This window comes from Lates calcarifer, linkage group LG16_LG22 (assembly GCF_001640805.2).
Source record: "Lates calcarifer isolate ASB-BC8 linkage group LG16_LG22, TLL_Latcal_v3, whole genome shotgun sequence".
Lineage (NCBI taxonomy): Eukaryota > Metazoa > Chordata > Actinopteri > Centropomidae > Lates > Lates calcarifer.
The window spans coordinates 6,811,609-6,882,634 of NC_066848.1; the positions used below are offsets into that span (position 1 = coordinate 6,811,609).

Sequence of the window (71,026 nt, forward strand, 5' to 3'; positions counted from 1 at the left end):
TAGTTATTGCGTAACATCAATTTATGGTTTTACAGGAGGTTATGTGCTGAACTTTTTCAGCTGACTTCCTGCAGTCTTGTCACCATCATTTTTTACTGTTATACTTCAGAGTTTATACAGCTTAAACAAATGAGATATAACATGTTAATTAGCTTAGAGGTTCTCGAAGCTGGATTTTGTTGCCTTTGGACAGAGCCAAATGAGCTGGTCCCCCACTTCCAGTCTTTGTGCTACGCAAAGCTAACCTTTCCTGATCTGAGCTTCATATTTACCATGCAGACAAGATGCCTCATCTAAGTTTTGGAAAGTTAATTAGTTTATGTGGAATCATTACTTTACAGCTATTTTTTTCTCTTTATACCGTGTCCGTCTCGCCATGCTGTCTGCAGAAAAATCAGCAGTTACTTTCTAAATGTTTATTTAAGGAGCAAAAGCAGTCATGACCGAACAGTTTCTCTGTCTGATGGATCCAACGTTTAATCTCTCAGAAGTTATTAGTGACTTTTTCTTTCAGTGGAAATGGTCACATTTTACGCTCTATTTCACAAGCTGGTCAAATCACAAACAACTAGCTTAAGCTTAAGTCTTGCCTGTGATTAAGTCCAACATGTCTTGCAGGGGATCAGGGGAAACACGGGAGACTATGGCAACATTGGCGAGACAGGCCCAAAGGTAAAATCAGCGTTTATGTGCTCCTGTCAGAGCTTACACTTCAGTTTGGCGTGCTCTCACAATGCATTAATGAAACTTTGCACGTAATGTCCTCAGGGTGAAAAAGGAATCAAAGGCGAGAAAGGAATGAGAGGACTCTGGGGCCAAGCGGTAATTTATCTCACTCTCAGATTTATCATTTTCTTAACCCTGAAATGTGTATTAATGAGATATTGTCTTAACAGGGAGACAGAGGTCCTAAGGGGCTGAAAGGATTAAAAGGGGCAGCAGGCTTCAAGGTAAACATCCCCACTGGGTTCAGGCTTTAATTGGACCTGTTTAATTAGGCATCCAGTTAATTAAGTTACAAACCTTATACTGGGTTCCTGCACAGTTTACTGTTAAAGTTTTATAACTTTAAAGACAACAATTTCAACATTTTGACTGCAATTACAGGGAGTTCGTGGACCACCTGGAGATATTGGAGAGACTGGGAAAGCAGGAGAAGTTGTAAGTTAACCTTTCAGACTCAGTGGTGAGCCCTTTTGCAAGTGATTATGTAATTACTGTATTACTGAAATTTTGGTTTCCTTGAAGGGCAGCAAAGGTGAAAGAGGATTTGAAGGGATTCCCGGGTTTCAAGGAGTTAAGGTACTCATATTTCCTCCTTTCTCTGTCTTCATTTTATCATCAATATTGTAATTTAACTCCACCATGCTTTTCTTTTTAGGGAGCAAAAGGGACTGCTGGGGTAAAGGGGCGTTCTGGGCCCAGAGGAAAACAGGTGGGTGGTTGTGGGATTCCCTGTTCCATAATCCATAATTGGACACTCTTAATTCTGTGTCTACTACCTTCAAAATCCCCTCATGTGAGCATGGAGAGCCAGTAAATCATTTTTAATGTGGTAAAACACTGGAATACAGCTATGTTTTTGGCTTTTGTGCCGTCTCCATAAACAATGTTAGTTTTTGTGGCTGGATTTTGGCTGAGATCTGAGGGCCTGAACTATATCAACATAAGCTTGTGAGTCACTGAGAGAAGAGCCCCTACCGCAACAATAACCTACTCTATTATATATGATTGAAGGCTCCCTGGTTAGCCATGTTTTCAATTGAATAAAAGGTGTTGCGTATGTATAATGTAAAATCTAAACTTCTGTTGCCTCCAATGATAATTTGGCAGGGAATTGTGGGAGATCCTGGAGAGAGGGGAGCTGCTGGAGAGAAGGGGAAGCCTGTATGTATTCAATATAATTACAATGACATGAACATTATGTATTTCTTTTGATTTTGTTTGTTCTACAAACACCACAAAGATTTCAAAACACATTATTTTGAATTTTGATGGATACTTTTTTGTCTGAACACTAGGGGACCTCAGGACCTACTGGCAGAGCTGGCACGATCGGACCAAAGGTAGTTTGCTGCCAACACACCCAGCTCCTCACACCTGTTTCTCACTTACACTCCCAAAATAATTTGGCTATTTTATAATAACAATAGTGTCTCCTTAGGGCATAATTGGAGATCCGGGCTTACCTGGCAGAGAGGGCGATCCAGGAATAGAGGTATTATATTCTGCTGATAAGGATTCTTTTGAATTTTGGAAGCAGTGTACTTGTGTTATTATAAGTGTCATCCCTTCCTCACAGGCTTATCAAGGACCACAAGGTCTTAGTGGGAAACTTGGACAAGTTGGAACAAAGGTAACTCACTCATCTCATTTCGTTTTGTAAATAAACGTAAAAATGAGTTGTTCTTGGCAGATGAATTTGTTCCCATTTGTGTCTTATACAGGGGGAGAAAGGCACCCTGGGGCCAGCAGGAGAAATGGGCCCCCAAGGCCGTACTGTAAGTCTGTTTTTCAGGCATTTCAATCACAGATGACAAGCACATAATGCATTTTGTATTTAAAGTAGTTTGCCATCTTAAAGGAAAACGACAAAGAATAAAGCAGCCCCTTAGGTTGGTTTAATAAATGTTTTATTCCCAAGGGCCCAAGAGGTTACAAGGGTTCTGCAGGAAAGCCAGGAAGACCTGGATTTATTGGCCCACCTGGACCCACTGTAAGTGCTCCAGATGAATTTTCTAAACTCCTCCAAACACTAGTTCATTTTCTACAAGCCATTAAACCATGTCATCTCTTCACAGGGACACGTGGGTGTGCCTGGAAAACAAGGGCCCAAGGTAATACATGCTCATCCATTATCCATTAGATAAAAAATGAAGGCAAAATTACTGTTTAATGGCACAATTACTGTAACTATTCAAGGATTATTTACTGGGTCAATAGGCCACATAAAATTTTGGATTTGCAGATGGGTTCTCTTTTTGAAACCAGGTTTTATCACTAGACATTTGGAACTTTATTTTAGGAAACAGTTACAGGTCAAATGTGATACTAGTCAGCCGTCATAATATTACCAAAACCATTCCTTTGAGCACCATATTGTCAACCAGCTTCATCTGTGGCCAAACTTATAATAAACCACTGTGAGGAGGCAAAACAAGGACAATTCAATAATTTAGTTCAGAGGCTGACCTTCAGGCCATGTTGGCTCAGTTATTCCTATTCTCCCCATCTGGACAGGAGGTCTCAACTTGTGCTGAACTCCCCCTCAGGACCTGTTCTTGGTGTTTACTGAATGTTCCATGCTGATTAAAGAGGCAGATATTTCTGCAGAAACCACTTTTCAGCTGTTTATGTTTTTGTGGCATGCTGTAGAACAAAAAATCTTTTGGAGTAGAATGCTGGCACCGGTCTGTTGACTGGTCTACATTATTATAAACTCTGAGATATTTAATATAGGAGTGATTGTAAAAAAGTGGAATGGCAGTGACAAGTAGTACAGATCATGTATCACATATACCTACTGAAAAATTGGCTTGATTCCTGATTCTTATAAATTCCACACCAAGCTGCCAACTCACAGCAGGTGTAGTATTAAAGTGTGGTCCTGTGTCCAGTGACCGGTGTAGACAACCCAAGATAATGTAAGAGGAGTGTTTGATTTGCTTAACACAGAGTGGACAACAATGTGACTTGAATACACCCAAGGACTTGACTGATACTGTAACATCCCACTCAAATCAGAGAAACATTACTTAAACACAAGTCCTCAGAGTGAAAGTGGTAATAAGATATTAAAGGAGTTCCTGACTCATAAAAACAACTGAGAATTCACCTGTTGTAGGCTTGAAAGGCAGCTCTGAAAATTTGTTAGGGAGGTGGTGAAGGATCAGCTTGTAATCACCCTGGATTTCTGACAATTACAATCAGCACTGACACAAACTCACTGCAGAAAAAAGCATCAAAAGATGCATAGATAAAATATAACACACAATGACACAATAGACCCAACATTCATTTGATAGATACTCTAGTTCACCAGTGAATGAAAATTGTGTCTATTCATAGCGTGGCACACCTGTGAAATCTTGATATAGCACATATTTGCAGTTGTCTCAATACTATTTATGTTTCATCTGCCTTGTGCAGGGTGACACAGGAATCCAGGGAATCCAAGGAGTTAAAGGTGCACAGGTACTGCCCTAAATATTTCATCATCTCTGTTCGTAACCATGTCCTCTTCCTGTTTTTTTTTTATAACTTATATTTTTTTTTATAATTTTGTTCTTTTTTTAAAGGGAGAAAAAGGAATTAAGGGCCCAAAAGGAAGGGTGAGCTGTATTTTTTTGTATTTTTGTGAATTGTATTTTTTCAAAGTAAAACATGGTATCACTAACAGTGATAATAACACATGCTACCACTTAAAAGTCTATTTAACTGATATAATTAAAAGATAACTTGTTGGTTGTGATGAATCGGGTCACTGAAGAGAGCAATCATGCAGGTTTGTGTTTCCTAATACTATGATATTCCTGCCAGACTATCAATACTTTATTGGTTAAAAGAATTCTACATTTTTCACATTCTCTGTTTGCAAAGTGAATTGTCTGAAAAAATCTAATATCAAATCCATCAGATAACATTCCAAACATATTTTAGGCATCTGTTGATGTGATACTAACACCCACAATCGCACCAAAATGAATCTTGCACATATTTCAAGTGTTCTAAATCAGGTTGGATTTTTTACATGAACATCTGTAGTTTGTCTACACATTCAGGTATCATACTTCCACTGCATTTTGCATGTTCACTGATATTTATTTTTATTGCTGAGATTCTGTTGCTTGCTACTTTGCTTGACCTTGACACGGTCCTGTTAGTTACTGTGTTTTATTAATACTGTATTCATCTTAAGTTGTTACATGACGTTTGTATCCATTGAAAACTGACTTCTCACATATTCAGATGGTTGCTTTGGCTGTGTCCAGAATCCAGTTCTGCTGATGTTGTTAACCTGCTCTGTAGGTTGGAGACAGGGGGGAGCAGGGTCCCCAGGGAGGACGGGGGAAGCGCGGCCCAGCAGGCCCACCTGGACGTTCAGGTCCTGTAGGAGTCAAGGGGGTACGAGGTGAAGGAGGACCAGATGGATTTCAGGGGCCCCCAGGTCCACCAGTAAGTAAAATACAAGACTCTGAAACTTTGATTCGACAAACATTACAATGCTGAGCACAGAGTGGTAGTTTATGCAATCATGATGAAAAGCACAGCTCTTCAGTCTCTGCTATAACTTCATCTATCTATGAATGATGGCAGAGAAACAGCAGAGTAATCATTTGCACTCATAGTTACACTGACTGGCACACACACCGTGTTTTGTAACAACTTTAGTGTCAAGAACACATTTAAACAGTCTCTCATTAGCCTGTAGTTAGTAGTGACTCGCAGCAAGGGTTTCATTTAGTGTGGCTATAAATCCATAATGAACCTCAGGAAATATTGCTGGCTTTATTTGTTCGCTGCATTTCCTCTGAGAGGCAGCTGCTGCTTCAGCATGCCCTGTCCCATAATATTCCATAATACATGTCCCATACTTGGGTCACCTCCAGTGATGGATGTGGTAATGATTTGTCACACAGGGTCCGACCCTCCCTGCTCAACATGTGATCGAGGTTTGTAAGAAAGTGGTGCTGGAACAGATGTCCACCTTTGCCAACTCAGTGAAGAGGACGTGTGCTGCAGTTTGTCCTCTTTATGGGGATGTGCCCATGGGTGCCCCTGGTCCCCGCGGACAGAAGGGACCTCCCGGACCTCCTGTGAGTTTTTGCAGTTTTAGTGTTCATTATTTAAGGCTAGTCAGCCTGCACAGACATTGTAGGGACCTTGTTGTTTTTTTAAATGATTGCTTTATCACCTCACCTCCTGCAGACCTTCAGCAGAGACACACTGCTGGAGCGCAGTACATTCTCTATACATTGTTAGTTTTTGTCTCTCTGGCTGAGTAAAATGCAAACACATTGCAAGGTCTGGACTGGACTAAAAGAGCTGAAGTATTTGGCAGAAAAGCTTGGAATGAAAACATTACGATTTTCCACGTCTCCATGAGGACAAATAAGGAGTCACAGACTAGACACTTGGTCTGTGTTGAATGGTTTTTGGAGAGTATCAAGGCTGTCCTTGGATTGGAAAGCCTTTTCCACATTATTATACAGTGTAGAACCGATTCATGTTCCACAACTTCTTTAATCACAAGGACTCTCAGGCTGATAAATGCTCTTGAAGCCATTACTATATAAAAATATTCCACTATATTAGATTATGGCTGTTAAGCCTCATGTTGTGGCATCTAAAGCCAAACCAATAATAGTGATGTCCCATTGTTGTTGAACGTTTTCCCAACACAGTATTGAAGGATCACCTAAAAAAACTTTTTTTACAGAGCTGGTCAAAGGTGAATGGAACCTTGATTCATGACTTGAACAGTGCACCTGAGAAGAAAAAAAATTCTGCAAAGTTTATACTGAAAACACACAAAAGATTAATGGTGTATTTTCCTATTGATGATGTTGTCAGGGTGACCCTGGTAATGATGGTGTTGACGGAGAAATGGGCCCACCGGGATTCTATGGAGAAGCCGGAGAACTGGGACGAAAGGGAGAAACAGGTGTGAAAAACAAACCTGACAGAACATATTTATGAATATAATTAACAACAAACCTATAATTCACCAGTGCTTGTTTTAGAGACAAAGTACCAGGGGTGGAAAAACAATTCTGATCCTTTACTCTAACCTGCCTTAACTGATCTTTTTAGGCAGGACAACGAGCTATAAACACATCACTAACATATTATCACCTTATAAAACTGATATGCCGAAACATGCTGGCAAACACAGACATGGAGCAAAATGAAATTCATTTTGAGTTGTGTTGTTTCTGGCTACCCAGAAAGTTAAAAGAGGCACACTGCTGATTTTATATGTCATGATCAGTTTACTGACTTACTCACCTGTGGTTATGGGAAGTACTACACAGCCTGTGAAAATAGTCATACAATAGTCATGTGGCCCTTTGTCAAGTCTGAGAAAAATAACCCTAGTGATGTCATGGTGATGTCACCAGGGGTTATCGCGGCCTGTGCTTAGACATGGACTGGCAGGCAGTGAGGGTCTAACAGAAGATGCTGTTGTGCTTTCCGCAGACTTTTGGAGCTGGACTAGTAGCAGGGACTAACAGTCAGGATATGTTGGCTTTTGCTGCATCAACTTGGACCATTAAATTTGAAATCTGTCTGTCACAGGTCCCCCAACTTTATGGAAGTACAATATTAAAGTACTGTTGTGGAGTTAAATCTACAACAACGCCTCATATTATATGAACACATCATGTTTTGTTCGCAAGATCACCAAAGAAACATAAAAGTACAATACTCCCCCCTACAATAAAGTGAAGCAAAAATGTGAATATGCAATTAAGATACTTTCCAGCACTGCAAAGAACACATGTGACTTCCTTTAATCATGAACCACACTGTATGAAACTGCTGAATCAAATACTATATAGCAGCATAGTAAAACCTGTAGGTTAACATGTACATTTGCAGCTCTAATTTATGGTTAGCGACCCAGGCATGATGTCACACTCATGCTACATTCCTGTGCCAAGCCAATGAAATCGAAGAATATTTACAAGGTGCTTTAAACATTTATTTAACAATGATCTCAGTAACACATATGGTCTTTAATCAACATGAACGGCATGTTTTTGAGTAGAGGTCTCTCCTGGGAAAATAACATTTCAGTCTGTCTGCTGTCATTCCTGTTAAGTGAAAAGTGTGTGCGTGTGTGTTTGTGTCTGGCTTCCAGGTGACAGAGGAGAGCAAGGTGATAAAGGAGCCAAGGGTTATGGCCTACCTGGCTACACTGGAGATCAGGGACCAAAGGGTAATTTCATCTTTTAGGATTTAATGTTGTTTGATGATTTGGTTAAAATGAGCCATTAATGGCTGTCCACATCTGGGATCTGTGCAACATTTTTCAAACTATATTCAGCTGAGTCTGTGCCTCAAATCCTAGGAAAGGGGGGAGGAGACATGTTACTGTAAGAAGAGTGTGTTATTTGCCAAAAACAAAATGATTTTTCTCTGTAAACACTCTGTTCTTGGAATATGTGAAAACTTTTGTCTTACTCAGCTAAGTGAGCAGACTGGGAAGTCTGAAGCCTAAACATTTCTGCTTCAAATACAGGTCAACGTGGACGTCCTGGCAGAGCTTTCAATGGCCAGCCAGGCAAGCAGGGTGAGAGGGGACATGTAGGCAGGCCTGGACTCAGGGGCCATGCCGGTCTCAGAGGATCTCCAGGTGTCTGTGTTACCTCTGGGTGTCCTCAGCTCAATGCTACCAATGGGACACCACCTCAGCCAGCACCACGGAGGTTGAGAAATCGCCCATAGAGGGAGAAAGCATACATGTGGACAGTGAATTGAATATTGAGCTTAAAGGAGGAAAACATGATAGATTGTTTTTGTTAATATGTGTTTATTCAAATAGATTGAAATTTTCATGTAAATATGCAACTGAATGCTGAACTGAACTTCTGGGAACAAAGATAACACTTTAGGTGGTTTGAAGGAGAGTGCTAACAAAATATATTTGTATAAAAAGGCCATCTTCGTTTGATAGTTTTATTTTAAGTTGTCTTTAAACACCTGATCTTTATAATAAAAATCCAAAAATGGTATTGACGTTATTGTGTGCTTTAGGTTCACAGATCACACTTACTGTATAATTAACATGGAATTTTAGAGTGACTGTCATTACTAGTGCAAACACTTTCTGTAACTATGTTTTACTTAGAAATTTAGTCATAACTTGGATGTTTAATCATCCAGATATTGGTGTGTTTTCTTAAAGGTGCTCTATGTAAGTTTTTGCTATTGCTACGTAGCAGACATTAGCATTAACAGCTGTTTACGTACCTGTCTAGATAAAATGTTGTGAGTCCAGTATCAGACTTCATTTTTACCTGCCAAGAGCTGTCTCCAGTGGTGAAAAGCAATGCCAATGTTAACTCTTTGTTTTGCTACTATTTCTGTCACCTCTTCAACTGACGTAGCATGCTAACCAGTTAGCCCTGTCCCATCCACTTTACAACAGTGAGTCACTGTAGTGTCCAGTCTGCTCCCAGTCTAACATGACAGGATGAAGAAGTAGCGCTAAACATATGATTTGTAAAACATACAACTTTGCTGCCTCCAAGTGGTGGTATAAAAAAGACGGCAATGTATCCTGCTTCTGGGCTGTGAAGCAGTTTTCGTTTAGTGGTCATATTCTGCAATGTAGTGTCACATGATACATATTTTCTCAAAAATACTTTTTTCCATTCACAATCGTTACCATTGGAGTGGCTGTAAAAACTGAATACATTTTACTGCATGCCACAAAGACCAAATGACACTTTGTTGAATCCATTTGGTACAATAAAATTTGAAAAGTCCAGAAGAGCCGAATCAGTACTTATTTTCATACCATTCATGTGTGCGGTGAGCCAACTGGAAACTGGAATATAACATTGAATTTTTTAATACTTTGATGTTTATCCCCCATGTAATGCAGTACAGAAAGATTAATTCTCTGCTTTACCTCTAATGGAAGGTTTGAACATCCTATCATTATGATTTCTGGTAACAATTTGCTTTCACATCTTAATTATGTTTCATTGGACTACAGAGATTATACATGAGTTTAGCTGTCAATGGAAAAGTTTTGACCTCCAACCTTACTTTTTTTCTTTCTTTCTTTCTTTTTTTTTTTTTTTTACAAAAGTTGTTGTAGTGATGACAACAAACAATGACACAAACAGCAATGTTTCCCACATGGTCTCCTCGGAAGATACTGTTGTAACACTGTTGCTTCACAGCGACACGGAGGTGCTTTGATTCCTGGCCTCTGTGGACTTTCCAACTGAAAATCCTGCTGGTCAAGTGGAATTGAGACTCTAAATTGCTCTAGGGTATGAGGTGCCGCGCCTGTCTATGTGTATTAGCCGTGCAATGGGCTGACGCCCTGTCCAGGGCATTTCCCTGCTTTGTGATCAATGTATGCTAGGAAAGGCTCCAGCCTTCCTGCAGCCCATAGGGGAGTTAATGAGTTGAGAAAAATAATGATTGAGTGTTTTCCACAGCTCAAATCTAATGGAGAAACACTTCTAGAGGGAGAAACACACTGGGAGCTCCGCGTGTGGCTCTTCTCAGTGTCTTTCCTGGCTCACATTTGTTTCCTCTGAGAAGCCCATCGACTGTAGATCGTCATCCTCCACCCCTCTGCGACTGCAGCATCATGTGTGCCATGCTGCTCTGTTTTGTTCCATCAAAGGATGCTATGGCCACTTCTGTCATGGAAACTATTACTAATATACGATTATACTCTGAATTTTCTTCCTGGGCTCAACCACTTGCTTCAGACATGCTCTCTATTTATCTCTGTGGCAAACCATACCAAGTGATCATGATAAATACGGCTTAATGCATGTGAGCTGATTAAAACGACCCAGTAAAGCTGAACTTCAAAGTGATGGCACAGAATCAGAGGTTATTAGACAGAGAGGTTTTATGTTGTCCTCAGGCGGTTATTTAGAAAGTTTCAGTGCAACTGCCAGACACTGTAAATGTTAGTTGGTGTAAGTAATAACCCAAATGTGTTATTGTGTTTTGTCGAAGTGAAAGTGAGCAGAGCGCTGATGTTGTTAGGTCCAACTCTAGATTTCATTAACTGTACTGCCACAACTTTTTTTTTTTACCACATTCGCACATTTTAACATATATTGGCAGAAAGAGATGCTGCTGTGTGGGCAGATGACATAAACTTTTTTTCTGGTTAATTTTCCTCCTCATTATATTTGTATGAACAGTTTTATCATGTGCACAAACCCACTGCATATTTGTTCAAACAGACTTCAAACTGATTTCACCCTCTTGCAAAAAGGGGCAAGACACTGGATTTGTTTTTCTCTGGGGTTGAGTTTTGGACCCAAAAAAGTCCTCTGATGATTATGAGGGAAAAAGAGTAAAGGGCAATGCAAAAATCTGCTAAAAGGCTTTTATTCATCTTTTCTGAAGCTGTGGGGCTGTATCATGTGAGCAGTTATTAACTTGCAGTCATAAATAGCCAAATAGAAAAGAGACTTTTAACTGATTTTAGAGCATCTTTGAGCTGTCTTTTTCCCACAACTGCCTGAAGGCGAATATGTTATTGAAAGAAATATCTAGTCAGTTGCATGGATTTCAACATTTATCAACATCTATTTTAATGCTTGTTATGCAACAGGGGTGAACATTTAATACATCATACATACATAAAAGTATGTAGTATGCACAAACTATATGATGAGAAAACACCATTTTCAATCTGGGTTAGTGCTTCACAAATGAGGGGTCGGGACCCACACAATGCAGCTACAAGAGGAACCTGTGTTGAAAATAAGAAAATCTAAGTTCACAGACTTATTCATGTCAAATACTGGATAGCTTTACCTCTGGAGGTTGCTAAAAATTCTTCAAATGAAACAATCCAAGAAGGAAGAGTCTTTTAACTGAACTGCATGCACATCATAGACATGCACAGAGTAATGAGGAGTTGAACGTCAGCACTGCTTTTAATCAAAGAGTCACAAGAAATTGTTGGGGTGACCACTGTGTCAGAGTCCAGGAGCAACTGAACAATAGATAATAAGCCACAGTTGCACATTAAATCAGAGCTCATGAACTTGATAGGATTTGATTGCACAAGATAATTATAGCTATCCTGTTTTACCCTCACTTTATTAACTTTGCATAACTTATCTAAACAAATGATTTCACTTGTTCCCACACATCAATATAATGAATCAGTTATGACTAATTAGCAAGTTTCAAACAGACTTCCCCTAGGTACCAAACAGTTTACTTTGCTTTGTCATACTGTGGCAATTTAATTTAATGACTTCAGATTCGTTGCAGTACTCTTGGGTGCAGTTCAATGTATAAAACAGTCTTTCCTGTTCTCCTTGTATGGGCCAGAGATTATTTATCACTTATTTATTAACAATTATGTAATCTCCATAATGTCCCTGCTAAATGTCAGCATCACATTTCCAGATATGACCACAGTACAGTTACTGTATGCTGATCAATGTGTCAGCCTCAGAAAACAACCAAAGTGGCTTCTTGAAGGAAAACACAATGAGTACACGCAGATTTTCTGCCCTAGGGTTTCCTTCATGTGCACCTCCTGTTGGTTACAATCCAGACACTAGTCTGTGGAGACAGAAGATTACTCAGCATTGGAAAGTCTAGTCTCACCAGCAGGTTGGCCACTCCCAGGCTCCAAACACCAAGTCAGTATTTGCCTGTGTAATCCACCAGAGTGTGCTGAGGACTCAGGGTCAACCAGGTCGTCATCAGGGAAACCACTGTAGCTCAGCTGCAGCATAAGATCACATCTCATGACATCTTTAGCACTACCTATCACATGATATTTATGCCTCATCACAGGGATGTTTGATGACTTTTGTTTACCCTGGGCATGTAAGGTATGATATAAGCAGTGGTCAAAAAGTATAAAACATAACATAGTAGTGCATGCTATAGAGAATGGCCACCTTCACTTGTGTTATATTATAATGATATACTGTATTTTACAGTGTTGGATTATTATTGATGATGTTAATGTTAATGCTACTGCTATCCAGTACTTTATATACTTAAACAATGCATGATTTTATATGTTGATCATACTGTATGTTTTGTATGTACAATCAAAATATGTAATCAGTAGTAATGCTATAGCTGTTGGATAAATGTAGTGGCATACAAGTATGTGTCAGAACATTAAAAGTACAAAGTAAAAGTACCCCAAATTTTATATCTAAGTACAGTCCTTGAGTAAATGTACTTTCCATTGAAGAACAAAAACACAAATCCAAACTTTTATCAATTGAAACTTGTTTTCCAAATAGGGATTCAAGCTTATTGTTTTAAAGCTTATAATGAAATGGAAGTGATAATCTAAAAATATTTGTCATTCATCTGACTCTTCACCGATACCATGACTTTTTGCAAATGACTTTAAAACACTGAGAACATCAGTGTTACATATTCTTCTGTACTGCACTGTCATTTGCAACACAGTCTTCTTTTAATTTTAAACTGAATAAAATAGTGCTATACAGTGCTGTCTTCAGTACTCTATCAGGCTTTTTGGAGCCTTTAAGAGAGCCTGCAAACACTGAGGCTCTTGTTCATTGATGCAAAGCAGGCTGCCACTGAGCACAAACATGATAAAACTTGTTTGAGTGGATCAAACCAAGATCTGCCTGTTCTGCTGATAGCAGATTCAGTTCTGTATTTCTAATAACTCCCAGCTGTCTGTACAGGAATAGCACTGCAGTAGCTTTTTGCACCTTGTTCACTGCTGACTTGTAGAACATAATCTGCTGTCCATTTGGGTGATGAAGTGGAATGACGAAGGAGCAGTGTAATGCACTGTTAAGTAGGTCCTGCTGAAGGTATTGTAATGATTATAGTATATGTATTTCAGTATAGTAAAACTTGTGCTTGTCCTGCATCCAGAATACTCCATGTTCTCTGGTAATGCCCCTAGCAACCCTCACACGATCCAAACCCTCAACACTTGGAAGGAGGCTGTACTCATTACAATTATTTTCCTTTTTGACTGTCAGAGATGGGCTGTCTGCTTCACTAGTTCATGCTCTCCTTATCTGCTTCTCTTTCCACCCATGGTAATTGAGGGTGGCTGTAGGCCAGTAAAAGTCCGGAGTGAGGGGGGGGTGAAGAGGAAGAAGGACAGAAACAGAGGAGACAGAGGGAGCTGCTGGAAAGGGCAGGCTTTCATTCAGCAGAGAAACATGTGCGCTTCTCCCCAAATTCAGTTTCTGTAAACCCAGGGCTGTGAACAGTATTGATCACTGGCTCTCAATGAGAGGATTAGCAGGGATTCACACAAGGGCTTGGACGCTTTCTGGTAACTTTTTGCTTACTATGGGTGAATTTTGTGAGGCAACATGTTATATTTCTGAAAATTAGAGATGCTGATTTGCATTTTGTGGGTGTTGTTCATGCATGAACTGTCACATTTCTTTAACTATCAGACAGCTAACTTGAGAGTATAACATTATAGGGAGGCTGTTGATCATTTGATCAAAGTGGGCTGATTTTTTGTGGATTTAATTTATTTGTTCAGTGTTATTATGTAGGAACACTGTTCAGAATAGTAACAGTTTAGCACTGTGTCAACGTTTATTTGAGTGTCCTACACTCTTGTGCTGCAGCCATTACATATTGAAGACATTAAGCTCAGTTATCAGTCCCTTGTTTGGGCTACTGTCATGCAAAGAATGAATGGAATCATCTCAGGATTTTTCCTGGCCTTTTCACTTGTCGTAAATGGATTTTTCTTTCATATTTCTTGAATCTGCCCCAGCATTGGATAATGCACTAAAGCACTGCATGCATTGTGCTCATACAGTTTTTAAAGAAAATTGCACAAATATGTAGAATAATATCTCTGTGACTAGAGAAGAAACTATCAGGCATCTGAAAGTGCACATGTTGGCTGAAAAGAGATAAGACCTCTATGAACTGACATGTTACAAGACATTATTTATCTGTGTGGATTAGTTGAACAGTTTTCTATGGAATACTGGTGGGGCTTGGCTTTCCCTTGTTGCTTGAAGAATTTGGCAGCAATAAATCCCCCTGATCTTGGCAAGTGCTATACACGCTGAACAGCAGTTGTTGTTTCTGGAATGGAGGAACTTCCTTTTGCCAAATTTACAACAGATAACTATAACTTCAGCAGTTCATGTGGAGTTAAAGCCTGCAGTTGCATTACATAAACTGCAACCACAAAACAAATAGAAAAATCTATTTTTGTCTTTCTGACCTCAGTAATTCAGACGGTTTAACTCCTTGATACTGTTGTTTAAAATCTATGACTCAGTGTCACCCACCCTGAACAAGTGAAATCTTATCTGGTGAAATGTGAGAAATCATTTGTTCAGCAGTTTCCTGAACAGCATAGCCAGCTGGAACAAACTGCTACTAAACTTACATAAATCGTATTAACTCTGCAGAGTATTGCAACAAACAACAGCCTAAACCCAGAGTTATTGTCATGTGGTAGCTATTTTCAAAATAAATTTAATATTCTCCATACCAGTGTTACAGATCTACTATTCCATCACCATAACTAAAACCTGGGGATACAAAGTGTCTCTGCTGCTCCAATAACATCATAGATCACTTGGGTCTGATACTAACTTGCATCACAAGTGCACCTGTTAATTCTGCTACATTATTCTTGCATTCCAACTTTAAGCATTATAGCACAGCACAAATAATGTTGCGATCTTATTCCTGGATGAGGGTTGCTTCCCTTCATCATGACTACATGTGTTTGGTCACTGTCCACAGCCGGAATTTCACTGTCTGATGGTGTAAATGAATTCCATGTGGCTCTAGCCGAGGTGTAGAAATACTCAGTTTGGGGAAAGTCAGTCGAGGGGAAAGTCATTCTGGCTGTACGCTGCCAGTGAGGGGGTTTTCCAACAACCTCCTCCAGTTCTCTAGTGGGGAAAATTCTGAAGAAAACGGCTCGCAGCTTAACGCCTCCTTCAACTGTGTTACTTCAATGCTGAGTTTACACGGTGGAAAAATGCAGTCATGTTAAAGACTGTGACCCCTCTTTGGCTGCATGGGAATAAAAGCATTTGGGAGGCCAAAGGTTACATCCTGGCCACTGTTTTGTTGACCTTCCTATGTGACAATGAGAAGCAGCTATGAATAAAGTGTACGGTCAGTTCCTCCCTATCAAATTCCTTCCACAAGGCTTGTTTCTTATACTGTATGCAGCATATCTGGTCCTCATTTGCAACTGCTTCCTTTTAGACTGTCAGCAGTTTCTTTCTTACACGTGCTGGAAAATACTGTAAAAGATAATTAAATGGCGCAGCAACAAAAACAACATATGATCAAATGTCTGCTGACACACAACTTTCTAGCTGCAAATATAAATAGGACTCTTTTCATTGTCTTACATGGCTCTTAATATCTCATTTCATCTCTCACTTCATTAGCATGAACATAACCATCATTATATTCCACTATAATGCTACATGTTGTTTGCAGCATATACAATATTAGTGTTCAGCTATTACTGAAATAAACTTGCTAAATACACACATAGTAAATAGCATGTATGTAACATGCACTTGTCTTATATTTGACATTAACTGATGTCAAAGGACAAACTCTGCATTTTGTCATGTGTTGTACTTGCCTTGACAGTGGGATTCGTGTCATTTCTAAGTTGCTGGCAATTCTAACATTAAGAACAGCACAGAACAAAAGGACAGATTTGGTCATTTGTTCAAATGGCTTGTAAGGGCCCCCCTGTCCTTAAGTGAACAAGACTAAGGGTGTTTTCGCTGTGTTTTGGGGTTTTTTGTTTGTAAAAGGTGCGTCGGACCTCGGTCTGAATACAAAACTTGATCCAATCAATACTGTCTATCTATCTGAACCACGGCGCGGGTCGTTAGTATCGGGAAAATTATTTTTTTGGATGGTCGGGGCTCTCCGACCAATCACAGGAGGTTGAGGCAGGCTCGTCACCCATTAAACAATAGAAGAAGAAAGTTAACCGGAAGAGAAGTAAAAATGAATCGCGGGTGCACGTTAGGCGATGTTGCGTGTGGCCAGAGGAGGACATGAAATATTCGATTATAAGTTGGTCTGACGACGAAATCAGTAGTCAACTTGAAACAAATGCATAAAATCCGGAAACTTATAAGTTATTTTCTAACGGAATGAGTTGAATTGATAACAGGCCAACACAGCCCGTCTATAAATCAACCATTGTCAAGTATATGGAGACGCAACAAGTGCAGGTGATGATAACAGGACGAAGGTATGTCATGCTAAGTTCTTCAGTTCGCTCGTTAAAATGCAGTGTGAGACCAAAGGTAACCGTCTTTAAATGTATACAGTGTAACAAAAACATTAACGTTAGTTCGGACTTACAGGCGTGGAAACGCCTCAATAGTCAGTACGCTGTTTTAAATGCTCACATTCTAACAGCGACAATGCTAACATGCTAATTTTAGCAGGTGTTAATGTTAGCATGCTAACATTTGCCTTAAAGCATGCAGTCCATGGACAGATTGAAATTTCGAACAGATGATGGCGCTAGGTGAAACGTCAGGGAATCAGCAAAGTCACTTGGATACATTCTTTGGTTAAAAAAAAAATAATAAAAAAAAATAAAAATCGATATTTCAACTTTCACAACACTGTAACATGTATCATCTGTCAAGAAATTCGTCAGTGTGGATGGTGGGACCAACAAGCTCTCCGATGTTATCACCACAGTGGGCTGTTTGCATCCTGTCTCTTACCAACAGTCAATGGTGGTTTCATTCAACCACGCCCACAATTTTCCCTAACATTAATCAAGCTGTTATAGAGTTCTGCATGCACTGCAAGGCATTTTTTCTACTGATGAGGACACCACATCAGGGAATTGCTGAATTATTTTTGGAGAACCTTGACAAATGACATATTGTGTAATTTGGGTGTGAGAACTTGTTGTTGAGAGATCAGGTTACCATATTTAGGTTCTACATGTGGGGCTTCAGAATGCGATAATTTCGTCTGACAGTCTCTGGAGTGAAGGTGAGGTGTTTCAGCAGTCAGCCATACAGCAAAGATATTATTGTGCATTGTAATGTGGGGAGCCTTAGGGCTGAGCATAGCAAAATCATTACAGATTGAGTCAGTCAGTCTTGTAAATAACAGAATGGTGGACAAATTGGGAAAAAATGGAAGCAAACCAAAAGAGATTAATCATATGTGCAGATTGTTTTGCTTTCATCTTCCTAAAGTGTCAGTGTCCAATATGTTCAGACATGCCAGCATTTTGAAACCTTTTGCCAGGGTGTAAAATAATATTACTCCAAGAATTACACACCAGGTGACATAACTACTGTAAGTGTTTCAGCAGCATGTGAGAGTAACTGGTTAAAATTACTTCATGTACTGATGGGAAGGAAGGTATTACAATTGGTTTTAACCATGAGAGAGGAAAAGTGTAGGAGTGAAGCTTTTCTGGGCAGGCGTATTGTATCCAGGCCAAGGGTGGGCAAAGATTGGCAAAAGGCAGCAGATTTGAGGAAACAGCTGATAATCCCACAGGAAACAGTGAGCACTGGTTTAAGGGCAGTTGTGGTCAGAGGTTCAGGGAATTGTTTATTTTGTAAAGCTGACATTGCCATGTGAGGATGTGGTTGATGAGGCTTTAAATGAAAATGCTTAGGTGTACTGAGGCGGCGGTGGCCATGCAGCCACATTGGAAAGATACAGTGTGCCACATGCAGGATGGATGCAGAGTTTTGAGTATAGCTTAGTGGTTAGCAAGTGAATTAGGGACTTGTGTGTAGCAGTGTCTGTGGCAGCAGTGGGAGGTAGGAAGTGGATATAACTCAGGAAAAAGCAAACATGGGCCAATGGGATTTGCACTTGAGAGCTGTAGTGGCATTCAACCATATTTAGAGTAGGTGGCTGATGAGTAGTACTGCCTTTCCTCAACGTAGTGTGGTGGCCTGTGTGGTTTCCTTTTGTGGTTAAGTACTGTAGAAAGACAATATGATTCATGTTTCAGTGTTAATACTTGTCCAGAGTTATGTCACAACATTGTTCCATTACATGTTAACAGTGACTGATGCCTTCACCGGAGAAGTGTCAAAACCAGAGATCCCCACAAGTAAATAAATAGCACTTAACTTGGAATTTAAAACTGCTTTAATCACTATGTGGATATAAACTGCTGGATCAGATTGGGATCTGGGGGAATTTGGAGGCCAGATCAACACTTTGTGCTCTTTGTTGTGTTCCTCGAGACATTTCTTAGGAGTTTTTGTGGTGTCGTGGGAGCATTGTTCTGCTGGTGGATGCCACAGACCGCAGAACATTGTGTTGTAACAATATGAGTGTATGTTATTCACTTCACCTGTTAGTGGTTTTAATGTTTAATGTGGTTGATCAGTGTATAAAGTCAATCAAATAACTATGTATAATGTATTACTGTCTTTCAGCTCATTGTTTCGTTGCAGATAGTTAGCGGCTAGCTCTTGAACATAGAGCAGCTCAAGCATTGGTAGTGACCAAAAACAGAGCTACAAAGAGAGTGAATATTGGACTAACATTCACTAAGTGGACAGTATTATGACTCTAAATGAGAACTTATGAGATCAGCTGCATGTTTAAATGATAAGCAACTGGTTGCTAGCACATCTGCCATGATAACTCTAAAAAGTGATGATAGGTTAATGTTATTGCATTGCCCCCTTGTGGCCAAAATATCAAATAATATAGTTTTAAGAGAGACTGGGCCTTTTGATGAAATTTTAAGTAGTTAGACTATTTGTTCTTTCTCTGATTAATTGCTTTGTATCTTTCATCATTCTTTTGACATTTGGCAACCATTTTCTACTTTTTTGTATAACCTTAACCTAGAAAGATTTCAGTGACCACAAACAATGAATGGACTGTCCTGTCTGTTCTGTGCTCAACTTGGGCCTTCCATACAGTATCTCAGCATGTATGTGCACTATTATGTGCAGACTTTTCTGAGCTATTGCCTATCCCAGAGGTAGCTGGGCTTCAAAATGCACAGTTGAGTTGATGAAAAAATGTAAATCAAGACATGTCAAATTCCTGCTATAAAATATAAAATCTTTGTATTGAGTGAATTATATGGATGAATATTGAATGAATCAACCAGGATATGAGAGTCACAAAAGCTAAACTAAAAATAACTAGTATCATTAAAATTAATGTGGAAAATGTTTGAAAATGAGTCATAACAAATGCTTAAAGTGTGAATGTATGCATGGACTTCCTGCTGTCATGCTTGAGTCATACATATTCATAAAAAGCTTAATCAGATCACCTTCATCTAACGCTCAGGTTTATCTTTGGTGCATCATCCAGAGAGACAACATGACCTCAGCGCACAAATGCTGCTAATTCGCATGTGTATACAATGCTTGAATTATTTAATGTTTGATTTAATTCAGATTTTGCAGAGCCAGGCTACATAGCCAAAGTCCATACTTATGTGTGAAATCACATGTTGTGGGGTAGTTTTGTGTGGCCAGGTTTTTGATCTTAAAGTCTATGGAAACAGAATGAGCCAAAATAAATGACAACCAAACATCTCTATAATGGAAAAACAATAGTCTGTCAAGGCAAAAATTACTCAGGGACCACATGTCACAAATGCTTGCATTGTCCTTTTCTTTTTCACTGCAATACAAAGCATGTTTTTCCCTTTCCCTGTAGGTGCACAATTGGAACTTGGTACTGCTGCATAATGGGTTACAAAGCGACATCCATGCATTGTGTCTTAAGATGCCTGTGCTTCATGCTTCTCCATTTGTTTAGTGCCGCTCAAGATGAAGACATAAGAAGTAAGAGTGCTTCTGTCTTCATTTTCTCACACTTTGTTATGCTTGTTGTCCATACATTAAAAACTGTCAAATGCATACAACTTGCAAAGGTGATTTCATGAATTGTAAATGTATTTTATTTAATGTATTCCACCACACTAGATGTGATTAACTGAAACCATTATTGTACACTAATAATTGTTCATTTCCTGTCTGCTTTAGGCTGTAGGACCGCGCCATGTGATTTGGTCTTTATTCTAGATGGCTCCTGGAGTGTCGAAGATGTCAATTTTGAAATAGTAAAGAGATGGCTTGTCAATATAACAACAAGCTTCAACATTGGACAGAAGTTTACCCAGGTTGGAGTCGTCCAGTACAGCGATGACCCTGTTTTAGAAATACCTCTGGGGAAATACTCCTCTAACAAAGACCTCATCAAAGCAATGGAGTCCATTGAGTACATGGGGGGAAACACAAGGACAGGCACAGCCATTAAGTTTGCTACAGACAAACTGTTTGGCCTCTCTGAGCGTGGTTCACATGGCATTTCTAGAATTGCTGTTGTCCTGACAGATGGGAAGTCTCAAGATGAGGTTTTGAAAGCAGCAGAGGCAGCAAGGAAAAAAGGAGTAATTCTGTTTGCAATTGGTGTTGGGTCAGAGACAGAAGAGGCCGAGTTGAGGGACATTGCAAACAAACCATACTCAACTTATGTCTTCTCTGTTGAGGACTACAAAGCTATTTCCAGGATCATACAGGTCATACGTCAGAAACTGTGCGAAGGTAAGCACTGCTGATCAATGTCTGGAGCTAAAAGTGTTTTTATGCACAGATATTACAATATCAAATAAGCTTAAGTGCTATCTGTTCACAGACTACTGCATTCTGACTCTTATCCTTGTCTTCATTAGGTCTGTTACTCTTTCTGTCACTATATTTGTCTATTTCACTCTGTTTTCTGTTGCAGAGACTGTGTGCCCAGCAAGAATTCCTGTAGATTCCCGTGATGAGAAGGGTTTTGATATTCTGTTACATCTAAATTTGGCCAAAAAAACAAAGAAGACACAAGGGGCATTTTACGGCAGTAAGGCCTATGAAGTGACCTCCCGTGTTGACTTGAGTGAAGCTACACGGTAATCATCTTGCTTTTGTACTTTCTTCATCATCATCAGTGTATTCAGAGTTGACTGACTTTTATCATTTGGTCATTCAGGACTCTTTTCCCTGATGGCCTCCCTCCATCGTATGTTTTTGTGGCCACACTGAGGTATAAAGGATCTGTGACAGTTGAGGAGTGGGACCTGTGGCGAATACAGACGCGTGATGGGAGACCGCAGATGGCGGTGACTCTAAATGGACTGGACCGCACTGTCATGTTCACCACAACCAGCAAAGCACTAAGCGGAACGCAAACAGTTACATTTTCACAACAGACTGCAAGGGTAACATAGAGCGTATTATCACCTTGAAATACTCTTAAAGGAAAAAAATTATTTTGTGCATGAGGATTAATTTACACATCACAGGAACTACTACACAGCCTGTGAGAACATATGTGTAATGTAGCTCCAATGTGGAGTTTTGTCAGGGTTATCTATACTTGGACTAAAGGAATACAAATTTAGATAGAAAATAGAAACCTGCATTGGATAAAACAGTCTGGTTCTGTCAGGTTCTTCCCAGTTCTGTCATCTTCTGTTCATTAGTTTATATAAAACAGCTCTGGCAGAATGCATGCACCTCCCAAAGTTTTAACATTTTCTTTCAGCCACACGTAACACTTGTTATGTAAGCAATAAAACTTAATCCTCCCATTCTCACATCAAGTTGGTTTGTATAAGCCTGCAGAGCTTCCGAAGTCTATTTAACCTTTACAGAAGTGGAGGCTGCTGTACATCTGGTTAACAGATTAAGCCCTTAAGCCCTTATATATATATGAGCTATGCTCATATATATAATTTAACTATGTTGGTTACACGCCCTTTTCCTTTCAACATTTTCTGTTTTATTGTTTGTTTTTTAAAAGTCTTTATCAGAATGCTTCCAGGATGTACCATTGTATTAATGACTACTGTTTCCTATTCCTTTTCAATGACAAAAGAAGCTGTTTGATGAGAAATGGCACCAACTGCGGCTGCTTGTCACTGAGGAGGATGTTACTCTTTACGTTGATGACCTGGAAATAGAAACGCTACCCTTGGAGCCCCCTGTTGGCATTTTCATCAATGGAAAAACCCAAGTTGGAAAATATGTCAGAAAGGAAACAACAGTGCCAGTAAGTTTATCAGCATCAACAACCCATAAAATATGTGTTGTTTGGTTCCCAGAGAAGCAATCCAGCAGTACGTCAACCTGACTATAGAAAGATGGAACAGTTTGTTTAATGAGTAGTTGAGGAAACTCACTACTGATATATGTTTCAAACAGAATCACACAGCACTGCATGGTTTATTGCTGTCTCTGAAGAGACATGCTTACCTCTGTGGATAATAAATTCCTGGCAAAAATGAGTCTTTTTCTCCATGAGGTCTTATTAATCTTTGTTTTATTTGTCTCAATTGGCATAATTTGCGCCAAAAATGCTGTATTTGTAATAAATCATAATTGTGCTGTGTAATTTGCTCTGCAGAAGGCTATATAGTAAGGACTCTCTCAGACATTGAAACAAATACATCCCTGTAAACACAGTATTACATTTTTATGTAATGATAAATATAGAAAAGAAGGAAATCAGAATTTTGCACAAGATGCGTTTTATTCTAATTGTCAATATGATATAACACATTTTGAAACAATAGCACAGATTGACCATTTAAAATACCCCCTACACATATGTAAGCAATTAGGAAGGTTTGGCATTGTTGCATTTGTGGCCATAATAATGGTAATTGAAATAAAATACATGTAAAATAAATTTAAATTGAATAATGCTGCCATTTTAAACTAAAACCCTCAGCTCATCTGGCAGTGAATTATAATATATACTAAGAAAAATATGATTTAATCAGAAACAGCACTGTGTACAATGAGAAATATTTGGAGAGGTCTATGCATAAGATCAATTGTTTAGAAAGAACGAAAGAATACGATTCATTCAAGACATATGTCAGCAAGTATGTTGACACATCATTATAGCTGTAGATATTAACTTCAACACAGCTTGTCAGGGAATGTTATTGTGTGTACTGACCGACTGTTATGAGGATCATGAAGTTTTTAAGCCATTTAACAAAGTGAATGTGCTTATGTAAGACAAACACACTTCTAACTGGAAACAGATTTTTGTAACTGGACCCTTAAAAGTACACTATGATTGGATCACGATGCAGTTTTAAAGAACATTACAATAGTATTAACCCTCAGACCAGACCAGACATTCTTATCATGTTTAAAACTAAATACAACCCACTGTTAACAGAATGTAAACCATATTGTTTTAGATTGATTGTGCAGTCATATTAATGTTTTAATGAGGCTCAAAATAACGTAAATCATATGTAATGATCATCTTTCTGCTCACATGGTAACTGAAGTGAAACAGTCAATGTACTGGAGCCATTTTACCACCAACATCAACAAAATACCAAACAATGGAAGAAGAGTGTAACGTCGCTGCACAACACTTCCAACTGCTGAGGGAGGTCTGGCAACATCTAGTTGCTCAATGCCCAGTGAGGGCACTTATCTTTGCTTTAACAGTTATACAATAGCAATTTCAATTAATTAGTGGCAAAGCACTGATAAAACTGATTAAATGTTGCAAAATTGCCCCCATATTACAGCCTGAGCTTGTTTGGAGTCTCCAACAGTGGAGGTTGTGTTTTTAACAAGAAGTTCTTCTTCATCGTCTTTTGTTTTTCTCTAGTTCGAAATTCAGAAACTTCGCATCTACTGTGACCCTGAGCAGAATAACCGAGAGACTGCATGTGAAATACCCGGAGTTGTAAGTATAAGAGTCTGCTTGGCTCTGCTCTTCTGCATTGTAGTCCAAAAGCAACAGAGATAGCATGTTAATACCTGCTTTACACCTTATCCAGCTACATTTGTTTCTGCTCTGACACACACCTCACAATGGTGCAGCCAGTCATTTCATTGTCAGTTACGTCCAGCCCTCACTGCATGGCATGGGATGAGGCCTTTACACTTTATATTTCGCCAGTCAAGGGTATTGTAGTATTGTGTAGTGAAGGTGTAAATTCAGCATATTCATTTAAAGTCACATTTGTTTATGCATAAAAGAATTTGTTGGAGGAGGAGGACCCCATGGCTCACCTTCAAACATACTGCATTCAGTGTATTTTTTTTTACTGTCTGCTGGCATTAACTGTGTTTGTGAAGCAGTGGCCCATTGTTATGTTGGCTTGGAAATTGCTAGAACCACAAAACCAGTGCCAAATTACTGTTTTTAATGTGAAGCTGTTGGATAAAAATATCAAAAGAGACAAGATGAGAAGCCTAAAAAGACAAAAGCTTGCCAAACACCACCGCTTCTCTCCCTTCTGTGTGTGCTTTTCAATGGCTTATTTGCAATGGAATTTCCAAGCTCAGTTATCAATTTCCGTTTGAACAGAGGCTCAGATGCCTCTCTGGCAAAATCTCACAGCATTTGATTTCAAAACAGAACAATATTCATTGCTCATATTCAATGACAAGCTCATTTTTAACACAGAGAAGCAAGTTATGTATGATGTAATTGGCATTTATTCTGTTTTATATAATTTTAAGCTGGATACCTCCAGAGTTTGAAATACTGGTTTGACAAAACACAAAATTTGAAGACATAAAATCAGGTTTTAGAAAATCGTAGTAGACATTTTTAATCAATTAATCAAGAAAATACATTTATCAGTGAAAATAATTGGAATTGTACATAATGTCTAATTATGCTTGTTCATTACAGTGCTCCAACAGTCCTGATTACACTGAACCCACTCAAGAACCTTGTGCTTGTCCTCCTGGGCCCCCTGGACTTCCAGGAATGAAGGTCAGTTGATCTTATTCCTCTCATTCTTTATCTTGTGTCATGGTGTTGTTTCATGTTATTATTTTATATATCGAATAAGAAAATAGTACCACATTGAAAACCACATCGCAAAACATTAACCTCACACATTTGGATATCGACCAATAGAGTTTGTTCCTGCTCCAGCACTCCCACATGTTCAGACAGCTGGTTAAATATTTACTTTAAACAGTGGTGGTCTGTTGAGATTAAATAAGAGAAAAATAACTTAATCTTTAATAATGCCGGTTTGTGTGTAAACTCAAGAATGACAGAGAGTCTAAATTGCTTCTGTGTGGGAGACAAAGCACAAACTCTCCCTCTTACAGCTTGGCCTTTAGGAAATGTGCACTGCATTCCCAGGTGATGTCTAAATCCTGCTCTCCATGTCAGATAATTATGAGGTTGCACTTTACCAATAGGTCAGATCCAACTACAGTCATTACAGCCTATAAACACGGATCTCCTTTGTGCCAGAAAAAGTGCTGTGTGGGAGGTTTTAGCACTTTTATCTCTTAAATGCACAGTTACCTGCCGAAAATGTACAGTTTTACAAATTATGAACCCACCAAACAGCCTCTTCTCCACTTTGGCAAATTGAGGCTTGCCACTGGGAGTGAGTCACATTTAGTCTTGTAAGATCCTGTTGTACTGTACTGTTTGCTGAAAACAAACCAGACCACTGCTTAAGATAAACACTGGTTAGAATGGAAAATTACCAAACTAAGGAATAAACCCTACATCTCCGTCTTTATTGATCACAGGGAATCAACCAAATAATAGCAACCCCAGTCATAAAACCCTTTACATGAGGACCTCAGAGAGACATATTACCAACAGAAGTCTTTGTTAATAAAACTTACATGGTTTCAGGCATGTTTGTGTTTATAAGGTCACTGCTATGCTTTTACTACATTTACTAATAGATCCAAAATGCTAGGGCCATTGCTGGCTTGCAGATGTTCCTTGTAACCCCACGTGATGCTCAAGAGCATTCTACATTTAGATGCTTTATAGATAAATTAAATCAACACTCTATGCTTGAGAAAGCATGTTGTTACCAAAGATGTTTTCAATGAATAGATTAATTCATGCTGCTTTGACTGACAAAGAAGTATAATTTGTTTTAGTTACACATGATTAAGTTGCCTCATTGTGCTTTCTACAGGGAGAACAAGGAAACACTGGCAAACCTGGTCAGCCTGGACCTCCTGGTGCTGATGGTAAGCCTGTGAGTACTACATAGTTCAATATATAAACATACAGTACATAGTTGCCAACAACAGTGTCACAGTAGCATCTGAGAAAATGCCAAACCCCATTGAGTTAATGTATCCATTAGGTCATGACAGTTTTTGCTTGTTGATTCTATGTGGTCAGGACTGCATCAGAATGCTCAAACACACACACTGGTAAATATGCCTGTTTACTTATTTTTCCAATGGGTAAATAAAAAAACATGTCTGATTATAGCTAAAGCAGCAGCACAGTGGTGATTTTGTGTGATGAAAACCAACCAAAAAGTGAACCACATGTTATATAGCATGATCAAAAACTCAGAGAAAGAATCCGCCTCGCAGCCTAGAGTTACTCAGAGAACATGCACACAGCTGAGATTCAAATGTTTAACCAAGTGTGTGTTTCTCTCTGCCTGTTTTCGTTGAATTTAAGGGTATCCCTGGAGTTAGAGGGAGTCCAGGGTTGTCAGGTCCACCAGGAGTAGAGGTAAAGAGCATTTCACATATTCTACTTTAATGGTAGATTCAGTATCAACAGTAGAAAATGTAAAGCTGGTTTCTTTTGTTACCTCTGCCAGGGGCCACGTGGGCCAGATGGGTACAAAGGGGAGCAAGGGAGACCTGGTGATTCGGTAGGAAGGTCAAAAAGCACATTTGCTATACAGATGGGTTTCATTGTCATGACGTGGCTGTAATATTGGACAACTGAAAATCAGTTTTTGTAATACAAGTCTGTACTTTCAGGGCGACAGGGGTATGCCTGGATTACCAGGATCGCCTGGACAACCAGGAGAGAAGGTGGTGATATCCATTACTCAATATGTCCCCCACATTTCTATTCCATATTACTGTACCGTGTCTTTGTCACAATGGTTCTGCCTTAGATGCTTCTTTGTTTTTTTCTCAGAGATTCCTCTAAGACATGTTGCTGAAGTTGGGCATTACTCAAATTATTGACTGACCAAAACTGAAAGAAAGTGATAGTGATTGTTAAAAAGTACAAAGCACACACTGAATTGTTAAGGTAAATCTTATTTTTATGGGATCAAATGTAGGATTAACAGGAAATCCCTGCTAGACACATCAGCTTGAAGCATCTGAACATTATTGCATCAATCACTCTACAAACCATATGTTATGAATATAAAACCAGATCCCTCAGGAGAGTAAAAAGTGCAGCCTCTATACTGTGGGACAAGAGCACTTTGCAGAGGGAGCATGAGGGCCTTCAGAGACTTTTTAAATTTGTTCATATTTCCTGACTTTTGTTCTGCCCTTTTCCCCCAGTAAGCTCAAACAGTTCTTTGCTATTTTTAGGGAACCACAGGTGTATCTCTTTTCTCTTGTCACCTTGTTTTTTGCCCTCAGTCATCCTTGCTTTTTAGCCCCCCAGTCACAGTGAAATCTGCAGTGGAGTTGCATGGAGGAGATTAATGTACATCAAGGCAACATGAGATCCCAGAAAGTCTAACAAAACAGAACACACCCCCACAGGGAGGACTCTGTCTCTAACTTGAGGCCATCCATTAGAAATAAAACCTTGTAATCCAGGGAGACCAACTTGGCTGCAGAGCACATCACCTGCTCCAGTGTTCCCCTATATTATTTGTGAGAAGATAAGTGTATAAAAAGGTCCTAGTAAAATGTGAATTAATCTTCTTTTTTCAGATAAAAACCGGACAGCTCAAGTTCTTGCACATAAAAGACTAGGGTGAGAATTCACAAAAGTGGCCAAAATATCAAGATGTTAGGAAATCAATAGATCACAGTAAGCGGTGCCTTGGCTGGATAACTTCCTCTAACACTGTCCAGTCACAGTCACGCAGGCGAGGAAACATACAAGAAAATTGTGTGCTGTGTGTTAGTGTCAGCTGTCATGATGTCGACTGTAACAAAATAGCATATGAGCCACAGGGACAAGTCACAAGTAACTGTGAGCTTAATTGTGTCAGAAACAGTCCAAGTAACAGTGAAGCAAGGCTCTCTGTAAGTGTTCTTTTCCTCTGATTGCTTTGATGTTCATCTGAGCAAGAGTTATTGAGTGTACAGTGAAGTAATACATCCCTATGAGATTGCATCACCCCTGTCATATCATTCTACCTTGTAATCAGTGTGACCACAGGGGACCCCCTTGCCAGTTGGCTGAAGTGAAGATCATTTGAAGCAGTTAATGCCATTTTCAAAATGGTCTCAGCTGGCTGTAGACACATGTCCTGGAGCACCTGAGCAAATCCTCCTGTACCATCTGTCCCATTATTAGAATTTCACTCACAGGTCCAGGATGCATCAATTTTTAGTAGTGTTTATACTGTCTCCTCAACTTTCTTTGATTAGGTCAAATACTTTTATCCATACAAAAACACAAAGAGAGAGAACACAGTGGATGACTGCATTTCTAAAGATCAGGTGGATTTATTGCATCTTTTTATCCCATTTCCAGTTACACTTAAACATAAAAGGATTGTGACTTTTACTGGTCTATGAAAACGCTCTTTTAAAATCCCATAATTAGGCTTCTAATTAGTGTAATGGTCTAAGGCATGAATGATGAGATGAGCGACTAGAAGGTGCACTGCAAGTGATTTTCCATCACTTTCACAGTAAAACAAGACATCTGCCAAATGTGTGCAAGTTTGTAAAAGCTCTAGAGGAATAGATTAAAAAAAAAAAGGTGAATACACCACAAATCAAATGTAGTCCTTTTAAATTCAGTTATCCCTATCGGTCAATACATCACAGAGAATCATAGTGAACATATACTTCTAACGCAAGTCATAGACACACACAAAGACACTCATAATACACAGAAACACATAATCAGTTATACAAGTCACGCTCATATTAAACCAGCACATCTGATCCAAAAACATCTTTACCAAGAACAGTAAAAACACCAATAAAATGACCCTGTATGTATATGAAAAATGTATGTAAAGCACCTCTTACACATGAATCTGTAAAGAGCACAGATGCCTTTGGCACCTCCACAGTTCAAACTTCAACTTTAACTTAATCTTTGTAGTGGCCAAGTGAAAGTGTTTCATGATGTTCTAGAAAACTGAATTTTCTTCATGTCTGGGTCAAGAGGTGTCTACATTCTAAAGAGCCTCCACGCAACAGAAAACTATCTCTCAAGACCAAGAGGTCTTTGACCAACAGGGAGCCACTTCTCTTAAAGTTAGAGTGAATCCTCATCTTGCACAGCATAAGATTTTCTACAAACTACAACATGCCAAATCATTCCCATATTGTAAGACCACCAAAGGGTGTAGTCTCATTTTCCTGGCATAAGTTTGAGAGAAGGGAAACATGAGATGTCTGCTAAATTAAGTCAAAAGTACATAATTCAAGAGCACAAGAGGAAGAAAGACTGTTAGCCACTTTGCCAAAAACTGGCTATGTTTGTGTATTCACAGTCTGTGATACTTGTTCATGACCACAGTCATTCATCACCTGTTGAAGGTACATCTTATAGCTAATCATGTGGTCTCTACTATTGATCTCTGTAGTTCATCAACACTGTAACTACATAGTCAGAATACAATCTGACAGAAATCAATGCGCCTAATTGGAAAACCCACAGCCCACATCTGCCTACTGTTCCCTGTAAACCTCAGGTGCAAGAACACACCAGTCACAGCTTACACTACTTACGCTAACACCTATCCAAATTTTATGATCCATGTTATCAACCAGGATTTTTGCAACACAGTACTATAAAACCGTAAAACTCCCTGCAGTATGAAGACAAAAACAGCACAAACACTACCAGTTGGCCTCCATGTCTGTGCCTTTACTGCCCTGGCTGCAGTGCTGCCAGTCACTGGCACCCTGAGCCTCTGAATCTCTTCATCATGGTTCGTTTGTTTTGGACTGGAATCCAACTCATGAACAGAACTGCTGTGGCAACCACAGCTGCAGAGATTTTAGCTGTATGTTTTGATACCAGTGGAGCATGAATACGTGTTCCTGGCTGTCTTTCTATATACTATATAGTATAAACAAATATTTTTGCAAATGAGGCCACAATAAAAATTCTGTTGCCTAAAAAAAGTAACAGAGCCAGCATCATTTGGTTTTACACTGAACAATAATTTGTTCCCTCTTGAGCTGATTAGCATGTTTTGAGTGCTGGAATGCAAAATTGGAGAAAGCAAATGATGTAATGTAACGTCCTGCCTTGTTCCAAAATCATGCTTTTTTTTTATTCTGAAAATGTGAAAATACAGTGACGCATCACTCCCTTAAGTTTTGGCAACATTCATCAAATACTAGCATCTAGTTTTTGGTCAACCATTGCAGTTCTTGAAATACCAGAATGATGCCGTTAAACACGTCACTCTCTCAAGTTTCAGTCCAAAAAGTTGTTCAATTCATTGTCTGTCCCAGAAGAACAAGACCACTGCTGACTAATGTCAAACGTTGACTGCATATTTGTAACCGTGTGGACTTAATAATGGGTCAGTGAAGTGCTCTTGTCCCACACGTGTGTAAATTGTGCCTCCTGATCTGGCTGAGTTTTTCTATTGCTGTCAAAGATAAGTCAGGGCAGTGTAGACTGTAAAAAATAGGAACTATTTTTCTATCACATGTAATTATGATTTAAATCTTTTAACTTTCCTCAGGGCTCTATAGGATCCCCAGGAATAGCAGGGTTACCAGGAAAACCTGGCCAAGTGGTAAGGCAGACAATCATAAAAACAAACAAAAAACAGTTATGTTACTGTGCATGACAGAAGATATATAACAACTTTAACTTGGATGGCATGATATTTCCAGGGAGAAAAAGGAAGTATGGGACCTCCGGGGCCACCTGGTTATCCGGGAAAACCTGTATGTATAAAACAATTCAGAATCAAATCCATAGATATTGTGCTGTTACAATTCTGTGTAAAACTCTTTTCTCTTATTTTAGGGCTTACCTGGGAGAGAGGGAAAGAATGGACTTCCAGGGGGACCTGGTCAAAAGGTCTGTTGGTTTTGACAGTACAGAATAGTTAAGTTACAAAGCTCATTCAGGGATATAATAGAGGCATGAGATTGGCTGAGTGTGTTAGAAGACTTTACTGTTCCCACTAGTTGTACTGTTGATGTTTGGCAACCATGGAAATGAAGTCATACAGTGCTGGTGTCCCCTTTGTCTTTTTCCAAACCACATTTGACAACTTCAGTAAACATCAAAGGTGTTCTTCATGTTTTAGATAGATGATAAATCCCAGATGACATGTAAAATGTATAAGACAGTGATGTGTGTGTGTCAAATCAAGGGCTCAGAACTAGAAATTTGGATGAAAATGAAATGCATTAATAATGTTTTTGCCTCTCCAATGTATTTAGGGAGAAGTTGGGGCCAGTGGCATCCCTGGTGTTGATGGAAGGGAAGGCCACCCTGTGAGTAGCAAACACACATATTACTCATGGTACATGTTTTATATTTTGTAGGTTGCTAGTGCTGTTAGTATTGTCCTACATCTTTACTTGGACTCCTAGAAATTTAAGACTCGATGCAAAATGTGAGGCAAATTGTGCTTGACTGAAATATGAAATGGACTGTCATATTGTGTTAAGGTTTAAAGTTTTCAGCAGAGCATTTTGAAACAAGAAAAGGAAAACTTTATGTATGTTGTACCTTACATTACGGTTCATAAAGTTCTTAACAGACAAATGCTGTACAAATTTAAGCTCACATGAAATCGTACTGTAAGTAACAGAATTGTAAAATAGACGCATAATGCTTTTTACCGTAGCAAGACTGCAGTGTGTTAACATATTGTCAGCAGTACAGAGAGTACCCCCTGACAGCCAGTAAATTAGGGGTATTTCCCCTGTAGTTCATCCCAGGATAACCCTGTTATGTAACAAGCAGGCTCAGGCTATAATCTAAGGCAGTGAAAGCAACTCATCGAGGGAATGCTGTGGTGCTCTGGCAGATCTGTTTTAGGAAGAAAGTGTTTCAACTGGGCAGCTACCCCACTGATCATGATTATAAGTGTCGTCCAAAAGTTTGAGATGGGTCTACAAAAGATGAGTCAGTTGCTCCACAAGGCTGTAAGCCATTTTTCCCCACCAGAACAATAGAGTTAGCAATGTATCCAGGGAGACAGGATTAGTACTGTACTTCCTCAATTTAAAACAGGATGAAGTTAGCTTTTCAGTGTAGGCCCCAATGTGGGGATTTCTCCTCCTATAGGTTGAGTTTGACCATCTTGGTGCCTCTGTGTCTTTATTTCTGTTGCTCTGCCTGCCTGTCTAATCCATTCACTATGCACATATGTTACTCAAACTTTTGTGTGAGGCAACCACTAAGCATCTGCAAGCAGTTATCTCAGAAGAAAATAACTAAAACAAAAAACTAAAGAGGCTTTCCAGGGTACTTTTGCTGCATGTGTTGAACCGAATAAACTTTTGACGTATGAAGCCATTTATTTATAAATCTGTATCTGCTGTCACTTATTTCCCCAAGTGAAATTTAAATAGCAACTACTTTTTTGTCTCATTGCATTTATCAGCAAATAAAACACGTGCACAGTCCACTTGGAACGCATGTGGTTCATCTGAGGATCGTACAGTTTGACATGCTGATTAAACTTTGGACAGTGCTCCAATAGTACATGGAGCGATGCAGTTTAGACAAAGAAATTACATATTCTTTCTATCTATCTTTTTTTTCCTTTTTTTTGGAAGTGATTATATTTACAAAATGTAACTGGGGAAAGTAACATTTTGGTAGACATTTCCTGGTGCACCATGACCAGTTCAATCAGAAGCTTTTATTGAGCAACTGGCTTCATTTCTTACTGACACAATGAAGTAATTATTGCAGAACTGTGAAAGGAAGTAAACTAGAACCTGTAGACTTTCATGTTGTTTTTAGAATCAATTCTGAAACACTGACTAGGAAAACATTTGCAGTTTAGAAATATTATTTCTGTTGAATACGTATATAACCCTCTAGCAGTAGATAGTGCAAGTGCATATTAGAGCAGGTTTAAAATACAGAGACATTACTCAGGGCTGGATTAATAGACAAAAAGAAGCATTACAAACAATTTCCTGTCATGTTTTTTTTCCCAAATTCTCCCAGGGTATACCTGGATTGCCAGGAACTGCAGGCCTGGATGGTCAAAAGGTAACAAGTTCCCAACAGATGTGCAAAAGAAACTGATCTGTGATTTTGATATTTCTTTGTGATAATGTTTGACTGATATGATTCTCATTTAAGGGGGAGGCTGGTTTGACTGGGCCGAGGGGCTTCAGAGGAATGCCCGGACTGCCCGTAAGTTAACATCTGTCGGACTGTTTGTTCATAATTTCAGTGCACATCAAAGTGCTAATATTGAATCTGAAGAGTTAACAAAACACTTTCTTGACTCTCCTGCAGGGTGAGATGGGTTTACCTGGTGCACCTGGTTTAAAAGGACCAATGGGACCCAAGGTGATCATTTATGCCTGCTAGAAAATTTCCCTTGAGCCTCTTCAGACTGTTGTATTGTGAGCAATGCAAAGCTACAATGAAGCTGGCAGAAATAATCACCGACTTTCATCTTACCAACAGACAGCAAAAAGATTTAATACAGGCTTTAAAAAGGATAAACTGTGCACAAAATATAATGTGAATTAATCCCCCTCTACATCCTTCAGGCTGTAAGTGCACTGGCTCAAACTGTGACCCAGAAAAGTCAATACTGCAGATCAGTCTATACAAGCTGAGACATGTCATGATTTAAGTTGACTCTAAGCACAGTATAGTGCAGTTAACCAGCTGCCAACAAGTACTGGATGTTGTATGACATTAGATTCCCGAGCCATATGTCGTCCAGCCTTCACAAAGCACATCGCGGTGCACAGTGTCATTACTTTGGATATGATTAAATCTTTGTAGCCCTCTTGAAATGCATAGAAAGATGCTTGGGTCAGCAGCATTACATGTTTTGTTTGGTCACTGTTTTTCTAAAATACACTTTAACATAAGTAACGATCTCTTGGCCACACCGGCAGCGCTAAATTAAGCTACAATCCGGTTCTCCTGCTTTCGTCAGTGGAATTTTAGTGGAAATGTAAGCAGTCTGGGCTTGTCTGGTCTGGACGCTCTGTCTCCTAATCACTTTTCATTAGCTGATCTGCCTCTAACAAGCCAGTGTGTATTGGTAAATGGCACACAAGTGAAAACCTAGTTTATGGACAGGCAGGCAATATTTTGATTTTATGGCTACGCTTCAGACTGCAATTACTGAGGCTTGTTCAACTGGAAAAGAAAGCATATGAGTAGACACAATTAAACGTCAAGCAGCAATATCCCAAAACCCCATGAAAGTATGCTTAAATTACTGCATGCATCAACGAAAATGAATTATGTTAAGAAAGTGAAAATACCAACTGCACTACAGCCAGTTATATGATGTAGAGATGATATTATTTCATTGTATGTTTTCCATAACATAAGACATGTTTTATTTCTTGATCAAGGGGATTAAGGGTGAAAGTGGAAGTCCAGGTATCCAAGGAGCACCAGGGCCTGTGGTATGTTTCTGTTTAAATGATCTAATATGAACCAGGTGCCTTTATCTCTGACTTAAATTACTTCAGTAATTTATTGAATAAGTAAAGCTGTGAGTGAATAAACATGTGTTTATCATGTGTTTCTTGGTTTAATTAATTGATGTTTAAATGAATGCTTTTAAAGGGGAGTGCAGGGGAACCAGGAAGAGCAGGTCAGCCTGGGCACCCAGGCATGCCAGGCCTGAAGGGCAGCAAGGTATTTCTACTGTGACCTTTTTTTTCTGCCAGTACAGTGACGCTCATTTCTCTACCACTTTCATCCAGTTGAAACCTCTTCAGATACATGATTTATGATCATGAAAATTCATCATTTGTTTTTGTTTGCTGGCCTGAGCTATACCCACTCTGGTCATACAGAAAGTTACAGTATGTCCACTGATATTTAGTGTGCCAGAAATTCTAGTTGTAATAATGACTCAACTTCCATATCATCAACTGATTTACATCACAATCACTTTTTAGTGGTAGTTTTTTAACTTATTTCATTACCACATGTTATTTTTGGACATTTGTACTAACAATAATTAAATAAGCCAGATGTGCGAAGTCTCCACTGTGATATAGAATATAAGGATATACTCTGGCAATATATATAAATCATTTGGAACTTGTGGTTAGTTTCCTGCTGCAAAACATCTAATGCATTTCTTTATTTCTTTGCCAGGGACAAAGGGGAAATACAGGTGAAAGAGGAGAGATGGTAAGACTCAGGACTGCCATCAACCCATAATTAGTCAAACAAGAGATAGACTTTGGTCCTAAAGAAATGTTTAACACTGGTCTGTTAGACTCAGTGTGGAAGTCTGCATGGGTGAACTTCTGTTAGTGGAGGAATATATTGTGTTTATTTTGATATAAAAATCAACAGTCACCTATCAGCTGTATTTTGCCTTTTGGAAGTGTAACTGAATATTTGCCATTCTTACCACCTTCCATAATGCTTTTTCTCCATTACACTGCACTGGATCAATTTTCATGACACAAAAACAAAATCAACTCTGGAAGGTAATGAGGAAGTGCAATCATATTTATGTAATCAAATCCAATGGGTTTTGATGTGGCGCATTTAAACCACATTAACACTCATAAACAGTACCATAACTAGAGACCATTGCTAGGTTGGACCATAGGTTGGACCACACCCATCTTCGAATTCTGCCTTCATTCTGATCTTAACTAGACACCTGTAAAGTTTTGCACCTGTATTTTTGCACAGTTGTGATGCTGTCATTGTGACAAAATCTGTTCACAGAAATGTAAACACCTGCCAACTCAAAACTACCTCTGTCCAGAATCACATTTTGCCATGATTACACACACAGACAGACAAGGTGAAAACTACATCACCTCCGCTGTTGCAGCTGATAAAAATGCATCAGTGATCATGTATTGAATGGATGTTTTAGACTCGTGTGTGAAACACTGATTTCATGTGCTTTCGTGACAATAATCTGATGATATTCTGACCAGGGACTGAAAGGTGAAATAGGAGAGCATGGTCGGCCAGGGGATCACGTGAGTTTCTTTTGATCAGCTTTGATGTATGAGGACTGATGATCGTTACCTTCCCCAAGGATGTTATCTTTCTATTTGTCTTTTAACCAGCAGAAGAACTGGTAAATAGATTTCAATGGAATTTGTTGGAAAAGTCACAGGTCAGGGGAGTAGTAGTTTTTAGGAGTCTTGAGAGTCGATAGTGCCGCCCTGTGGCCATTTATAAAGCACTTTCACTTTTTCATTTAAAGCTCAATTCTTGTTTTCGTTGTTTCCTTGTACACACATAGTGCCTAGCTAATCTATCCATAAAGGCAACACATACTCTCTGTGCATTTAAAATGAAAATCAACATAGAAGTCTTTTTTTTTTCCTATCGCTTTTCACACCCATGTATTGGATCATTTGTATTTGATGCTCTATACTCTCCTATCACATGCTGCCAAATACTTACAGGCATGACCTATTTGACATTAATTCTCATCATTCTTGAATACATTGTGCAACTGTAACCAACTTTAATTGACATGGTGCCATATTTAACAGATCTTACAGAAATCCGATGCGGTTGAGCATATAGGTGGTGCAACCAGCAAAACTCAGCAGTCATAATTCTGACTCTACAAATTTTTTGCATATTTGTGCATAATTTTTCAAGATTATCCTAAGATAAGATGAATGCCAGTGACCTGTTGTATGTTTTAATGAAGATCTAAATGCAGATTTTTCATTATTTAGATAAAACATTTTGGTTGTTGTTCAAATGCTTTCTGCTGTAGTTTTTAATGACTTACCCTGACTTTGATTGGCAGGGCTCCATTGGTCCAATGGGACTAAAAGGAGAGGTATGTTAAACTAAATGCATTAATTACTGTACCTCCATCTAACCTGAATTATCACATTTATTGCTGACACTGGGCTTGTATTTTTGCCAGAAAGGGACAGCAGGAGATCCGGGGCAGAGAGGTCAAGAAGGTCAGGTGGGACGGCCTGGACAGCCGGGTCAGTTAGGCCCACCCGGTCCCCGAGGGCTGCCAGGGGACATTGGTCTACCTGGCCCACCTGGACCTGAAGGAAGATCTGTATGTGTGATACACATTGTGTTTACAACTTTACTGTTGATGATTTTTTAAATCATGATGTTGTGTCTGAGACATTCACTGCAGATCCACATGATCCATTACTTTATTACAGGCAAGTGAACTGTCGGACAATCGTATTCGGCAAATCTGCAGAGATATTCTTCAGAGTGAGTATCATTAGAGACTTACTCATGATGTGTGTCTGTGTTTTCACCACTTACATCTGAAATCTTTTCATTGTCAATCATCCTAGGTGAGCTGCCTTTACTGTTGCTGAGCAACCAGCAGAGTAGCTGCACCAGATGCCAAAGCCGGCCTGGATCTCCTGGTCCTCCAGGTCCAGCTGGGCCCCAGGGACTCAGGGGTCTCCCTGGACTTATCGGGTCCAGGGGACAGCCAGGACACCCAGGTCGGCCAGGGCACCCTGGTATTAATGGGCTCAAAGGTAAAACTAGCTTCAAGTCAACAGTATGTTATTAAAACTATTTTGGGGGATGCTCTAATGCAAACACTTGTGTTTGTAGGAGAACCAGGTTTCAAAGGTGAGAAGGGGAGCCCTGGTCGAACCATTATTGGAGACCAAGGGCCAGCTGGTCCCCCAGGTAAATAATTTAATATCTAATAATAATTTAAATAACTAATAATAGTTTTATTCAATTTATCATTCAGGTTATTTACAAAAAACCCTCTTGCTGAGGTACCTCTGATATCTAATGTCACCTTTTACTACTGTGTACCGTTTCTTTGAACTGATCATTGCTTAGTCTTTTTGTCTCCGCAGGTCCAATGGGTCCCCAGGGGTACGGTAAACCAGGTCCTGCAGGTAAGCCTGGACCCCCTGGTCTAAATGGAGCAGAGGGTAAAAGTGGTAATCCTGGTATCCCTGGCCAGCCTGGGATATGTGATCCATCCATGTGCTATGGTAGCATGATGAGGCGGGATGCTTACAGCAAAGGGCCAATCTATTGATGTAATGCAGCGCCACTGCAGGCACCAGTCTAGAGCTGATGTGGAACAAACAGCCATTCTCAGGAAGATCTCATCTTTACAGTTTGTCTCTGTCATGGAAACAAAACGGACCTCTTCTAACACCTTTTATGTGATCTCAGACAGTCATAGAACTAGATCCTATCACATTTTCTCTATTGGTATTTTGTATTATTAGTCAGATGTCTTTGAACAAGGTTTGAGGTTTTAATGGTGTTAAGAGAATTTGTAATTGGCTCCATTTGTTACCTCTCATCTGATCACCTTGAACTCGTACTAAATCTGTGTCTGAGTCTCTCTCTGGGCAGTATGGCTGGTACATTTTCCCATATTGCCCCCTGGTGTTGCTTCATTGCATGTCGCTGTCTTAATTTTCACAGCACATCGAGTGGGTGCTATATGTTAGATTAAGAAAAAAAAAAGAGAACAAAAAAACACAACTTCTATAATCTATAACTTTCATGTTCAGTGATTTCACCATAAATTATGTCAGAAATTGGCATGTCTCAACACAAAACTGTGAGTTTGATTTCCTGTAGCTGATTATGAGCTGCTGTAAGCCTGTGTTCCTAAAGCATTCAGTTTGACTGTTAAGCACTTAACTCTTTATGCAAACTTCTACAACAGCTAATACTGTGTAAAAGTAACTAATACTTTCCCCCATTACAATACCAGTTAATTCATGTCATTTTATTCCAGTTAAAAAATGTTTAAAGTTTCACCGTCTAAGAACATGCTGACATTTTAATTTGAAATTTTATGTCATCTATGTTCCAGAGGCTTACCTTTCATTACTGTAGCAGGTATTTTATTGTTATTTATAAAAGAGTCATAACTGTGTATTTCAGTAGTGACATTTCTTAAGCAGCTTTTGTAATTTTATTTTGTGTCAAGGTGACTTTTGTATGAATCCTTTTTTTCTAGAATTAAAATATCATAATGATGTGTGAACTCAGTTTGTCCTCTGCTTTTGGATTTAAGTTTCAGGTTTATTTCAGGACTCCATCACATCATCAATCTCATCTTCGTCCTGGAAAGTCTGGGTGTGGTGTGTGTGCTGTTGAGATGTTTCCATTTTGACTGCAGCATCAAAAAGGATGAAGTGTGATTGCTGTGGAAAAAACAAGAGATCATCACCTGGGTCTCCTACTAAGGACACAGCGTTAGGAAACTTGGATGCAAGTGCAAAAAGCTTCAGTAGGCGGTGTGTGTGTGTGTGTGTTTGTGTGTATGTGTGTTTGCGAGACTTCCAACAGCTGTGTTGTCACTTTGTACACTAGATGGCGCTATGTGGCAATAGACAGCATGTCCAGGAGTTACATTACCTACATAGGAGCTTCCTTTTTTTCATCCTGGACAGCAGCCACCCATCACATGGAAACCTCTGAGTATTTATGTATTTGATTATCTCAGCATACTTACTTCAACATACTGTTTGCTTAACGCCCCTCTGAGAATGGAGCTTTCTGCATAAAGACTTTTGCCTTAAATTAACTTTTCTATACTCAAAGGCAGTTTTTTGCTTTGTAGGGAATTTATAGAATCATGAAAATGAAAATCATTGTAGGATATAGAGGCATACAGTGGCTCTGTGGTTCCAAATCCTGAATCTGTAGTATTCCTATCAATCTTTGAGGTATATTTATCTGCTGCGCCATTTGTTCCTATAAGGGAATTTTGTATCCTCCTAGTTACAGTGCGGTAAAAGCTGGCCCACTTGTTTGTTGGTTAGATTAATAGAATATATATATTTTACATCATCCCAGTAGCTCGTGTTTAAGCCCATACAGTGTGAAAAACAGGATCCTTCTTGTTGTCGGTGAATGCAGCTGGAGCCCTCTCCTATAAACACGCGGACTTCAATAACTTGAGGTGATTAAAAGGCTCTGTCATTATTCTCTCACTCGTTAAGACGGGCTCTCGGATTTCAAGTGTCTCCTTTTACACTCTTGAGCCGCCACATTCATCATGGGACCGGGCTGAAGTTTTATTGCGGCCGCTAGAGGTGGATGCAAAAACAAAAGTTGAGTGTGGGATGGACTCAGAGGGCAACTAGCCCCAGTACACTCTCTCAGGGAAAAGAAGAAGAAGGGGGGGAGAAGAAAAAGAAAAATGCGAGCCGGGGCATGAGTCGAGAGTTCCTCTCTGTTCATTTTTGACACAGTTCAACACATTTCATCCACTGGGAACTCCGGGTTATCCTTCGACGTTATGGGCGTACCTACGTGTTTTTTCATCACAGAGGAGTAAGGTGAGGGACGGGGTCACAGCTCCATAAATAGTTGGTGTGGCACAGACTTTGGATGGACCCTGGAGGAGTACGTCCTGCTGGAGGAGACTCGCGCACAGGAGAGTAGCAGCGACTTTTCTGCAAGCTGATACCTCATTTGTTGAAGGGTTTACTGGTTTTAAAAAAACAAACAAACAAAAAAAACCTCTTCATTTACCACCGTGAAAGTTGTGGTGCCTGTGGCTAATATGGAGAGTCTATGATTCCGTATTGGCAGAGATATAAATTGCTTTATTTTCCCCACAGAGTGCGATGTAGTTCAACCTCACATCCCAAAGTGAGCTATTTGTCAAGATGACAGCGCTTACACCTTTGAACCGTGCTGTGCTTGGACTTGCGTGGAGCTGCTTGAGTTTTCTGTCCTGCGCTCATTGCGGGTTAAGTGACAACCATGTGCACTCCAGTTTTATTTACAGGAGGTTGCGCAATCACGAACGCAGGGAGATCCAGAGAGAGATCCTCTCCATCCTGGGCTTGCCTCACCGTCCGAGGCCCTTCTCTCCCGGGAAGCAGGCGTCCTCTGCGCCGCTCTTCATGCTCGACCTGTACAACGCAATGGCCGTGGAGGAGGAGGAGGTGGTGGGGGTGCCACAGGGCGCGGGAAAGAACTTCGGTGCCAAGGCTCAAGGGCACTCCAGGAAAGGTTACTACAGCCCCCAGAATGCCGGGTACTCCCGTGTGGCACAGCCTTACCGAGCGGCCCCACTGTTAGGCCACAGCCCCGCGCTCACCACAGCGCAGGACACCAACTTTCTCAATGACGCCGACATGGTCATGAGTTTTGTCAATTTAGGTAAGTGACATTAAAGTAGTCCCATCTGTCATCTTTTCTTATTAAATCAGAACTGATTAATGGATTAGTCCAAATTAGATGCAATCGATCCTGATTTCATTTGCATTTGACAAAAACCCCTCTCCACCTCATTCTCTCATCATTGTATCTTTTCTTGGTGAAGAGCCTGATCTTCTGTACATTAGATGTCATTTTCTAGATAATGCACTGCAGACAAGGAAATATAAGGACATTCCACGGTGAAACCCAAAAGTCAGGCCGCACATGGACATATAGCACATGGCGTTTATTGTGAAAATAGATGTGGCTTGAGATGTGGATTTTTCTTTAGTCTACGTTGCTCTATAAAAACTATAAACTATAACAAGCGTGTAAGCTAAGTTTGCAGTTGTTGACCTACTCTATTTATTTATTTATTTCTAGATTTAAATATCTTTAGTACATTTTCAGACATCAGTTATTATCCCTCAGAGATGTTCAGTTGCTTTAGCCTTGTGTGAAATATTTTGCATTCAACACAATTAAAATTTTTGACCTTATCAGTTTTTGCTGCTTTCTATTTAAAATGCAGCTGATCTGTATGATGATTGTGTTTGTTCAGTAGCCACGACCCTTAACCCTTCAGTTCAGAGCAACTTATCAGATGACTGTCTGACCTTGAGAAAATTGGTCTAAATGATTTCCTGTTGTTAAAAGGGGAGTGATATTGAGTGATGCCTGTATTTCTCCTGGTTCTGTCTCTAGGAGAAAGCAGGAGTTCTACTCTCCATATCTGAGCTATTTGTTGCATTTATTGTTCTTGAATGAGAATTAAAATATCAAGCATACCACATGGAAAGTTACTTAAAAGTAGAATATGATACAGCCTTGCAGAATCTTAAACCAATGATTTAAAAAAAAGTCACCATAAAACAGACTTAATATGATATTGGCACTGTAGTTTATTTTCTTGAATATATGGCAAAACATGTAAAAGTGGAATTGTGTAGAGTTCCTTGGGAGTATAATCCCTCACCTTGGCCTGGGCCCATCTGTTTCCACTTACCACTATACCAGGGCATGTACACTGTCAGCCTTGAAAGCTCTGCTCTCATTCTGGTGACTGTCAGTGAAGTGCTCAATGGGGCTCTGTCTTTATTACAGTACACTCAAATATAGCTACTGACCTCAGCTGTTTTACAAAAGTCCATGTGGGATCTCATGCAGTTTAATATGCCTACTGTAAGAATAAATAAGAAATCAAGCAATTTTTTAAAAATTCTGACACTAAAGTGAGATTGTATACAAGAGTTAAGATGTAACACACCAGCCATTTATTAATATTTTTAACAAAATATGGATACCGTCCTTGTAGAACAAGCTGAATCCAATTAATATGCAACACATCAAGAATGCATGCGGCTCGCCCTTACCAGGGAGTGAGGTCATTATTATTTAATCTTTAGCTGTTTTAAATGCTCCATGCTCCATTCTTAGTAGTACTTCTGCTTCAGATTACTGCCTGTGGCTAATATAATGGAACACGCTCAGTGGGTAAAAGTCAGACCTGACCTCTGACCTCTTTGTGCTAAGTAACCGCAGGCGTTCTCCCTCGATAAAATATCAGGGAAGTGCACTGCATGATATCACCACGGATGTCAGAAAATTCACTGAGCTCAGCTACATGCCTCAGGCAGGGGTGTGAGACAGTTGGCGGTCACTTTTTAGTATCTTCAGTCAACAGGTGATCATGTTGATATACTAGGCTGCTTGATGTGGTTATTTAAGTAATTTTATTGAGGAACTTTATTTTGAAAAATCAAACCGTCCATATCTTTTATTCATTTCCATGCAGCAAAATATAAAATAACCTGAATAACTTTTTCAGGCCTAAAAAGATATCTCACATTACTCATTATAATAGAAATATTTAGTTTTAAAGGTTAAGGGTCATTAAACACACTTGACTCATTGTATGGAACCTACAGGAGGTCAGTATAAGGTCAGAAATTAGGTCAGAGTAGACGCTCACATGATGTTGAAGAATCCTGTCTGGTCTTTTCTCTCACTTGAGGATCAGACCAAAGTGTCTTTAATTGAAATCAGCCTGTTTTTCTTAACTGACAGCCCATTCATCATGGCCAGAGAATGCAGTTAGGCACACAGTAGAGGGCCTGTCTGGGAACTGCTACCTGTATTCAGTTGACTGATTTAATGAACTGGAAAGTGCTTTTGTTGGTAGTCAAAATGTTTGGATTGGACTTGGAATGTAAAAGAAGATGTAATAAATTACTATTTTTCTGTGTGTTAATGCCGGCATATTTTCTCTTTTGAGCAACACACACAGCGGTTCAGGAGGTGAAGCCATATTTTCTGATCAGTGTAAGCTTTGCTGCCAGTAAAAATGAAATTCATCACAAAATATTTTCTTTCCCAGTGGAGAAAGATAAAGATTTTTCTCACCAACGACGACACTACAAGGAGTTCCGTTTTGATCTGACTCAGATCCCAGATGGAGAAGCGGTGACGGCTGCAGAGTTTCGGATCTACAAGGACCGCAGTCATGCCCGCTACGAAAATATTACTCTGAAGGTTACCATATATCAAGTCATCAAGGAATATCAAAACAAGTAAGTACCAAACCAACTATTACACCATTAATCTGACAGATATAGTTGCTAGTTACTTATGACACATTACACTCGACACATATGACCAACTTACAACAAATATTGTACTGTTATAGATTAGACCACTAAGAATATATAAAGTAATTAAAAATTGCTCAACCTCAACCAGCTAAAACATCAATATGATGCTTTTTCAGTTGCACATCAGTAATCTTAGTGCAGTAATATATAACACTTATACAGGGACCATTCTTTTGCCTCATGAGTACTTCTACGTTTGATAATTAAAATACATTCTGCTGCTACTGCTATGTACTTTTGTTAAAGTATGAATGCTGGCCTTTTACTTGTACTGCTACTGTTTTTTTAGTAAAAGGTCTCAATACTTCTTGTACCACTGTATACAGGATATTTTAGGGGCATAATTTATTGAGGATCAACAGACCCTGATCATTGACATTTGAGAGAAAATGAATCTGAAAATGAGTCCCTGGGGAATCAAACATCTCAGAAAAAGAATATAGGCTCAGGACTTGCATCAAAGCTGTTTGTAACTGCAAGTTGACTGAAAGAAAACAGAAATAGCTGTTACTTCAGCTGTAGTTTGATCTTCTGTAGTAATCTTATTTCACAGTTTTTTTTTGTTTTTTTTTTTTAAAGGCAAATACTCCAGCAGCTATTGTCTTGCACGGCTGAAACTTTTCCACTCACACTGAACGCCCTTCTATCTCCAACTCTGCTCTCCTTCATTCGCACCATGTCTGCCTTACAAATATAGTTCTAGGATAAAGAGAGCTCCATTAGCAAGTTGGCCACTTATGAAGCTTGGAAGGTCCATCAGTTATCACTCGTCTTGTGTAGCCTGCTGGCCGTGTCCCAGATGAAACCATGAGGGACCATATTAGGGGGGGGAGGGGGCTCCCTCGGGTGTTCCCGTGATCACTGTTATGCCCACCACCTGCCTGTCTTAACAATATTCCGGAAGTTTAAACCATGACATAGCTGAATACACAAGGGTGTACTTAAAAGTGGGCCCACATTTGCTTGCCAAAAATGTGTGTGGGTGATTGAAGGGGAGATATGGCCCTCCTGGGCTTTGAAAAGGTCCAAGTCAATGGACTCTGCCATCTTAAAGGGGAAGACTGCTCAGTTAAAGTTTTTATAGGGAATAGTATGTTTCAGTTAGTATTCACAAAGAAGAACAGTGCTTCCCCAGTGCTAGAAATTTGAGAATCAGTATCAGAATATGTGATTTTAAACAGTTTTCTCTGGGTTTTTCTAAACTTAAAAGGTTATAATGAATTCATAAGTTATGAGTACTATTCGCTTGTAAAGCCATACACATTATTTTATGTTTTTCTTCAGTATATCAGACAACATACCAACATTGTATACTCAAAATGGTCAGAGCCAAGGGTTTTCATTCCGTCATTTCTAAAAAATTCACTCTTGCACAAAGTACTGTTAGTTTATGGTTTCCTTAAAGTAACTTAATTGGGTATTTTAAGCATTTCACAATAGTGACCATGTATGCTGTATACTACTAACAGTAACTTCCTCAGTTCATGTTCAGCTGAAATTTTGTTAGGGTCAACTAAAGGTCACCGTCAGTGTTAAATAAGTTAAGTATTCCTCACTACTATGAGTATAGGTTTGAACTCCAGATGCTGCTGTTAAAGGTACCCTGTGGAGTTGTTCTTTTTTTTTTGTAGACAAACAAAGTTATGTTTACACTCACTATTTCTCACCTAAACACACTGTGCTAATTGTTGAGTTCTAACAAACATGTTGAATACATTTCCCTTTTTTATATGTGTAGAGCCAGTTCTCAGAGGAATGTGTAATCTACAGTTTAGGGTAATTTTAAAATCACTCACCGACCTGACCTCATCTCACTCCACTATAAAAAGACAAAAGACAAAAGAGTGACAAAAAAAGTTTAAAGGTTAGAGTTCTTACCTGGCTGAGTGTTAACCACTTAGTTAAACTCTGTCTGAACAGCACATCCAGAAATCACACTTAAGGAGTGTCATAAAAAAATTCCCCTTGGATATGGCTGTTGGAATAGTGAATTCTTACCTACACAAACTAAATTATCACAGGATAAGCTTAATTCTGTACATTTCAAAGAGGAAGTTCAACAGTAAGTCACTCATAAGGATTCATCTTGTGTGGAATTCCACATGACGTTGAGTTTTATTACACCTGTAACAAACACATAAATAGTTCCTGAACTATTCAGGCCATATGGAAAATCTTGGTTCTCTCTGACCAGCACCATGTAACCACAAAAACTGAACAGGCCTTATCCGATCTGCTGCTTGAAAGGAATCCAATGCAAATTGCGAAGCGGGGCTTTTTCAACTTCGGGTTGATTGATGCCTTATGTCAGGCTTCATGTTAAAAATACACAAAGGCTGATACAAGATTAATAAATCCTGAGCAGTTTTGCCCAACAAATAGCTGAAACCTTGGAGCATGCTTCAAAACACAACCCTGCAGTTTATTACGAGTCACAGCTTCTTAACAATGGCGGTGCTCTTTCTTTTGGCATACAAAAATAGCCAATTACTTTTACACACCAAATCACCAGTGCGCAATACTCAGGGGCTTTTTAGAGAAGAATGTTTGGTTTCAAAAGGATAAAGAGATGAAGACACTAATAAAAGCCACTCAGATTCTGGCTTCTGCTACAGCGTTTGTATCCATTTGTGATCAGTCAGTGATACCTCGTTTATCTCTTCTGGTCTAACCAGTTAAGACCTCTTGGATTCAGTCTAAATGCCCTCAAAGAAGCATATGGTTTCTTTTTTGTGTCCCATTAAAGCTATGCAGCATTAAGGGGTAGAGGCTGTTTTTATTTGTTTTAGAGCTTAACAAAGTGTATCAGGTACAGAGGTTTTGTAATTTGTTTATAATACAGCAGTAAAGTCACCACATTCATCTTACCATCTGTTTGACCGACACCACTCTAAACAGGAGTAATAATCTTAAATAAACCAACATACCCACAGAGACAAAAAGCTGGTGCTTTAAAGACTGTTTGAGAGTGTATGATTTTAACTGTGGTATATTTAGTGCAGATGTTCGTTTCATTGTCTCTCTTTACCTTCAGAGATGCAGAGACATTCTTGCTCGACTCCAAAAAGGTCCAGGCGTCTGACGGGGGCTGGCTCGTGTTTGACATCACAGCCACCAGTAACCACTGGGTGATGAACCCACAGCAGAACTTGGGCCTGCAGCTCTGTGTGGAGACTGTAGATGGCAAGTGAAGTTCAGTTTTTCTTTCTATGAATTTGACATTTGTTCCTTCCTTTGTAACCTCTCCAGATTTATTTCAGAATCTTGGACTCTAGAAAGGGTCAGGAAGTTCATCTTTTGAGACAATCCACAATGTCTGCATTTGATTAAAAACTAATATCTTCATTGACTTCAGGATAAATGTGACTTGTATATTTGACACTGATTTTTTATTTATCACCAATAAATAGCCCTAAATCCACAAAAAAAGATTAATGGATTGTCATATTCTTTGTATTTGTAAAGATGTCGGATTTCAGATTCACCTTGAAAGCAGTAATAAAATGATAAAATATCCTGTTTTTCTTTGGTTTTGTTTTGAAAGTTTTATTTACCTGCTGATTTTTAAAGGACGAAGTATCAACATAAAATCTGCTGGAATCATTGGGAGGAATGGGCCCCAGTCCAAACAGCCTTTCCTGGTTGCTTTCTTCAAGGCCAGTGGGGTGTTACTTCGCTCTGTCAGAGCTGCTGGTGGGAAAAAAAAGAATCACAATCGCAATAAATCCACTAATCAGCAAGAATCATCAAGGGCACCAAAAACTGGAGGTATGCGCACTTTTATGATGTATTTTTTATTTTCTGTTATAATTTCTTTTACCCTATTTACCTGACATTAAATCTCTAAATTGGATACATTTTGACCACACGCTATCATTGCATCAGACTGTCCATTCATTTCTCACACTATCTAACTTAAGTCTCTGCAATGAAAAGCTCCAAAATGACTGGCCAGATTGCCACATTCACCTCTGATCTGCATGCCAACTAAATTAAACTGAAATAACATTGCTGTGAATATATTAGCACTTGAAGTGATTGATCATATTGAGATATAATGGATAGTGGCTTCATTTTCAGATTATAACACCAGTGAACAGAAGCAAGCCTGTAAGAAACATGAACTTTACGTCAGCTTCAGAGATTTGGGCTGGCAGGTAAGACACACAAACACTGACAGAACTGACACATGGTCATGACATGATGAACTCTTTTTATTCAGATTATATGGTGACACTAAGAAATCACAGCCCGTGTCGTAAATAAAAGAAGCAAATTGTCTTGTTTTTGTCAAGGATTGGATCATTGCACCTGAGGGCTATGCTGCTTTTTATTGTGATGGTGAATGCGCGTTTCCACTTAATGCACACATGAATGCAACAAATCATGCAATTGTACAAACCTTGGTAAGTATTCTTTAGAGTGTTTTGCAGATGTGCATGGCAATAAAATCACGTTTTGAGCTGCCATGATATTTTTTGCAGTTATAATTCATTTGAAGCTCACTGCTGTCACATCTCTTTTAAACCTACTCTGTGCTCTCATTTATAGGTCCATTTAATGTTTCCTGACAATGTGCCAAAGCCATGCTGTGCCCCAACCAAGCTCAACGCAATATCAGTACTTTACTTTGATGACAGCTCAAACGTTATCCTCAAGAAATACAGAAATATGGTAGTTAGGTCTTGTGGTTGCCATTAGTGGCTGGGCTAACTTTAATTTATGCTATCTGGTATGGGAATCGCTGGAAAACACATCTGCTGCAGGTGTGATGTGATGTACAGTATTATGTATATAAAGTTTTATTACCTAATTTATTTTCTCTCTTTTTTAATAGCACTGAATATTGTGATATTTAAATGATTAGGACAAAATGATTTTTCTTTACGCCAGTTATCTCATAACTTTTGTGTCCGTTGGCATATACTCCCTCTTAGTTACATCTGTATGATAACTTTTATGAGTAAATTATTCACTGGAGTCTTCATGATACATAAGGTCGCTTCCCCTTCTGCTTGTTGTTCCCTTTCCAATAGACAACTATAAATGCTCACTGGTCTATCTAGAATTAAACTTGGAGGTCAGTATATTTGCTTTTTCTTCAGTGCTAGAATAATGTCACAAAGTCCTGCATCACAAATTCATTTGATAAATAAGGGAGATGTTGAGATGATACTGTTAGCACTAACATCACAACTTGAACAGGCTATTGGAAATATTCTAAATCAAATTGGATCACTGGAAAAAAAGAAAAAAGTGAGTGTTCCTTAATATAAACCAAACTGCCCAAAGCTATTTTCAAGCTGTCACCGTCTTTCAGCACTGATACAGTTTCACCTTTTCCATGCCAGCTTTTTTGTGTGTTTTATAAGCGAGTGTGTTCTCAGTAGGGGATTATGTCAGTTTGGAATGAAACTCTTAATATGTTGAGTGTTCACTTATGAATGCTTTACAATTTATGTCCTTTTTAAAAAAAACATGTTAATGTAAATCTCTTCCATAAACATTGTCTCGTTCCTCTGTGAACTCTGTCATAGCTGCAGACGTCTTTGCTTCATGCTAATTCTAGTTCTCTTTTGGGGAAAGTATATCTTAATGTAGAGTGTTGTGTATTTTAATAAATGTACCACTTGAAAATCTTTTTTTCTTTGCCATTACTTGACCTTACGGCTTTTCTTGCCCTCAACTATATGCAGAAATGTGTTTTATGTTGGAGCTTTTTCTCCTTCTCCAGCTGTAAGTCCTCTAGCCTTTTTAAATTCAAGTTGTCCTTGTGTATTTCTCTTTGGAGCTGTGCGGATGTTTTACATGCTGTTGCTGGACTACCGTCTCAGATTTATAAATGTTTGACAAGTATGATATAAACTCGGGGTCCACCCATGGAGCCTGTTGACATGCTCTTGGGGAGTGGTAATGCAAGTGGTACAGTGCTAGCTGTAAAGCAGCACTGTGACCTCCAAAGCCAGCCCAAAAGGGTGATTATCATGAGGCTGCCAGTGGAGAAATGTATATTATTTTGTAACCAATCCCTTCCAGATTATGGGGGAAAGATAGTATCCATCACATGATTTATGTGATGTGTATGGCACACCTCTGCTCATTTGGATTTTGTGCACTCATATTTTGGATGTTGGGCCATCTGTTCAGAGATGGGATTCACCCCTGGAAACAAAGTGGGGACCATAAACTAAACCGAGCGAGTTGTTATATTTCCTTCTTGTTCGGGATAAGAAGAATGTCCAGACAAGTGTGAGAGAACATGCTATTTCCAGAGCAGTGCTCTACTTACGCACTGATTTTCAATGGTCTTGGAAATGTAGGGATTAGGTTAAGGATTAATATTTATTTACACAACTGTGTTGACCTTCACTGAACACAGGATATGTACTGTTGCACTTTTTCTCCGCACACCCCCACCTTCGCACTTTTATAACATTTTTTTTCTCTGACATGGCAGAACATTGAGTGACTGTATTTCACTTAATTAAAAGCAGTGGCTGGCCTGCCCAGATGTTATGTGGGCTGCATCTAAAAGGAGTGTTGACATTCAGTGAATAGAAGAGGCCACCTGCTAACTTAACTCTTGGCTTGAGGGGTGCTTTGCATTCCTGTGGCCTGTTGCCTGGCATGATTACGCCTTGCACTTCACAATCCCATCTACTGTTTAATATCATGGATTCTTTCCAATTCAACTATATTTCTCCCTTTTCTGTAACGCCGGAGCTGCAATGAATGAGCTCCTATTTAAGTTCTCCAGAATTACACAGCCCTCTTGACAGCAACCTCCTCACCACATGAAAGGAGAGGGTAACAATTGCCATACTCAGGGCCAGATTAATATAGTGGCCCCTTCTCCTCTGAGACCCCCATGGTCAAAAACAGCCTGCAGTGAGTCAGAGGTGCCTTGACATTCATCAGATCAGCACTTCCAGTGGCCACTTCTGAAAAAGCTGGAAGAAAAGGTCACAACCCATGGCAGTTTACTTTTAATGAAGGGTTTCTTGTGCGTTATTCATGCATCACATGCTCAGGTTTATTGTATATGTCACAACATACTGTTAGCTTTACATAAACACACTTAAATAATGTCAGGATGCGTTTCCAGGTGCTGATATTAATTTTTTTTTCTACCAAAAACATGTTTATTCTCTTAACCTGATTGAGAAAACAGATGTGTCCATGTGAGCGGCTGTTAAGAACATGTTCTTTTGTTCAGCAAAAGTGATATATTTAGTGAGGAGAGATCATCTTGAAACTCTTAGCAGGCACGACTGGCTGTCTGTCAAAAGTTGCAAATGCTTGATGATTCAGGTCATTTTTTAAAATCTAATCTAAACCATCACCAGCAGGAAATACGTTGATAAATACTGCAAAACAAAAACGACGTGCTGAAAATGAGCCAACGATCTTGTCAGACCACCGACAAAGGTGTGCGTGCTGGAGGCCGCTCAGAAATGCTGTCTAACAGTACGAGTATCACAGATTAAATCACAGAAGCTGTGATACTTCTGTTTTCTGTTTTCTTTTTCAATAACAATTCAAATCCACTTTTAGTGCAGCTATGTCTCAGTCATCCATTTTGAATAGTCTAAGATTCAAAGTAACTCAAGATAATAAACAACAGTTTATGTAAAAAGCAAGCAACAGAAATTGAAAAAGAAATAATATATTTTCCTTATGTATAGGCAAACAAGAAAAAAAACTCCACTTCATATTTTTCTGTGCCAGTGGCTCTTAAACCACTTCAAGGTTTCCAAGCCTTGTAGAACCCTTATTTTAATTGCCCATCAATGTTTTAATTATAGTGTATTCAAAGTGTTTTTGTGTAGTTACTCATTCATGTAAACAAGTGTTCTGAATGAGTGTTGTGTGTTTGAAATAAAAGTCAAATGTGGTCAGTAGTCCATGAAAGAAAACTTGGATTTTAGTCAAACATACCCATAAATTATGAAAACTAAACATTTGTTCACAGGCTTAGTGGAGTTATTAGGCCAGCTACTGTAAAAGCACACAATGTTATATTTGTGAATTTGACTTTTCATTAATGTGCTCAGTTTCTGGTACAGTTAACTAATGCTGGCAGGTTAGATGAATGACATGATGCTTCTACTTTGATTATGTTTTGGTCAATTTATTACAGCTACAAAATGTAACAGTTATTGTTCATTTGGTTTAGTAGTTCCATGTTTCATCAATTTAGCCCCTGTTTCACCAGAGATCTTTTTCTTTCTGCTGCTCAAAGTTTATTTTCAAAGTCTCACCTTGCAGTCCATACACAAGGCAAGTGAAATTGTATCTAATAAAAATGTTGTGCAGTTTACCTAATTCATCTCCCCACATATGGTTCTCCTTATTTGTATTCTGTGGGTGGGCTATGACTTCCATACAGCTCAATCAGTCCCTCTCGAAAAGGGAGACCATATGGGTCACATTTTTACATGTTGTTTGGTATGACAAGGCTGCAGCAGGACCAGTGAGGAATGTGTCCTCACAGAGGGCAACGCAGAAACGCTGTTATGTTTGCTCATTATTCACTTATGCATATGAGCCTCCCGAGCCAGAGAGTAGAGAGGGTTTTGGGTTCTTGGAATTACAACAGACTGTTTGTGAACTCAACTGTCGCTTCATATTACTATTAGAGGTGGCACCTGTGCATTTAAATCATTTCTATACTTTGAAATCTTGTGCTTTTAGTTTAACACATGCATTAAAATGCATGGGCTAGCTACAGCAGTGCTTTTCCGAGGCAATTTAATAAATTAATTCATAAATCTAAACCCTCTGTTTACTTTATATAACTATAAAATGGATTTACACGCAGTTGTTTTTAAAATAAATCCTGGTTGAGCTTTCCATTTTTTTCTTTTTCTATTGCATGCAGCATTTATGTAACATATTTTCCATGAGAATCCAGAAAAACATGAGTCTTTTAAGATTCTTTTGTGGGTTTGTCTCAGTGGAAATAAAAGCGTCTGTCATGATATGCTAACAACGTCTGCTCTCTTTTCTTTGTGCAGGTTAGTTATGTCCTCATGTCGCCCATCTATTTTACTATTTATGTCGAAGAACACATAAAAATTTTTTTAAAGCCTTAAAGGAAAAAAACAAACCAATGCAGATGCGCAGGACTTTAACTTGTTTCTGAGGCCAAGGATGTTTCTATCCTTTAAAGCTTTAAAGGATAGCTTTAAAACCAGTGTTTAATATGCTGCCAAAACATGGTACATCAGATGATTATGGGTATATCTGGGCACAATTATGAAATAAGGGAGAAAGAAAGAACAAAAGCAAGACAGAAAAAAACACAATTTATTCTATAAAGGTAAACCTTTTCTATTAAAACCTGATGTTCCGTTGTCTCCAAAATGAAAACACTCATAAAAGTCCATTTTGAGTTAATCATAATCACTGTCGAAGCCAAGGTAATTAAAAGTATCTAGTTGTGTTTATAATGGAGATTGAAGGTATTACTTTGGTCAGCGGACCTGCAGCTACCACTGTGTATTACTTACCTCTCTGCAGCTGATTAAAGCAAGACAATAGCACATCTTTTAGAATTTTAAAGAACCTCTTGATTTATTAGCTTTTGTATGGTATTTAAAGGCCTTTCATGTACGTCCAAGGGTTTAAACAATGGAAACTATCATTCATTGGTATCCACCTTACTGCACAATGCACTGCATTGAGCGTTAGAAGAAAGGTGGGAGACTGGGAAGATGACACGTGCACTGTCCCACGCTGTGTGTCTGCTTCTGTCCGCCATAAATATTTCACTCTGACAGTGTTGGCCCTCTTCAAATACAAAAACTGAGTCAAAGTCAGGTATCAAAAATGTGTTATTTTAATAAGTTGAAGTTTACCTTACCTGTTATCTTCTCAGATGATCATGAAAAATGAACATAGCATGCTACCATACCAATTTAGAAAGCAAATAGAGATGTCAACAGCCACCACTTAACCCAGTACATGTGAATTCTGGCTGTTGTAAATTTTCCTGTGAAATGCAGTTTCTCCCACCAAGGATATGCATACACTGCAGGAAATCTCTGTGCTTTATGATCCAGCCGGAGCTGTAATCCAGCCGTGAGGTCCCCTATGGTACAATATAATTTGTACAATAAATATCTGGCTGCTTAGAAACAATCCACTTGTATGTATCTGTGACAAAGCGGCATTGGCTAGTGCCTTTGTGAAGTAAGAGCTAAAGGCTGTAGCATGTTGGAATGAATTATTATTAATAATTAAGTGGTGAGGATTTAGGTGTTTTGATCACACTTCTTATTAAATACAGACTAATGTTCATCATTCTGAACAGGCTGGTGCACAGAGTTCCACAGTGTTATTTTGATCAAGCAGGAGAAATTGTATTTTTTAATGAATTAAACCTCAACAGCCCTGTATATGACCATGTGTGGACACAAACCCAACACACAGGTCAGTGGCTTTTGTGACTAAAAACCGCGGGACGCTCTGTGGTGTGATTACTGCGAGGATAATCTTTAACACACATGCTGTCTCTAAGGGGAGCTGTGGAAAGTTGGCTCAGAGTGGCCGGCCTTCCTGAACAAACTGTGAGGTAGGCTGCTGTTTTTATAAAGGCTTTACATTTGATTGAAAAATAAGTGTTTGTGGTTGTGTTTTTCTCATGGAGTATAAGTAGTATTGGTGCCTTCCTTACACAAGTGCAAGATTTTTATATGTCTTCCTTCCTTGCTGTTTTTGTGCAGCATGACTTCAGTTTCAATTATCAAGTGGTCTGGGTGTAATCAGTCCGGCTATATATCCAACAAACCCTTCCATCTTCCCTGGGTATGAAAGACTATGTCATGATTATTGCTTTCATGGGTGATGATAATGTGCTACTCGCTCAGCACCAGGACTCTCTTGTTGTTACAGTTCAGTTAAATCCATGATGTAGAAATTGAAGACGGATGGAGGATGAAAATTGATTTAATCTGGTTCCTGTTTTCTTTCTCCCACTTTGTTTTGAGTGTATATCTGAGAGCTTAAAACCTCTTTCATGCCATGCCGAAACCTGTACCCCATAAAGTACTGTTTTTCACATCTGTTTCTTTCTTAGTACAAAAAAAGAGAATAGTCCCTTTCTTTTATATGCAACATTTTCCAGTGCAGAAACATGTTGTGACATTTGCACTGTTTGATTTTTATTTAATGTTTTGAAGCATTCATCATCTGCTTGGTCTCTTGTGTAAAATATACTGTTCTCAGGAGACATCTTACAAACAAGCCCAGAGACATCCTTTTTCCTGTCAACGCATATCTGTTTGCCCAATCTACACAAAGAGTTTAATCTTATAGAAAACATCTGTAGCTGTTTCTATTTGTTACTAGCCTGATGATTAAACTGAATTGCCATTTAGCATCACTTCATTATTTTACTCTATTTAAATCACTGTACAAATCGAACATGTGGGCAGTGATTTCTGAGGTCTGGAACTATGTGAGTCTCTTAGTGCTGTTGTGGTGCAAAAATCCACCATTTCATTTGAGTGTCAAATGCTGAACTTTGACGCAGAGAGTCCTGAAAATCTTCCATCCTGTGTACATTCTAAAAAACTGAAATTTACAATGTCAAAATTGCTATGTTCCCAGTTGCTTTAAAAGTAATCAAATAATATGTGTTATTGTCATACCATGTAAATGTATGTGCTACAGAAAATGTTATTATAAATGCCTCACCTATCAGGGTCATCTTGAAACCACACCCAACTGTGAATCTATCTCTCTGACATCTAACAAAGAAGCTTTTTCCCACAGATGTCAGGTGAACTCTTTCAAAGTATAATCTTTTTTGGGAAAATGTCAGATCTTTGTCTTCTTATGTCTCGTCTTAAGCTTTTAAGTTTCTACTCACCTGCATTGCATTGATTCCCAAAAGCAGAAAAGCCCCTGAAGGCCAGTTCTTTAAAGTGACCCTCCGCAGCTGGTATTTGTCAAGATAAACTGCAGCTGCCGAGTTTCCTTGAGAGTAGAAATGTTAAAAGGCCAGTTAGGGTTAAGTGATTGATGCAGTTATCATTGACTGAAAAAAGCTTAACACTGAGAAGGCAACTTTTCCTTTAGGATAGACAGCAAATGATGAATTACATTGATTATGTAATGACAACAGATTTCTCAACCTTATTTTATCACATTATAAATGATTGTTAGACTAAAATTAGTTCCATAACATATTTATTCAAATGTTTTACATTCAGTGTACATACCCAGCCACATGCTCTATGGTAGCAGCAGTAGTGCTGCTGCAAAATGCTGTTTACATGATTTCTGGGCTCTGATGCATCTGAAAAAATTTTTAAAGCCCAACAAACAACACAACCATGAAATTATTTCAAATGAATGAACAATATTTTTCAGGCAAATATAACTACAACAAAAATTCCCTTTATTCATTTTTGGAAAAAACTATTTTTGGAACTGATTTGGATTCATGTAAAAAAGGCAAATAAAAGTTTACAAATAAGGTTTAAAAGTCTATTCTTCAAAATTCAATCATTAAAACTGCAGTGCTCCTTCTTTTTCTGTACCAAAGAAGACCATGAATAAGTGATTAGAGGTAATACACCAAAAGGCATTTTAAATTTTAGGGGGTGGCAACTGATAGACATCAACCTTGAAGTCTGCCACAAAAAAGGTTTTTTTTTTCAGGGCTGATCATATGAGTCGCCCCCCTCCCCTGAGAGAGAGGTAGAGGTCTCTCATCACAGAGCAGTTTAGCGCGGTGAGATGGTTGAATGCTAGGACTTCATTAAGCCCCTCTATTGTTAACATCTGGGTTCAGAAGAATGGCTCTTTCTCTGGTAAATGTTGCCCTGGCTTAACAAGGGATTTTATTACACCATGCAGTTGACATTGGCAGCAGTGGCACGTCTGGCAATGGAAACCCTTCAACTGTTTAGGTCACAGGAGATCAATCAAAGCAGCATGTTTCCTTGAAGCCCTCAGTTCTCACTAGCACAGGGAGGTGAGTATGCATCTAATCTTGTTGTTGAATCAAGATAACTGTAAGCCTGTTTTAAATGCTTCCACAGTGAAGAAAGCACTCAGTATCCAGCCGGTTAATAAATTATTATTATTGTTCCCTTTTCCTGCCCTGCACCTGCATTCCCTTTTTTGGCTGTACATAATATATCTTTCCTCAAAATGCTTCCACTAGAATTCCCCATCCAAAGTGCAGCACTAATCTCCCACATCGCTCCATTTGCCACTTTGTTTCACACCATTTCCTCTCCTGCACTCTCCACTCCCACTCCCCCCACCCTCACCATCCCTCTCTGTTTTGATTCTCTCCCTGCTAGGGATGTGGCTGCCATGGCAACTGCTGAATCATCCTCCACCGTCTGCAGCCGTCCTCTAATTCCATCTCCTCACGCAGCGAGGCCCTCCACCAGCCAGGCCTGCATTAGCGTATTGATCTGACTCTTCTCTTTGTTATATTAGTTGCAGCAATCTGTGCAGGTTAGTCCCGGAGGATACAGAGGTGCAGCGGGCTGAACACCAGCCATTCGGATGGGTAACGTACCCACTACAGTGAAGCACTGCTTGAGCTATGAGCAACTCATCCAGGACTACCCATGGCTGAGACACTGGCTGCAGGAGAAGGTGGGCGTCGTTTTTCTTATTTCTAATCTGCTGCACATGCTCTGCCACATGACTCTCTCATGACAGAGTGGCTGCGCAGCAGCCAGCCACTGATGACAGTGCTAATGCTGTGTGCTGCTTATGTAATGGTCCACTTCAATTGAAATTCTGCTCTATTTTTACATTTTACAGTATTTTAAAGGATGTGTGGGATTATCTCTGATTAAAAATGGTAATTTTTTCTTAATGGACTGTATATGACAAAAGATGTGGACTAGATGCTTCTGTTTCTTCTATCCCCCTTCTATCCCCCAGGATTATCTGATAATAATTTAAAATAATTTAAAATTTGTTTCTTGCAAATGAACACACCACCTCTTTTAGCCTCTTACAGGTCATTGTTTTGTATTTATTGCCTGCACATATCTTGAATATTAGAGTCTGAGCTGTTCCTTTCCAACTGTAACCCTCAGCTATACTATAGCATAAAGAATACTGCATTACAAGTAAAATCCATGTATTCTAATTCTTACCTGTTCCAAAGTATTTTAGAATAAATGCTCTTAGTCTATCAGAAGTAAAAGTACTACATTACTGATGCATTAACAAACAACATTTCTTCGTTATATTGTATTTGGTGGAGTTACTTCTAAAAAACAAATAATTGATTAGTCGATTGACAATAATCAGCAACTATTTTGATGATCAATTAATTGTCTTAGTTATTTTTCACCCTCTTAAATGTTAGGATACAAAAATCACATACTGACTGACATACTTTTGACATTTAAGACACTAACGATCAATTGATTAATTGAAAAATTAATCGATGCTTGAAGGCAGAAAGAAGGCACTGTTTGCCACCCCATTATCCATTAGCCATATCAGTTTAATGAGCTGCCAAATCTGTTCAATAGTAGACAAAACCTGATTGGAAATATTAATGGTTTTTGGTCAGCTAGATGGTGTTTTTTTTTTTTAAAGTCACTCAGTTTAAGAAGTTTAAGAAGTAAGCTAATGTAATGTTTACTGTGTAATATTTAACTCTTTCTGAGGTTTTACACTGAAGTTCAACAAGAGCATCTTCTCTAGAATTATGAGGTTCAGACTAGAAAAATACCCTGTTCCTCAGAATATCCCTTGTGGTTTATGTGGAGTTACCCTTACCTTCTTTTCCAGCTTTTTCTCTATGACACATCTCCTGAGTTTGCATCCTAATGGCCTGACAGGCTTAGTTATGTTTTGCTTCTTAGGTTTCATGTGGCTTTGAGGTAGAGAGTTGTTCATGTTAGAAATGACATGTCCTGGAGCATCCCACGCCAAAGGGATGACTGAGTGCTTGTGTTCAGTGCTCTGTTGAGTGCTATTCCTCTTCTTATTTTCTTTGCTCTTTCTCTTTTATATTTTTCCAGACCATTACAGGACATGAGTACCCAGAGTTTGTTAAAATCGTTGAGGTTGGGCCGAGAGATGGACTTCAAAATGAAAAGGTATACACTGTCATTTCAGTCAGGAATCTCATTTATATTTATATGTGCCCTTGTTTTGTATTACTACAAACGATCAACCCTGGAAACCCCCTGTTTTTTCTGTATCTGTCATGCATAAAACAATCCATAACATATGGGTTGTGTGCCATAATTGCCAGGAGCATATGTTTCACATTTTCTTTGAAATTGAATAGGAAAGATGACACGTCTTCTGGTTTAGTTTACTCTGCTTAGCATGTCACAGCTTCATTATTTCCTTGTTGCTCACCAGTTGTTTTACAGATTGCACTGGATATAGAAATAATTGTATTTACTGCAGCATGCTATTGTGAGAATCTAAAAGAGATCTAAAAATATTCAGCAAGTGCAAGATTCGGAATATGAATATAGATGTCAATGCAACTGGCAAGCAGCACAGCAAATATAAAACAAAACAACAACAACAAAAATCTGCCAGATATCTGCTTGTTGTACCTCCCATCTTGAGTGGAATCAAATCCAGAAAGAGTTGTTTCAGTTTCATTGTTCCCCAGGAAATTGTTCCGACAGGGGTGAAAATCCAGCTGATAGACATGCTCTCACGAACAGGCCTGTCTGTGATCGAGGCCACCAGCTTTGTCTCATCAAAGTGGGTACCGCAGGTAATAATTCTTCTTTGTGCACAGATAAGGAACTCTGAGTGATTTATTAGGCCATCTTTCTCATCTGCATAACTACAGCTCCTCTAGCATCCTTGTAAAGAATACTTGGAAAGCGTATTTTAAGATATTCGTCATAAAAGTGCAGTTGCCTTCTCTTTTCCTGTCATAAATTGTTCCACTATTTATTTTAACATGTTTTGTTAACACTGAGAATGTGACATAAATTAGTATTTCTGTTGGTTGAGAAATGTCAAGCATGTGAAAACATTTGTGTAGGATGATGTATTCTCAGGAACATGTTAAGATGATGTTAAAGGTTTATTTTTCTACATCATATGTTTTCCTCTCTTCATTTAGATGGCAGACCACACTGATGTACTCAGAGGAATCCAGAGAGCTTCTCATGTTCAGTACCCTGTTTTGACACCTAACATGCAAGGCTTCCAGGATGCTGTAAGCATTAATTTTCAATTCAGCTTGATGATCTCTACTATAAATCACAACTGTTTACCCGTGCCTGTCAATGTGAGTTAATTGTTGGCACTACATTCTTTTTATGCCAAATAATTACTGCACTTACATAAGTGCGACTCCAACTCAGTGTTGAGAGCAGTTTTACAAGTTAATTTTTTCTCTCTCCTGTTTTAAGGTTGCAGCTGGTGCTACTGAAGTGGCAGTGTTTGGGTCAGCGTCTGAAACCTTCAGTAAAAGAAATATTAACTGCTCTATTGATGAAAGCATGCTGAGGTTTAAGGAAGTCATTAACACTGCCAAAGAGCAACAAATTCCAGTGCGCGGGTTAGTATATATAGTATGTGAGTTACATAGTGGGTGAGAAAACACATGATCCATTTCACTGGTGTTCTGATTTCACTGTGATTATCACATTTATTCTTTTACTCCAAATGAAAACAAAATAAGTGAAAATACTCTTTTTATATGTAGGAGAAAACACACAATTCTGTAATGATACCTTTATAGCAAAGTCCAGATGTTCATCTATGCATTAGAAAACCACAAGTCCAGATGGACATTACAGCAAACCAAACATGGTAAGTTACTTTATATAGTTGTGCCTTTTGTCATAGATGGAAAAGTAAGGCACTGCAATTATAATGTATGTTTTCTTAGATTACATGAACCTCTCCAACCAAAACAAATAAACACATTGCAACAGTGGATTAATGCAAACACTGTCACTTTCCAAGAGCCAAATAGTGTTTAATAATTTACAGATGGCATTAAACTGAGTACTGGATTACCACCAAAATCTAATCACTGATCTGTGAACCAAATCTCATCTAAATCTTTTTGGATTCCTCTGATATATCTCTCTGACAAACTAGACGACTAGCCAAAATAACAAGGCCAAAAACCATCAGAATCAACAGCAATGTTCCAGAAGCATCTTATCCTTATTTAACTGAGTTAGTCCATCTAACAACCACAGGCTTGAGTGAAATATTTGGCTTCTTAAAATGGGGCTTTTATGTCAGTGAATGTGTCCTACATGTCAGCAACACAGAAACCACAATCATAAAATAATCAGCAACTTTCAGTTCTCCATGTTACAGTGAATTGCTGCTCTATGCACAGCAGCTGTTTAGTTGTAGTTAGTCAATAGCATCAGATGCTATGAAATGTTACACAAATACATTAACGTTGACACCAATTTCGTTCTCTTTCAGATATGTTTCCTGTGCCCTTGGATGCCCCCATGAGGGACACATTGAACCCTCTAAAGTTGCTGAGGTGAGACTAACTGCATAACCCTATTATGCTCTAATTACTGAAACATTCAGTTGAGAAAATATTAATGAATGGTCATTTTGAAATATTATCATGACACAGAACATTAACTGAACTCAGTTTATATGCATGATGAATTTATGAGATGGTGCTTATTTCATTAAACTACAGGAGAGCTCTTATCTCAGCAGCACTGGGAATGAGGCAGCATTTTCTCTAGCATTAATAAACTTATATTAAGGTGCAAAAGCTAATATTTAAAGAATCACTCCCTTTTTATTGCTATCATTATTATTGCTTCCCATGTGCATGACAGAGCTGAGTCATAGTTCTTTGGTTTCAGGCATTGGACAAGTTCTTCATATTCCTACTGTAACTACAGATCGAATCATATCTTTGTGTGAGAGATGTGAAAAGTAGCAGTTTTTAACAATGAAAAATAAAATTTCATTTTACCTTTAAAAATTGAACGTTCCGTCTGCAAAACCAAACATAAAATAATACGTGCATCGAAGATAAACATTTTGATTTTGTTTTAATGAGAGGGTTTTTTCCCCACAATTCTTTAGGTAGCAAAGAGGTTATATGACATGGGCTGTTATGAGATTTCCTTGGGGGATACCATCGGTGTTGGTACTCCAGGTTCCATGTTGAAGATGCTGCAGAGTGTGATGAAGGAGGTGCCCACCAAAGCTCTCGCAGTTCACTGCCATGACACTTATGGTCAGGCACTGCCCAACATCCTAACTGCACTTCAGGTAAGAACTAACTACTACTACTACTAAAACTACTGCCACTACACCATGCAGCCAGATGAAAAATTTCATTCACAAGAATTTTGTTTACATAAATACTAACAGTGAGAGCAAAAGAGAAAAACAAGAGCTAAAAGAAAATACAAACAAGCTGAACCTGACCCTGAACCCAAACCCCCAAATTATGGTTTATATCTAAAAAGATTTCCAAAAGACATACCACTCTCTCTGGCAAGACTATTCCGTCAAACTATGGGTAGAGAAAGCACCTGGCATTTCTGGAAGTCCACAAACGAGGGGGAACCGCTCCAAAAATTGAGTGGATGGGACCTGTGAATTCTGGGAAAATGATGAGGAAAGACCTGGAAAATTCTCAAAACCTGGCAGAGACCAAACAAATGTCTTTGAAAACAGAGCAAAGGAGAGATCTGACATCAATGAAGATTTGGTGAAAGGCACAAGGTAACCAACACAAGGGATGTCTGAAGAGGGAGGAAGGCTGAAAAAGTCTCAGGTCTCTGAAGAAAAGAAAGACGTGAGCGCTGATAATTCTGGGAGGACAAGTGTGAGTCATACCTCTCATTGACACCTCTTTTATGAGAAGAAATGTGTGATAAAAGCATCCCGATCTTTGTGTGAGAGATGTGAAAAGTGGCGGTACTTTATTTTGCAGAGGTCTGTAGAGGGCTTACAAATACTGGCATGATTTGAAGAAGAGGCGTGTTAACCTCAGAGCTGGAAGTGTAGATTCTCCTCTGCACAGGCACAAGACAGCAATGCATCATCCTCACATCCTCTCATGTTAAATCGTCTGACAGCTTTTCTCCCTGCTTTCTCTGTGGCTTGGCAAGGATTATTTGGGCACCTTCTCTTTCACATGCACATCCTTCTCCTTAAGATGAATATAAATATTCTTGTGGAGAACCACAGGTCGATTATGGATAAATGCCCAGCCTTTGCATAAATCAGTGTTGTTACTCATGATGACATGAAGAGGAGCAGCCAGATGTGGAAGCAAAGTTCGAGGTGGTGATTCTTGTTCCAGGATATCTTTCAACTTCCTTAAGTAACTGCCAACATTGTAGAGATCACAAGTCTTTTCTGAGGTTTTAAATCATTATTCCTGCTGGGGATAATCATACGTTGAGCTTCTCCCAATCCATCTTTTTAGACAATTTTTAAGGCACAAGTTGCAATACATTCAGAGACAGCGTCTTTTCTTCATTTTTACAGATAGCAGTGGAACAAAGCATTTATTTTTCACTGGAATCAGGCAAGATGAAGTTAAATTCTCATCAATTAGGCCATTTACTGTAGCCATTTCAGGTTGTTTGAAATCAAATTAAACTACAATTGTCATTTTGAGTATGCAGCTGAAGAGTAAAACAATGACTCACTGTAAACCAGAATCTTCCCTGAGCTTAAATGACAATGTGGTGGTTTACAACATTATGAATGTATCCTCTGTTCGGCGGCTATTTAGAGGGCCCAAAACAAATGTGTAGGTTACAATGGGACACACAGAAAACCAGGAACCGTCAGTCAACAAGGAAGAGGGGCATTAAGAAACATGATCTAAGCCTCACCACAAAGTAAGATGATTCACAAACTGCCCACAGAAGAAAAAAAATCCCAGAATCTTAATGAGCATAAGATATTTCCCAAGGGCCCTCCACATTACACTGTGGATTACTACATTACAGTACACATGTATTGTAGTAAAGAAAACAACTTCATGGACTATTACAGTATACTATTATACTAATATAATATACTACACAATATACACAGCTTACAAAAATGTAATTAGGTTATAAACCCCTGTAGAGGAGCTCTATTCAGGGTTGTTTTTCACTACTTTGCCCCGTAGCGAGTGCAAAACTGACACAAATCCAGACATAAAACAGAGGTAACGCAGATATGGCTGTATCAGTTCTCTGGAGCACATTGTCACTGCAGAGGAGGAAGCTCAATTGGGGCTGGGTGGGTCAACAGATGTGAGGGGGGTCAGCACAAAGGCTCACCTATTCAGTGTCTGTTGGACAAAGCAACTGAAAGCTAGGTGGATAGAAGGGCCCTGGGGGGCTCCTAACTCATCTGTCGCTTGGCTGTTGAACTCTTGACAATGCTGTGCTTAAAGGCCAGTGGAAAATGATCCTTTCATTTGCTCGGTGCTGTGCACGTGATGAACAGCTCCGCAGCTGTGGACCTAGCTTGAGAAACTTCTGTAGCACTTTTTTCACAGCACTATTTCACAGGACTGCAAATATCTGGTCTGCAGAGGATAATTATGCTTTAGTTTGTGTAGGTTGCTGCATAGTTCCTGAGGTAATGTCATAAATTTACAGTGCTCTGACACAGTATCACCCAGGAATTAAAAAGACCTAGATTTAAGACCTGGAAATATTTAATCATCAAGACTTACACACCCACCAAAGTTATGTGCCGCACGTGGAGGCACATATTACACACATTTATTTTCTGATATTGTATTATTATTTTTTTCATTTACAAAGGTAGGTCAGTTATCACTTCTTAGCTCCCACTCTCTAATGTCAAAAATCCATTAAGTAAAAATTAACTCATTAATTACAGCAAATTCATATTATTGATAAGAATTGCAAAGAGTGAATACATGTCAGGTCATAGTTTTATAATGTGAGAGATGCGTCTATACTATACTATCTCTAACTCTAACTGATATTAACAAATATTTAGTGCACCGCAGTAAGTCACAAAACACAATAAAGCATTTATTTGAAGGGAATAAATGGTTTGATTGACTCCACTATTGATTATCTACGCTGCTATTCATCTTTAACACTGCAACAGTAAAGTGTGCTGCAGTAAAGCTCAACAATGTCCATGTGTAAAGTGGCAAAATATTTTTAAAGTTAACTCTGATTTTGGATGGTGAAATTCCTCTGTGGATCATACTTGGAATGATTCATCACAGCTGCCCCGTGGCCACAGAAAGTAATAGCAGCCGGGAATATTTAGCCTACCATTTGCTCACCCATAAACAAGATGGAAATGAAAGATTTTATCATAGTTTTTCATTACTGTGTGCCAGAACTCCACACCACCAACTGGGAGAGAAATGAATTCCCCCAGCGCTGTCAGCCCTGAGTCACCTCTTTTGTTCCTGATAAAGACATTCCTCAGTCTTTGTACCTTGTCTTTTTTTTTTTTTTTCAAGAGGTCTGGGGGGGCTTTGTTACAAACCTACTCCTGGCAGGTCACACAATGACAATGTATGTGCTTAGATTTCACAGGCTTGGCAAGGAAAATTATTTTTTCTTACCCGCAATTTTGGTGTATTGTGTAGTGCTGCAGCTGGGGAATACAGTATAACCTGTTTGTGCTCACACTTGAGCTCTCGGCTAACAATAACATTTATCTGCAGTATTTTCCTTTGTCTCTGTCCATGAGGCAGCGCTCAGCCATGATGTGCTGCGGAGGGTCAGTAACCTTGTTTTGTAAGTGTGTTGATAACTCGAGTACAGCTTGGCCTCATTGGCAGATGTTGACATGATGATGTTATATTTGCTATTTATGACATGATATCATATTATAACCATCATCATCATCGTTCTTCATCATCACCATCATCGTGATGATCATTACCACCATCATCATCATCACCATCACCATTGTTGTTCTCAGCAAAAATTCAACATGATCATAGTATATAATTCTACACTCTGTAACCGATACAAAAGTGATTTCTATTTCTATTGAGCCACATAATTTATAATAAATAATACTGGAGGATGTTTTACAAAACAAACTAGGTCAGAAAAGGTTGATAAAGTTGATTACACATACAGGATGTGTGACTTTTGTGCACTACATTTTATGGTTACTGTATTCATTTATTTATCAAGGATAACATAAATGAAATAACATTAATATGATCCAAATGTGTCAGAATTGATCAAAAGGCTGATTTGTCACCTGCAGCTCCTGGATGAGTTGATGTTATACATCAAAAGACAGAACAGCATCAAAGCAGATGTGAGAGGATACAGCATAAATGGAAGGATATATTGTATAGCAAACATCACAGAGCAGACTCATACAGGCACATACAGTAACACATTCAGAAACTCACAATAACCAAAAACAAAGTATAATTTTTCAAGTGCATAATAAGAACGCATGAAGCAAACACAACTTTCTGGTCTTTTTTATTACAGTGAAGTTGCTGCAGTTGCAGTTGTAATATTATTTTTAAATATTACAATTCATTATTATTAAAGATAATTAAGAATATCTTTACTATGTCTAAGATTTGGTCAATAAACAAAGGTGCATTCAGCACAGTTTGTGTCTATGCCAATTAGTAGTTTTTGTACAATTTTATGTGGATTGTCTCTGTAGATTTTTTAGATTTAGATTATCTTTCTGCAGTTCTGGCAACTCTGACCAAATATTTTTCTTTCTCTTTTTTTGCAGTAATGAAGTTAAATTAGGATCTAAATTTTTGCCATATTAAGACCAATTGTAGTGGTCATTGGTTGCTCTGCATTCATGAAACTCAGTAATCCATGAGGAGGTAAATATGGAAGGTGAATGGCTTGATTATACATTTTATGCCCAAATAAATCATGAAGTAAAAATGTCATTTATTTATTCTTTATGTTTGTTTTGTCTATCTCCTAGCTGCCCTCCAATATCTGGGCTATGCTTTCCAGTGGGAAGCTTATTTATGTGTTCCTGGAGAGAGGTTATATATGTGTCAGCAGTGGCCCTGTGACAGTTTTCTTTCAGCTTCCCAGTTTATGTAGTGGTGGGTAAAGCATCGCTGCTTCATATCCTTCAGTGAATACACACTCTCTCTTTCTCTCACTTTCTGACGCAGTTAGAAAACCAATATGGGAGCATGTCCATCTTCAGCCTCGTCCACTCAGTGTGTAGAATGTCAACAAGCTTATCCTGAATCATGCAAGTTTTAAAATGCACTGTGTCGTTATCCAGGAATGTATTGTTTTTATATAGCCACAGCTCACTGGATATGGCTTTTTCACACTGAGTGCACATCTGGTTTCTGGGCAGTGTGAACTTAACTGAGCATTGGCAAGCTAGGGCTGCTGACCACCAATCCCTGCGTGATTACTGTCCAAAGGAACAGGGCACGCCGTTGAAGGGTCTGTTTTGTTCCTCTAGGAAACAGTATGCTGAATACCCCCTGGCCTTACGCGGTTAGCAGCTGAAAGCGAGAGGATTGGCATGGTAGATTACAACTCTGTGTTTATACTACAAAAAATTCTGCCTAGTACAATATCCTGCTCTGGCTTTAACCAAGGTCTGGAAATCTCGTGCACTGCACACACCGGAGCAGATCTCCTCCTCCCTCTACCCCACCTCCTCCTCTTCCCTTGCCAACACAAACAGCAATTACGGCTGGCTCAGACAGCCCTTGAAAGAAGTAGGTTCTTGTCTGGAGGAAAAGCAACCAATTAGCTGTATTGTTCAAAAAAGGGGCAATAGAGATTCTTTTAATTTAGCTTGCTGGGTCCTGCTCCACGGGGTGAAAGTCCTCCATGACCTAATGCCACTGAGAGGACCAGCGTGTTAATTTTGTCTCACTGTGGGATCCTCTGACATCTGGCTCCGCCACGGAAGCTGGAAAACATCTTTAATATCCTCATGACGATCCCAGGGACATGTGGAAAACATCCCAAGACCTTAGCCGGTAATGATTCAGAAAAACTGAAGGTCTGGCTTCATCATTTTTTGGTGTAAAAACCAAGGTTATACGTGGTTAGGGTATACACTTACACGACAAGCACTACTGTTTTGTCTCTGTCTGTGATATCTGCATTCAGGGAAATTTTAAAGTCAATAAATGAACTCATCTTGGGGCGCTGACATTAGTTTACACAAAGCAGTGAACTAATATTTCCTGAGTGGGATTTTAGGACATTTGCTAAGCCATCCAAAAAATAGAAAAACAACTAAAAACGCATCATAAATTTTCATATGGAGGCCAGACACTTGATACTGTAGTCAGTAAAAAAAGAAAAGAAAATTAGAAAGAAACAGGACATTTTCCCTCAAAATATTGATTGTAAGCAGCCAGTGAACCAAAGCTGTATTCTTACATCCTAGGGACATCAGTGAAATAATTTATGACATTTATGATTATTTGTAGTAACTGCACATTTGAGTAGTAATGTTACAGTTCCCGTATTGTTGGCATGGTGTAAGAGGACACCATCCGGCCAAGGAAAGAATCTCTTCTCAGTGTGGCAAGAAAGTGAATCCCCATGGTTAAGGGCAGAGTAGTGCTGTAAAAACATGAGTAACCAGGAGAATCAGAAACATATGAAATGTTCTGTTCAGCATTTATAATGTTCCTCTCATATGAACAAGGCCGTAATTATGTGGTGCTGGTGGTTTGAGCTGACAAAGAGGATGACTAAGCCATACTGTAGGACATTCTGTGCCCACTCATTCAAGACATAAGCCCACAGTACTCCTAAACAGCTGTAAAACACGACCGCAGCCCTGGCAAAGGTGCACTGCAGCGGGTAGAACAATTCAATGGAACAAGGATCTTTGTTCCTGGGTTTTACCTGAGGTGAAGCCCATGCGGAGGTGCTGAATGTCTCTGTTGTGTGTCCTTGCAGATGGGGGTCTGTGTAGTGGATTCCGCAGTAGCTGGCCTGGGAGGCTGCCCGTATGCTCAGGGTTCATCGGGCAATGTTTCAACAGAGGATGTTCTCTACATGCTCCATGGCATGGGCATTGAAACAGTAAGTATATCTTTGACGGGCCTGACATATTTTATATCTTTATAATCCCAACACATCTGCCAAACTCATACAATCATTCAAAGTTCATTTACATAAACAGATCACTGTGCAAACATACTGCTCTGTAAATGTTTATTTTAAAATATCAGTGGTTTTACACAACTTGCACAAGCCCACAGTGTTGCTTGCTCCTTCTCAGGAACAATTTATTTAACAATTCCTACCCCTGCTGGTGGAATATGTTCACTACAGTTTAGTTTCCCTTCCACCTGTGGCACACATCCATTTACTGTACATCCATGAGCAGCCTGCCTTTACATTCATCTCACCCACACTACACTGTAACTGATACTACAACACATTTTTTGCAGGGTGTAAACCTCGCCAAAGTTATAGACGCTGGTGACTTTATCTGCAACGCTTTATGTCGCAAGACAAACTCCAGGGTTGCCCAGGCCAGAGGCAGGACCCCGTGATGTGTTTCTGTGAAGGAATATGTATATATAAATATTTGAATCTCTTCCCTTTAAAGTGCTTCCCCTGTTGTTGCTGCCTTTCAATTTGTTGCCTATGCTGCTGTATTTGAAGTACATTGCTCCTTTTAAACTGTCCGAGGTAACTACTGCTTTCAGTTTAAGTTTTTCCATTTTTCATTTCATTTTGCTGTTAGTTCACTGATTCAGTTCATTCACTTCATTTGAAGGACCATTATGATCCACAGTCATTCCTCTGTGAAAGAGGTCTAGGCTGATAATATGTTGAGTTATGAATACATGGCTGAATTATCTTCTTTTAATTTAAATCTCTTTCTGACATATAAACCCACTGAAGGTTAGTCACTTTTATTACTTTGCATAAGTCAGTGGCCTTATAGAAAAACAGAACAGAATAAGACTTTAGTTTTTAGCTCTCAATGTGTTATCAACACAGTTATTTCATTTGAACAAATAGAGGAGACTGCAAAAAGAGAAAGCTCCTTCATGCTTTTTGAATATGAGTATCTCCTTATACAGTACCTTCTCAGAAGACCTTTTCAGCTTCTCCTCCCTTGGACAGATTCTGTATGAATAGCAATCAAAAAGAAGACTCCACTCACAAACTAACCATTTAAAAGCATTTTTTCTCTCAGGTTTGCCAAAGATCATTTAGAGCAACATTATGTAACTATTTTACCTTTGAATAACAGCTTCTGAATAATTTTGATGGTCCACCGACTTGTAATAGGGAGAATGGTGCCTCTGCCATTTCCACTCCTCGCCCCATACGGCTATTCTTGCACTATAGAACTTTGGTATGATCGCCCGTGAGAAGTGCCTAACTGAGTGGTAGTCAGCAGCTTAAACTGTCGGAATAAGGCCAAGCAAGTTCAAGAGTAATGCCAAACTATAGATCAGT

The 71,026-nt window shown here is 39.0% G+C and overlaps 4 protein-coding genes across 8 annotated transcripts in view; all 4 read left to right on the forward strand.

The window, feature by feature from the left end:
• zmp:0000000760 (collagen alpha-1(IX) chain) overlaps window positions 1-9,491 on the forward strand; it is a 14,676-nt gene extending 5,185 nt beyond the window's left edge. The window contains exons 7-26 of the mRNA XM_018689883.2: window positions 619-672; window positions 769-822; window positions 897-950; window positions 1,108-1,161; window positions 1,249-1,302; window positions 1,382-1,435; window positions 1,834-1,887; window positions 2,022-2,066; window positions 2,165-2,218; window positions 2,303-2,356; window positions 2,448-2,501; window positions 2,645-2,716; window positions 2,802-2,837; window positions 4,150-4,194; window positions 4,299-4,331; window positions 5,029-5,175; window positions 5,640-5,816; window positions 6,574-6,664; window positions 7,865-7,942; window positions 8,246-9,491. Of these exons, the coding sequence (XP_018545399.1) occupies window positions 619-672; window positions 769-822; window positions 897-950; window positions 1,108-1,161; window positions 1,249-1,302; window positions 1,382-1,435; window positions 1,834-1,887; window positions 2,022-2,066; window positions 2,165-2,218; window positions 2,303-2,356; window positions 2,448-2,501; window positions 2,645-2,716; window positions 2,802-2,837; window positions 4,150-4,194; window positions 4,299-4,331; window positions 5,029-5,175; window positions 5,640-5,816; window positions 6,574-6,664; window positions 7,865-7,942; window positions 8,246-8,451 (1,470 nt within the window). The 3' untranslated portion in view covers window positions 8,452-9,491. The remainder of the gene's footprint in view (window positions 1-618; window positions 673-768; window positions 823-896; window positions 951-1,107; window positions 1,162-1,248; window positions 1,303-1,381; window positions 1,436-1,833; window positions 1,888-2,021; window positions 2,067-2,164; window positions 2,219-2,302; window positions 2,357-2,447; window positions 2,502-2,644; window positions 2,717-2,801; window positions 2,838-4,149; window positions 4,195-4,298; window positions 4,332-5,028; window positions 5,176-5,639; window positions 5,817-6,573; window positions 6,665-7,864; window positions 7,943-8,245) is intronic.
• A 4,336-nt stretch (window positions 9,492-13,827) lies between these two features.
• On the forward strand, window positions 13,828-39,811 carry col21a1 (collagen, type XXI, alpha 1). Of its 4 annotated transcripts, none has more exons than XM_018689909.2 (29): window positions 13,828-14,017; window positions 20,392-20,519; window positions 20,721-21,281; window positions 21,466-21,631; window positions 21,712-21,940; window positions 22,600-22,773; window positions 24,364-24,441; window positions 25,399-25,482; window positions 26,669-26,731; window positions 27,172-27,225; window positions 27,317-27,370; window positions 27,483-27,536; window positions 31,364-31,417; window positions 31,518-31,571; window positions 31,654-31,707; window positions 32,076-32,129; window positions 33,823-33,867; window positions 33,961-34,014; window positions 34,120-34,173; window positions 35,205-35,258; window positions 35,422-35,493; window positions 35,962-35,997; window positions 36,768-36,812; window positions 37,604-37,636; window positions 37,727-37,873; window positions 37,986-38,040; window positions 38,127-38,318; window positions 38,398-38,475; window positions 38,655-39,811. In XM_018689909.2, exons 2-29 carry the CDS (start codon window positions 20,423-20,425, stop codon window positions 38,840-38,842), a joined length of 2,883 nt encoding a protein of 960 aa, XP_018545425.1. In that variant the 5' UTR covers window positions 13,828-14,017; window positions 20,392-20,422; the 3' UTR covers window positions 38,843-39,811. The 4 variants fall into 4 exon arrangements, 3 of the variants coding, with proteins under 3 accessions (XP_018545425.1, XP_018545422.1, XP_018545424.1); XM_018689906.2 differs by lacking the exon at window positions 13,828-14,017 and adding an exon at window positions 16,697-16,960; XM_018689908.2 differs by lacking the exon at window positions 13,828-14,017 and adding an exon at window positions 16,697-16,960 and having other exon boundaries at window positions 22,603-22,773.
• Window positions 39,812-40,824: 1,013 nt separating this feature from the next.
• On the forward strand, window positions 40,825-50,274 carry bmp5 (bone morphogenetic protein 5). Its single transcript, XM_018689912.2, has 7 exons — window positions 40,825-41,943; window positions 44,360-44,552; window positions 47,668-47,816; window positions 48,204-48,401; window positions 48,714-48,790; window positions 48,929-49,039; window positions 49,185-50,274. The coding sequence occupies exons 1-7, from the start codon at window positions 41,445-41,447 to the stop codon at window positions 49,332-49,334; spliced, it is 1,377 nt and encodes a 458-aa protein (XP_018545428.1). The 5' UTR covers window positions 40,825-41,444; the 3' UTR covers window positions 49,335-50,274.
• A 6,976-nt stretch (window positions 50,275-57,250) lies between these two features.
• hmgcll1 (3-hydroxymethyl-3-methylglutaryl-CoA lyase-like 1) overlaps window positions 57,251-71,026 on the forward strand; it is a 14,573-nt gene continuing 797 nt past the window's right edge. Inside the window, exons 1-10 of one of the 2 annotated variants that reach the window (XM_018689902.2) lie at window positions 57,251-57,618; window positions 58,095-58,256; window positions 59,648-59,725; window positions 60,259-60,366; window positions 60,724-60,819; window positions 61,016-61,164; window positions 62,055-62,118; window positions 62,685-62,873; window positions 69,506-69,631; window positions 70,003-71,026. The exon at window positions 70,003-71,026 is cut by the window's right edge and continues 797 nt beyond it. In XM_018689902.2, coding sequence (XP_018545418.1) covers window positions 58,164-58,256; window positions 59,648-59,725; window positions 60,259-60,366; window positions 60,724-60,819; window positions 61,016-61,164; window positions 62,055-62,118; window positions 62,685-62,873; window positions 69,506-69,631; window positions 70,003-70,107 — 1,008 coding nt within the window. In that variant the 5' untranslated portion in view covers window positions 57,251-57,618; window positions 58,095-58,163 and the 3' untranslated portion in view covers window positions 70,108-71,026. Of the gene's footprint in view, window positions 57,619-58,094; window positions 58,257-59,647; window positions 59,726-60,258; window positions 60,367-60,723; window positions 60,820-61,015; window positions 61,165-62,054; window positions 62,119-62,684; window positions 62,874-69,505; window positions 69,632-70,002 lie in introns of those variants that run through there. The other variant, XM_018689904.2, reaches the window with a different exon arrangement.

Excerpts from the sequence above, each read along its gene's own strand:
- col21a1 (XM_018689906.2), top strand. The coding sequence starts at position 16,920 with ATGGAGACGCAACAAGTGCAGGTGATGATAACAGGACGAAG. Across the intron at positions 16,961-20,391 it reads GTGATGATAACAGGACGAAG|GTGCACAATTGGAACTTGGT; the intron begins GTATGTCATGCT and ends CTTTCCCTGTAG. Across the intron at positions 31,708-32,075 it reads CAGGGGGACCTGGTCAAAAG|GGAGAAGTTGGGGCCAGTGG; the intron begins GTCTGTTGGTTT and ends CAATGTATTTAG.
- bmp5 (XM_018689912.2), top strand. The coding sequence starts at position 41,445 with ATGACAGCGCTTACACCTTTGAACCGTGCTGTGCTTGGACTTGCGTGG. Across the intron at positions 48,402-48,713 it reads AAGGGCACCAAAAACTGGAG|ATTATAACACCAGTGAACAG; the intron begins GTATGCGCACTT and ends CTTCATTTTCAG. Across the intron at positions 49,040-49,184 it reads ATGCAATTGTACAAACCTTG|GTCCATTTAATGTTTCCTGA; the intron begins GTAAGTATTCTT and ends TCTCATTTATAG.